General features: G+C 39.3%; 2 protein-coding genes across 2 annotated transcripts; both read right to left on the bottom strand.

Annotated features, from left to right (window-relative positions):
• Nucleotides 1-21,885: 21,885 nt before the first annotated feature.
• Nucleotides 21,886-35,034, bottom strand: MMP27 (matrix metallopeptidase 27). Its single transcript, XM_019712679.3, has 10 exons — nucleotides 34,933-35,034; nucleotides 33,874-34,112; nucleotides 32,584-32,732; nucleotides 32,362-32,490; nucleotides 26,840-27,001; nucleotides 26,539-26,659; nucleotides 24,868-24,998; nucleotides 23,952-24,111; nucleotides 23,288-23,391; nucleotides 21,886-22,312 (listed from the first exon to the last, which is right to left on the bottom strand). Exons 1-10 carry the CDS (start codon nucleotides 35,032-35,034, stop codon nucleotides 22,068-22,070), a joined length of 1,542 nt encoding a protein of 513 aa, XP_019568238.3. The 3' UTR covers nucleotides 21,886-22,067.
• A 4,927-nt stretch (nucleotides 35,035-39,961) lies between these two features.
• MMP8 (matrix metallopeptidase 8) lies at nucleotides 39,962-51,146 on the bottom strand. Its single transcript, XM_019712676.2, has 10 exons — nucleotides 50,950-51,146; nucleotides 49,034-49,278; nucleotides 48,198-48,346; nucleotides 47,985-48,110; nucleotides 45,145-45,306; nucleotides 43,510-43,627; nucleotides 42,636-42,769; nucleotides 41,906-42,059; nucleotides 41,094-41,197; nucleotides 39,962-40,929 (listed from the first exon to the last, which is right to left on the bottom strand). Exons 1-10 carry the CDS (start codon nucleotides 51,058-51,060, stop codon nucleotides 40,826-40,828), a joined length of 1,407 nt encoding a protein of 468 aa, XP_019568235.2. The 5' UTR covers nucleotides 51,061-51,146; the 3' UTR covers nucleotides 39,962-40,825.
• Nucleotides 51,147-72,089: the final 20,943 nt, after the last annotated feature.

Below are 72,089 nucleotides of genomic sequence, written 5' to 3'. Positions count from 1 at the left end.
ACAACCCAGTGTCTGCCTTAAGTATGTGTTGGAGCAGAAAAATATACATGTGCAAGAGCCCCAGTAAGCACTTAGAGGCATCCTGCTGGCTTACTGACAGGGGCTAAATGCTGATTTCAGGTTTAATACACAGTCATCACATAAAACAATGTTTACTTGCCAGGTTCCTATTGTGGCTGACTGGTGCAGCTCCTTGATGCTCTTTTTCCTCCTCACCTGAATGCCCCTTCTAGCACATGCCTCTCAGCCCTTTTGACTGCTTTCTTGATGGCTCTGGGTCCCCTGCATATCTCCTGAAATAACATCACCCCAGTAACAAGAGTTTCCATAGTTTCCTTCCTCCATTAGTTACCATTGCCTCTTGGGAAAACCTGGCTCTACTGGCTTATCCAGTAAGGGAAGAGTGGGGGGGAAAGAAAAAGGCAGCTAGGAATCACTTCCGACAAGTTAAATGGGTTGGACTAGCTGAAGAAAGGCAAATAGGGGACCAGCCCTCCAACCCCAGCCTCCTGCCCCCTTGGCAGAGAGCGTTATGGCATTGTTTCTTCATGTGTCCAGTACAACAGTCCAGGCAGCCATTGCCAAGTCTTCAAAATTGGCATATAAATTGAAGCCTTCTTGTTTGTGGAGTAAATAGCCAGCCTTTAAAGTTTTTTCAGTTATAAAGTAAGTTGTTATTCTTTTGATTTAACACAATAAAATTTTAATGTGTTTGACTTTTACCTGTTGACAGAAATTGTGAAATCAACTAGTAGTTACGTTTCCACTGTATTATGAACATCCTCAGATTATCTTTGTTAAGCTAAGTGAAAAGCTAAATGCAGCAAAATAAAAATGGTACCTTACCTTTCTTTACAAGAGAGACACCATGGACTTGGATACAGCTGACCCTTGAACAACATGGGTTTTAACAATGCAGGCCCACTTATACACGATTTTTTCATAAATACATTTGACCCGTCATATCTGTGGGTTTCGCGTCAGAGGATTCAACACACTGTGGATGGAAAACAGCATTTTTGCATTTCCAACTGCAGATTCCCCACTACATATCGAAAGTATTGTTTTCAATACGCAGTTGGTTGAATCTCGGATGCGAAGGACCAACTATAGAGTCAAAGTTACAGCGGATTTTCCACTGTGTGGTGGTGGGCACCCCTAACTCCTGCGTTTTTCAAGGGTCAACTCTAAGTACTTGAATTTATGGGAAAAATAACTGTCCCCTGCAGTCTTGGATTGTTTGTGCGTAGAAGGTACATTGTGCATAGAAGATACATTGCTCCCGTGTGAAATTCTGTTAATTTGTGTCTCAGAAGTGACGATCTTCATGCGAGACCAGAATGAGTCTTGGGAACATACATGTTCACAATTTTCAGTGTATGGGATATTGTAATATGCAAGAGGCGACTGCAGTTCTCACCTTGTCTAGTCTGAAGATAAGTAAAATTTCAGTCTTTTGTTCCCAGAATAAAGTTTTCTGGACTACATGGGTCCCTGCAGTATGGACCCATAATTAAAAGAAAACTCTGGTGGAATAAATGGGATCAAATACGTGGTGATGGAAGGAGAACTGCTTCTGGGTGATGAACACACTATATGATATAGATGATGTATTATAGAAATATACACTTGAAACCTATGTAACTTTATTAACCACTGTCACCCCAATAAACTGTAATTAAAAAAAAAGAAAAGAAAAAGAGGGAAATTCCATTTTTATGAGGAAGGAGTTTGCCTTGAGAAAGTTAATTGGGTTGGAATCTAATAACATAGTTCCTACTGGAGTATTGACAAGAGCCTGTCATAAGGGTCCTGTGTTATTATAATTTGATTCTGATATGAGTACAAGTTATTAATTTGCTCAAGTAACTACAATATTGATTTATAGAGTACTTTACATTTCTCACAATATTATCCCACCAGTTCATAATTTTATTCTTCCTATAGTACAGACAAGAGGTGTAACATATGGCATTATTCAGACATAATAGATAAGAGAAAGTAACTGCTGAGTGAATTGCCAAATGTACCCAAACTATTTAAACAGTAGACTGAAGTCTAGAATTGAGGTTCCTATGAACTGATTTCTATATTCTTTTATCTATAGTTCTGGCTCTCTCTCTCTCTAGCTCTTTTATTCAAACTTTTTAGCAAACTTTTAAGTGTATATGCAGTATTGTTGACTATATCCACATTGCTATACAGCAGATCAACCACTTTATTCTTGTAAAACTCATATAAACAAAAACAGGCTAAGCAGCATGACACAGTACTGTGTTTACTAAGGTGAAATATGACCAAACGAAGTGGAGGCAGCCGGATGGCTCAGTTGGTTAGAACGCAAGCTCTTTATTTTATTTTTTAATATTTTTTATTAGGGAATATTGGGGAACAGTGTGTTTCTCCAGGGCTCATCTGCTTCAAGTTGTTGTCCTTCAATCTAATTGTGGAGGGCGCAGTTCAGCTCCAAGTCCAGTGGCTCTTTTCAATCTTTAGTTGCAGGGGCACAGCCCACCATCCCAACTGAGCCATCCAGCTGCCCCTCCGGAGGCTCAGTGGCAGCTCCTTGTCTCCAACCCAGTTGTGGAGGGCATAGCTCACTGGTTTATGTGGGAATCAAACTGGCAACCCTGCTGCTTAGAGCTCGCGCTCTAATCCACGGAGACATCCGACCACCCAGAGCGTGAGCTCTTAACAACAAGGTTGCCGGTTCAATTCCCGCATGGAATGACGGGCTGTGCCCCCTGCAACTAAGACTGAACACGGCGACTGGACTTGGAGCTGAGCTGCACCCTCCACAACTAGATTGAAGGACAAAGACTTGGAGCTGATGGGCCCTGAAAACACTCTGTTCCCCAATATTCCCCAATTAAAATAAATGAACAAACATTTAAGATTTATTATGTTTTTCATGTGAATTAGGATAACTGGCCAACACATCAATCTCATTTGTGAAAGTGAAATGAAGTTTACATTTATATTACATTTATTTAAAGGAAAAAATGAGCCAAGTTAAAGAATATTTAGTAAACAATAGTACAGATGTGGCAAAAGTCGCATTAGTTGTATGCAGTTGACTGAAATTTGAAATGAGTTAGCGTAAAGGAGAGAGACAGCTTTGGGTTAAAATCTTTGCTTCAGCCCTTCTTGACCATGTGATTTGGAGAAAGATACTTAACCTCTATGGGCCTCAGCCCTCTTACCAGATGAAGGGGAAAATACTGCCTCCTTTCAGTGTTGTAAGGATTATATGTAATATGTCAAGTTTCAAGCATCACAGCTAAAATATAGCAGACACTCAATAATTAGAATTAATTGAATGGTTACTATGTTGCAAGATTGTTTCAGAGCTTTACATATGGTAACCTAATCCAAAAATAACCCCTTATGGGAAAAGTATTATTATTAGCACCTTTTTGCCATTGAGGAAACTGAGGCACAGAAATGTTAAGGTAATATTTTCCCAAGTCACACAGCCAAGAAGTGGTGGAAGGGAGATCTGAACCTAGGCAAATGGCTCTAGAACCTCACTGTTAACTAACATTCTAACATTTTAAGTAACATTTTAAGTACGCTCTACCATCATGTACTTACAGTTTATCATTCAGGGTCCTTTCTCCAGGGGCACTAGGTAGTCTCTGATATGTGCTAACAGGGATACCTCGGGTGTTCAGCCTGCCTGGGAGTGGATAGGAAGGACATGTAGGGAAGTAATTAGGGGACATGCTTGGTGACCTTTAATTATAGGGCAAGGGCTTAGAATTTATTTGGTGGGTAATGGGAATCAGTTATGGGGATCGAAATGCTCCATATCCAGTTTTAGGTGCTGGGCATAAAACAAAAACAAAAAACAAATAAGATGTTGTTCAGCCCTCAAAGACCTTCTAGTCTAGTAAGAAGCAGCTGGCTAAAAATTCCTTGCAATAAAGAGGAATAGATGCTATGAGAGAAGTCTACATGACACACAGTGGAGACACAGGGTAGAGAAGGTCGGTTCTATTCAGAGATGCAGGGAGAAAGAAAGCTTCATAAAGGAGATGGAATAAACTGATCCTTAAAGGGTCCATAGATGGTTTTGAGCAGAAGGTCATAGTCAGAGCTGTGCATTTCATCAAACAGCCTGTTGTAGCAGCCCTGGGAAATGAGGGCCTAAACCTGGGTGCTGGTAATAAGAATGGAGAAGAGGAACATAGAGCCACATTTCAGGTGGGATTATGAGGGGGTGACAATTACATGTGGGGTCTAAGGAGGGCAATGACCTGAAGTCCTGTGACTGAGGTGCTATTATCAGTTTATGGAAGAAGAGAATGGATTTATTTGAGTTAGAAGCACCTATGAGACGTAGAGGTGTAGATGAAAGTCTACATGAAGGGGATGTTGGTTTTGGCAACAGCTTTTTCTCCAGAATAATTCTTTTAAAAGTCATGTTACTGATAAGGCAAGAAAGAAGTCATTCCTGACTTCTTATTATCTCAGGGGCCAGGCACAGAGAGATAAAGGTAAGACTATCTCAAGTCACACAGTTTATTAGCCTTGCAATGGTCAGTGGAGGTTCAATGAATGTAGGACACGAGATGCGATTTCCACAACTGAGGGGTGGGGTACCATTGCAGCATCCAGCCCTGGGCTGGTTGGACATAGAGTCTCTCTCGTTCATTTGAATCTGGATTTGGTTTCTTGAGGAAAAGAGAAAGGGTGTTATTTCAGCTAGTGGATGAGCAACTTTTGAGAATTGGGTATTTATTTCACTTTCATTTGATAAATACTTATAGAGCAAATGTTTATTATTATGTATTAGATACAGTTCTTGAGGTTGGGGATGATGTAGGGAACAAAACATAACCCCTGTTCTCCTGAGACTTACATTATGGAGGTAAGGAGTTAGTAAGTAAATACATAAAGGAGCGGATTATATGACGACCAGGGGAAGAGGAGATGGCACAGCAAGTGCCAAGGCTCTGTAGCAGGTGCAAACTCACGTTAGTTGAGTGAGTACTTTTGTGGAAAATGTCAAATTGCTCTTCTGGACCATCATCCCCTCCACCCTTGAATTTCAGGAAAGGGCCCTGAATTTCTTAGTTACCGAGTGAACAAATTCCCTTTGAGGGGCTACCCTGTTACTTGGTGTGGCTCTAAGTCCTGATTTGTAACATGAAAATCAGCCTGGCAGCCAACTTGAGGGTTTTACTTCCTTCCCGCTCAAATGCTCTAGGAGGCAAGTGCCATCTAGTGACGAAGTGAAGAAATACACCTCGTACACTGGGAAGGGGGAAGCTCAACCTTCCATCCTTGGCTATGAAATTACTCTGAGAATTTGCGAATCTCCTATTCTCACAAAAATCAAAGTTGAAAAATTAGTCCAAAAGAACTTCTACCACAATTATTTCCTGACAAAACATGTCACTACTTTGACATCTACTTGGTATTTTACATGTTTCCACATTTAATCTTCACAGCAACTGCAAACTGGGCATTTTTATTATTCTCATTTTGAATATGAAGGTATCTAAAGATTAAATTGCTGTTCCATGGTCTTAATGATTTTAAATGTCAGAGTTTACATTTAACCTTAGTTCGTCTGAAGACAAACCTGAGTTACATTGCCTGTAGGTAGCTCTGAGCACTGAGTCAAGTAACTAGTTCTTAATCGGACACCAGCAAGTCCAATTAGACTGTCTGAAACCAAGTCAACTAAATCTCATCATGAAGGAAATTCTCAAAACTAGTGTTACTGTAGGCAGAAAGAACAGGGCTTCGGAGAGAGAGGGAAGAGAGGGAAGGAAGAAGAGTGGGAGACAAAAGAGAGGGGACATGAGATCATTCTTAAGAAAAGGTGCGGCTATAGCTCATTGTAATGGATTATAATACTATTAGCATTGCAGGCAGGGAATAATCTCCATGCCCTGTGTTTCCATGATAGTTCTGACAAGGGCCAGATGAGAACAAGGGGATCCCACCTCCCATCGGGAAGGAGTGATCAGTGAGGACAGTGGGGACCCACCCTGGGAACCCATAAAACTTGAATATTTTGCACCCTTATTCTAATAAAATCCTAAACCTCTTTGTTCTTCATTGCAGTTGCTCTCCTCATGGCCTGCCCACTCCCACTATTTTGCGAGTATTTTCTCTCTCTCTCGCTCTCTCTCGCTCTCTCGCTCTCTCTCTTTCCTTCCTTCCTTCCTCCCTCGCTCCTTTCCTCTCTCTCTCTATCTCCTCCTTTTCCTTCTTATTTGATAAATCCACTACTTGCTTGGCTTGGTTTGCGTGACTTATTGATATGTCCTTGAATTATTTCCTGTGACGATACCAAGAACCCATTCCCCGGTAACACTAGGATTAATAGGAAGAAATCACCACAGGTAAATATCAGCTCAGCATAAAGAACTTTCTAGAAATTAGACTTGTCTACAGTGGAACAGGATGCCTTAGCAAGCCTATGTGGATGGGGGCTGGCAGGGACATAGATGTGATTTGTTTGGCTCAGGTCATGTCTTGTAAGCATTTGCTTCTGAATGCTTTGTCTGGGAGTTTTTTTCAATTTGTTACAGTCTCCACTGCCAAATAATGCACATGACCCAATTCACACATCTACCTTACCTGCCTGGCCTGGTAGAAATTTGGGTTTTGACCACTGATCAGTTTACAGGTATTTTAAGAGATATCCTATCACACATTGGATGGGCTAACAACATTTTAAAACTAGTATATCAATTTGTTTTCAGCTGGAGGATCAATACAAATAATTTTGTTTCCCCATTACCATAAACTTTTTATTTGTATATGATAGATAAAAATATAAGGAAGAAAAAAGATAATAACAATAACTGACATTTATTGAGTACTATCAGTGATCACAATCTCTGGCTTTCCCAGTTTTGCCCTTGTTAATGCCTGTTGTTACTGTGCAATCATTATTATAGTGTCTTTGACCTTCAAAGGTGTCTCTCACTCTAAGTTCCCCCAATCTCTCTCCTGCTCAGGAGCAGCCTATCCTGTTAGTTTTTTGATTATCACTTAGAAAATTTCTATATATATATAAATATGCGTATATAACTGTGGGGACAGAGCCAGTAGTGCAGTTTCCAGGCTCTTGGCCTCACGTGGAAAGGTGCTGGCTCAGGTAGTAAATGGCCATCAACTGTGATTGGATGGCCATCAGCTGTGGCTAGTTGGCCGTCAGCTGTAACCAGTGAGCCATTGGCCACTATTATAACTGCTGTGGCTACGCTAGCAGAAAATGGGGGCTAGCAAGAAGATGGTGGCTGAGCTAGCAAGAGCGGATTACAGTTAGCACGGCGGATTGTAGCTAGCACGTGAGGTTGGTTGGCAGAGAAGTGGATAGTGGGTTGCAGATCATGTGGCTCCTGCCTCCTGTGTCTCCAACCCAGCCACCATTGAGAATATAGTGATATGACTCCCCTATCTATGGCTCCGTGGGTGTTCCTTTTTGGCCTCACCATATCCTGCATTCCTATGTGGGGAGTGGGACCAGAGACCCTGTATAACACCCCTCATGACAATAACCTTTCTAAAAGAAAAAAATAGGAGCACATTATATTGTATACCATTCTTGCTTTTTTTCTCACTTACTGTCTTTAAAACTTTTTTGCAACATACAGTCAACTGTTAAATGTTAATTTAACATGACTGGTTTAAAAAAAATTTTTTTTTTTAAAAATGATTGTAAATTCACAGTAAGTTGCCAACATAATCCATTTCCCCCAGTTTCCCCCAATGGTTTCATCTCACACAATTATATTACAATATCAAAGCCAGGAAATTGACATTGGTACAATGTTTGTATATTGTTCAGTCATTTTATCAGATGTGAAGACTTCATGTTGAGACAGGCTAGTTAGTATGGTTGCTAGGTAGATGGGGGTGGGGTGGGGCGGTCCCTGATGAAATAAACAAAAAAAAAAGCAGCCATATCCTGAAACTCCAGGCCCTGGAATGTCTCCTTCACTCCAGGACAGAGACATAAGAATACACCTTAAGGTTAATAGATAATCTCAAATCCCTTCTGGCCTGACAAAGGAGCAGATCTGATAGATAGGAATGGGTTGGTTTGTTAATCCCTTCAGGATGAGCAAACAGGACAAACTTGATAGATAAATTCAATTAGAGGGATCCAGCCCCCTTCCCCAAGCAGCCAAGGGAAAGTATAAAAGTAAAAGCCTTTTGCCTTAGCCAGTGGGCACCCCCACTTGGGACCCCCTCTCGCTCGGGAGATGCAACCTCTTCTCCTGCCTCTAATAAGCTATCTTTTTAAAACTTTTTGCCTCTCCCAGGTCGGTGTGTCCATTCTCCTGCTTCACAAGACACGATCCTGGCCCGGCCCACACCCAGAAACTGCTGGCAGATCCAACATCAATGTAACCACCACTGAAATCAAGAACTCCCTTGTGTGATCCTTTGAAAGTTATACCTGCTCTCTTCCTCCCAACCTGCCACTATCCCTAAATCCTGGTAAACACTAATCTGTTTTCCTTCTCTGTAATTTTGTCATTTAGAGAATATTATATAAATGGAATGTTATAATATGTGACTTTTTAAGATTGGCTTCTTTCCATTACCATAATGTCTTTTTCAGATCTATCCAAGTTGTGTATATTAATAATTCATTCCTTGTAATTGCTGAGTAATGTTCTATGGTATGGGTGTACTACAGTTTGTTCAGCCATTCACCTTTTGTTGTTGAGGGACATTTTGGTTATTTCCAGTTTTGGGCTATTGTAAGTAAAGCTGCTCTGACAAACATTTACTGGTTTTATATGAACATAACTTTCCATTTCTCTGGTATAAATATCCAGGAGTGCAATTGCTGGGTTGTAAAAATATATGCTTAGCTTTTTAAAAATACTGCCAAATTAATTTTTCAACTGTAGCATTTTACATTCCCACCAGCAACGTAAGAGAGGGCAGTTTCTCCATATTTTCAGCATTTGGTATTCTCACTATTTTTCATTTTAGCTGTTCTAACAGATGTGGAGTGATGTCTCATTTTGGCTTTAATTTGCATTTTCCTAATGGCTACATTGGATATCTTTTCCTGTGCCTTTTGCTGTCCATATAGCCTCCTTTGTGAATTATCTCTTCATATCCTTTGCCCATTTTCTAAATGGATTTTTTTTTTAATGAAGCCTTTGTCACATATGTGGTTTGCAAATATTTTTTCCCAGTCTGTAGCTTGTTTCTTTTTCCTCTTAATAGGGTCTTGCATTGAGCAAAAGTTTTTAATTTTGATAAAGCTCTTGAAGATCTTTTTTATATCAACAATATGTTATGTTATTCTGTTATTCTTTTTAATGGCTTGCATTGTATTTAGTTGTATGGATGTATAGTCATTTATTTAGTTAGTCCTTTATCTATGTAAATTTAGTTATTTCCAATAATTTCCAATAACAAGCAATGGGACAGTAATTTTCTGTGGATATTCAACTTTGTGTATGTGTACAAATATATCTTTAGATTAAATTTTTGGAAGTGGTATTGACTAGATCAAAAGCAGTGTGTGTATTTTAATTGCCCATCAACCACATCACAGTAGTTTACGTCTGTAATTGCGGGACATGAGAACGCCTTTAATTCTGTGTGTTAGGACACTAAAAAGCAAACAAATAACTCTGACAATACAAGAAGTTAAAAAAAAAGTACCCCAATACTTTTTATCTTATTTCTTCAATTATGAGTAAGATTGAGCGTAGATTCATATATAAGCCCTCCTGCCACTGTCCATGAACTGTTATTTGACCATTTTTAATTGAGTTGGTGATCATTTTCTTACTGATGTTAAAAGAGCTTTCAAAATTAAAGAAGGAACCAGTCCCCTTCCAGATGCAAATATTTTTCCTGTTTTGCCTTGCTTATAGTATTTTTTGCCATGGAGAAATTTAAATTTTTATTTGGTCAAATTTTTCAGTTTTTCCATTGTAATTTCTGGGTTTGTGACTTATGTACAAAGGAAAAAAAATATTTTAAAAAATTCTCCCATGTGCTCTCTTGGTAAGTTAACATTTGCAATGTAATCTAAAACACCAGTTCAGGTGAAATAGATCATTTTTTATTCAAAGTGCTGCATGGAGAACCTCACCATGGGCATCAACTCTGGGTTCCTTAGAAGTGGAGAATCTCAGGCCCTACACATGGCCATCTTGCATCAGAATCTGCATTTTACCAAGTGATTCATACGCACATTAAAATGAGAGAAACACTGAAGGAGGTGTGTGTTTGCATTTCCCCCTCTAGAGGCAGTAGTCACACTCTACAGGATAGATGAAAGAGCACCTTTCAGTTCCCTGAAGTTTTCACTAGGTGGCGCATGGAGAATTTTAAATAGTGCTTAAGATTCAAAGATTTAAATTAGAAAAATTGTGAAAACCAGACTTGACCTGCTGGGTCCACTCAGCTGAGGATCAATTTTATGAGAAGTTTCGAGAGAGCTAATCCAGTATTGCATTTAGGAGGGAATGATCACAGAACGCCGAATTCTGTGATCTGATTTTATTTTCTTCTTGTCATTGGTCTGAATGTCCTCTCCATGGCAGAGCCTGATGTTTTCTTCCTGATAACTCCATGGAGATTTGTGGCACCTGACTTATTTCTAGCAAGCCTTAGAAAGGGGGTTTTGACTTTTCCTGATGACATTACCTTCTTTAGTAACAGCCCAATCCAAGCTAAACCCAGCTAGGTAGCACCAGCAATCGGCTAGTTGCGCTCATGCCCTGGGCTGTCAAAGCTAGAAGACGTATTTACTTTGCCCTCTCCTTCTTTCACTCAGAGCCCAAGGGGTGAAAATGGAGAAAATGAACGATGGCAACCCTCTTTGGGCAAGAAGAATAAATCAGGAATCATTTGACAACCAGGCACTTCCTATTCTCCTCGCCAGCTAGTCATGCGTCACTATAGAGATGCATGTCTCTGTCCCCTGACTATTCTTGTTAGCAAGTTCTCTTTCCAAGTAGTTTTTCAAATTGATTTAATGAGGGTCTTGATGCTTTAGATTCCTGAACTCTCAGAGTTCAGGTGGGTGTTGGTATTTTCTGGGAAAGATATTTCACAACTGGCTTTAACCACTCACTCCAGTGTTCCAAACCCTTAGGTCCCGCCAAGGGGGCTGCCTATTTTCCTTGGAGATTGAGTGTCTGCTGACTAGGAAGCCTGAGTGAATGTGAGGCTGGCTTCTGTTTGGAAAACATATGGCACACAAATGGGGACTGGTGGACAGAGGCAAATGCTAGTTGCCTTGATCCAAATTCGGAAGTTGAATTTATGGAGCCAGACCCAAGAACAGTCAAAGGGAGAGGGGCTTTCGACCTATGTTTCTTGGTCTTGCTTTCTCTGTTCCCAGATCTTCACCATTGTAGCCACGATGGAATTAGAAGGACGACCAAGGCAGCCAAGGTCAGGGGAGGGTGGCGGTGTGTGGTACAGTGGTTTTCAAAGTGTGGTATCCAGACCAGCAGCATCAATATCACCTGGGAGTGGTTTAGACAGGCAGGTTATCAGGCCCCATCCACGACCTACTGAATCAGAAAATCTAGGAGTGGGGGCCAACAATCTATTTTAACAACCCCTCGAGGTAATTTTGACACACATGAACATTTGAGAACCACTGTTTGAGAAAGTCAGTGCTACTCAAAGAAAGTCTGTGGACCAGAGTTATCTGGGGGCTAATTAGAAATGAGAACCTCAGGCCCCACCCTCCTGAGGTTCTGCTTTACTTGGTCTAGGACAGAGGAGTCCAGTTATTGGTAATTTAAAAAACTCTCCAAGTGATTCTAAGTGTGCATTGCTAGGGACTGGGTGTTGTTTGTGTCCCCCCTCCCAAATTCATATGTTAATGTCCTAACTCCCAATGTGATGGTATGTGGAGGTCAGGCCTTTGGGAGATAATTAAGGTTATATTATGTCATAAGTAGGGCCCTGATGGTGGAATTAATGCCCTTATAAAAAGAGGAGGCGACAGGAGATCTCTCTCTCTCTCTCTCTCTCTCTCTCTCTCTCTCTCTCTCTCTCCTCTCTCTCTCTCTCTCTTTTTTCTCTCTCTCTCTGCACACACTGAACAGGCCATGTGAGGACATAACCAGGAAGAGAACCCTCACCAAGAACTTGACCATGCTGGCATCCTGATCTTCCAGCCTCCAAAACTGTGAGAAATACATGTCTGTTGTTTAAGCCACCTACTCTATGGTATTGTGTTGTAGCAGCTGGACTGACTAAGGCACACATCTAGGATTGAGAATTACTGCTCAAGGAAGAAACTGTTCAATGCAATTTATATTTTCCAGGAGAAAAAGTGATCCTTTCTTCACAGACATAAGGATATAAATGATTTTCTTCTGCAGATTTACCGAGCTCAGTTATCATTCCTCTCTCCAAAGAGGAGTAGGTTTCAGAGTGTCAGCAGTAGAAGATGGTGTGGAAGAATCAGGCCAGATGTTATGAGTGGCACAACATCAGCCAATGATGCTTTCAAGTTCCCTCAAGGGAATGAAGCAAATAACTAACATCAAGCTACTATCAATGTGAGATGAAAGCTATGAAAAACTGAAATGGGTAATAAGAAAAGAAGGGCCCAGCTGTCCAAATTCAACTCCAACCCAGCCCATATTCAGCAACCAAGGAGAAAGGTGGGCAGGTCTCAGGATGAGAGATGGTAGGACGCATCCTGGGCTCTGCCTGAGGGTGGGGGGACCGAGGTTGGCCAGCAGCGAGGCCCAGCTCAGGGCAAAGGGGAAGACAGTGTTGGGAGAGCTTCAGGACTGTCCCCACCAACTGGATGATGGTCAGAACTGGCCTTGTAGCCTCCCTAGAAATCATCAGCTTCTTCGTCACTCAGGTTAACAAACTGACTGTGTGAATATGTGATATTTTAAGAAAGCTGCTCCTCTGTGATTTTGTGGACATTTGCTCCCACTTAAGGCCTCCTTCCAGGGTCTTATAATCCTTGGGGTGACTGGCAGTTATATCTTTAAGTGTTGAATATTAAATTTATTGAACGCTCCTCTTCTTTGAATGATACAAAGCGGTGAGTTGCATTTTAATGTTCCTAAACCACCACTGGTACCCCACCTTCGTATCTCATGGCATAAATGCAGAGAACTTCATGTCCAAACAAGATCTTGGAAGTGTGAGATCATTTACTTCAATCTAATGCATATTTCTGAGGCCTTTTAAGAATTAGACACTATACTAAATATAAATATGCCTAAGGCACAGTTCCTACATTTAGGAAGGGGTCAGTTAAGACTAAAAACAAACAATTAACAACAACAACAAAAAAAAGATGGAAAAGTAAAGAATGTTGTACAGGAAAGAGGTGCAGTAAAAAGAACACAGAACCACTAACCAGGGTATCTAAATATGAATTCTGTCATTGTTAGCAGCTCATTGTGTATCTTAGCTTTCTTCTCCATAAAATGGATGCATCAGATTTATCACCATCAGCATTTTCTTTTTTACTTCCCAGGGTTATCTTGAGAACCAAATATGATCATAGATGCAAAAATAATTAATGAAATACAAAATTTGAATTGTTACTTTGTCATACTTTGCTTACATAATTCTATGCAGATAACTTGCAAGCCAATATTTTTAGTTATTTTTATTACTGTGAAATAGCAGAGTCCCAGGCTGGGGGGCTGAGAGCTGAGGCACAGTTGGTTCTCCAGAGCCTCTTTGACAATTGCATTCAGCAAGAATGTCTTATTGGAATGATACAGGCACCACTGAAAGCCTTAAGTGGGAGCAAACTGAGGCCCGATGGAAAGATATCCTTTAGCTTACCTCAAGGTAAAGCTTCCTTGAGGGGATGTCTCAGCAAACTGAGACCCTATGAAATCATATCGGTTACTATCTTTTGTCACTTGGTGTGTTGTAGGATTGCTTAATGGGAATGTACCATGTTCCTTCTTTTTTCTTTACACAAAATTAAGAAAATAAACCACAGCAATCGTGAAATCAGAGCTTTGGTGAAACACATTGCAGAAGAACCAGAAAATACGTTGCAATGGAGCCTGCTGGGTACTGCTGCAAGCTTGGGGGTGAGCGGAAGAATCAGGTCCTTATAGGTTAAAAGATAAATGTGTACAAGGGAGTTTTGCTTTGTTTTGAGTGGTGGTGAGTACAAGGCATGATAGAGTGTTAGGACATTCGTATTCCATGGGAAGATTCAAAATGTGAATATATGAAATAGGATTTGGAGCCTAACATTTTTCAAGGGATTTTGGGCAAGAAAAATAATCTCTCTAAATCTCATATCTTAATTTATAAAATACAACAATACCTACGCTTGTAGGATTGCTATGAGGATCAATGAAATACCATAAAGTAACTAGCATATTGTGTTTAATAACTAGTCACTATTATTATGATTCTTTAGATTATTTATAGGACTAGCTTACAGATAAGCTATCTTTAAAAGTGAAGGAAAGGGCTTAAAAATATAGGAACTCATTTTCCTCTTGGGTATCTATTGCAAACAGGGTAGGCACTCCATTCTGATAATGTCCTGTTCTTGCCACTGGGAGTTAGCAGGGTGTTTTCCTAATTTGAATGCAAGGACTGAGGTGGGAAATGATCAAGTGAGGTGTTTTTTGTTGTTTGTTTTTAGAAATGTCACCGTAACACTTTTGAATTGATTTGATTCTTTTTGTAGCTTCTTAAAATAAGTTTCATTCATATAGAAAGAGAAAAAAATGTCAATAATGTTTACAATGCTTATTAAGATAAAGTGTCACTAGCCCACAGGCCAGAATCTCAGCTTGCAGACCCTCAAGCTAGGAGGCAAGGCAGAGTTCTACTATATCACAGGCAATGGGTCTCTCATCAAGATGGCATGATGGAAGTTTTCTCATTTTGTAAACTTTCCGCATTAATGAAAAATGTATGCTCTTCTCATATGTTTGCTAAATAAAACCAGGGTATACATTGTTGACACAGACGATTTCATGTATGTTGCCTTACAGCTGCCAAACCATTTCTTCCCTCCATGCCTTTTCCAGGATTTCACAAGGGAGTGCCTCAGCAAAGATATGGAAAGACATCGGTAAAGCTTCCTTGAGGGGATGTCTCAGCAAACTGAGACCTGATGGAATCATATCGGTCCCTCCCCTTCAATGGATCCCCTGGGGTTGTGAGTGTATGTGTGAAGGCAAAGTACAAGCTGGAACACTTGTACTTTTGGGGAGTTTTGGGAAGACAGCCAGCAGTCTCGTAACTCACAGATCTTGAGATTAACAAGCTTTGCCTCCTGAATGGTTAACCAGTAAAAGCTATGCTTTGGCCCGATTCGGGGCTCAGTCTTTGAGACTTGAGTCCCTTGGCCTCGCTTGCACTCTACTCTTGGCTCCTGTCTTTCTTAACCCTGTGCCGCCCTTCTTGCTTCCCACAGCTCTTGTTGTGCAGGACGCGACACAAGTACTTTTGAGAGTTCTAATTTGTGCTCTCCTGCCCCCCCCCCAACCCCCAACCTGCAGGATGCGCCCATGCTCTGGTTTGGAGAATCCACTAAAAGGGCTTACAAGTTGCGCTAAGTCATGCAGGGTCAAGTAGCCAGCTCATGGCATACAGCATGGAGAATGAGCACCAACAGGAAGAATGTGCCCACGTGTATAAATAGAATTGCTGTGGGGATCAAATAAAATGTATAGCACAGTTTATAACTAATTTGCTAATAACTAGGGATCTGTTCTCAATTTCTTGGTGACCTAATCCAATCTCATGTCGCTACACAATGACAATTTCCAGATTTATATCCCCATGCTCAGGCTCTCCGCTGAACTCCAGACCTAAATATGCATTCACCTGCTGACAGGATGTCTTGGTTTTCTCCTCAAAGTTGTTTTACCCCCAGATCTGATCACCTCAGTGAATGGACATTCCATTCTTCCAGTTGTTCAGAAGAAAAAAGAAAGTCAGATTATACTTTACTCCTCTCTTTATATCACATCACATATCCAGTCAATTACCAAATCCTGTCATCCTACCTTCAAAATACATCCTCAGCTTATTTTTCACTGTTACTACCATCATCTACTGTTGCAGTAGCCTCCTAATAGATCTCCTGTCTCTGTTCTTTTTCTGGTATAGTTTATTGTCCTCAGAACAGCCAGAGTGATTCTTTTAAAACACAAGTCAATTAGTAATATTGTTTCTCTTCTTAAATATGTCTAGAATCTAAACTCTATATAATGCACCTATAAGGCCTTAAGTGATCTGTCTCCCTGCCACTTCTCCAACTTCATCTACTTCCCCCTCATTCCACCCTCTGCCCCCATTTCTCCCTGGTCACAGAAGCTTCTTCACGGATCCTCAGCACCTTTGCACTGAACTGTTCCTCCCGGATCTCTCTTTTGCTTGCTCACTTCCTGCAGATTCAGATCTCAGATCTTCACTAAGGACTCTATGTAATTCATCCCCAAACACCACTTATCTGTCACTCTCTCTATCCCCTTACTTAAAGTATTAGTCAAGTGTCAACCAGAAAACAGAAATCATGCTGAGTATTTGAAATGGGGACTTTAATGCAGGAAATTAGTTCGATGAGTGATGGAAGAGACTGAGAAGCCAGAGGGAACAATGAAGCAACCCGGAAGTTAGAAACAATAGGAAACCACTAGTCTTCCCCCCCAGGAAGGTGGGAGAAAAGCACTCAAAGCAGGAACTACAGTGGTTGTGGCAGCAGCTGGAGCACTGAAAAGGCAGCCACCACTACAGATGCTATCACAGGAGGGAGAGGGAGAGACATCCTGGCTTCTCCCTCCTGCCTTCCAGCCTCCCTCAGTGCCTCCCATCAGATGAACTAACCTCGACCGGACTAACAGTGAGGCCTGTGCTCAGCCTGCAGTGGGCAGCACCGAACACCCTGTTCTTAACAGAGGACGGAATCTGAAGGAGAACAGGCCCAGCACTGGCACAACCCACTCAATTGTTCCTCAGAGCATTTATGACATATTTACAATTGTTTATTTGTGATTTCTCTACCTTGAGTGGAATAGAGGGTTCCTGAAGGCAAAAGCTTTGCTGTTTTGTTCACTGCTGCATTTCTAGCTCCTAAAACAGTGCCTGGCACATAGTAGGCATTCAGTAAATACTTGTTGAATAAAAGACTATGCCTCAACAGACAGTGCATCTGACTTATGGAAGGAATTTAACGAATATATTGAATACATGAGATTGATTAATAATTACAATACCAAGGTAAATGTTATTTATCTGAAAAAGAACAAGATGCCATCTTAGTTGAAATCCATCTCAACAGATTTTCTAAGACTCCTGAGCAAATCACATTCAGCTGAAGAGCCTTATAATTTATGACTCATTTTCATATATGATTCCTTCAAATTCTTAGTATTGTATTTCCTGAGGGCTTTTTGACTCATTTAATTTCCATTTCATCTCCATGAATTTGTCTAGTTGAAATGCTCCCTATTTGATTTTTATTGCTTCTAAGTTTTAAAACTAGTTCAGGAAATCTGAAACTCTGAATTCAGTTTGTCAAAAACAATGACAACCTTGAAAATAAATGCTTGCACTATTTATTACTAATAAAATTGAACACTGTAATTCAGAAGTAAATGGACAGAAAATTATTAATTTATTAAATTTCAAGATTAAAACCAAACCTGGCTTTATAGAGGTTAATTAAGCAATAAACACTGCATGAAACTATAAATAGTGGTCAGACAAAAACATTTTTGTGTTCTGGAAACTTTGCACTATAAGGAAGTCTTAATGTCAATGTCGACTATCTTGTGGGTATTTTCTTGACCGCTCCTAAGAAATCATATTCTAAGTGATTCATATCACAAACAGCTGAATTTTTATTTCCCTGTGGAAATCTCAGGAAAAAAAAAGAACTTTAGATTGATAATGGTATCTGAGTAGTGAGTAAATATATACTTAACATTTATGATTTTGTGACCAATTTAAGTATGTTAAAGATATTTTTTAGCCATTGATCTTCCTTTTTAAGATTCTGTATATTTGAAGACAAACAAGGGATTGAATTCCAGCCTAAAGACATATTGTGTTTAAAATAAATTCAAGACCAAAAACCAACAACAACAGTCATTCTATTTCTTCTGGGACAAATGATTCATTCAGGTGAGAGTCAGGAGAGTTTACCCATGATGAACAATAGAAAGGTTATGATGAGTTTCTCTTAGTTCCCAGGCAAGAAGAAATTCAAATACATTCTTTCTGTGTGAATTCATTTCTGTTTCATCTCAGCTGCTCAGAATTCCAAAATAAATAACTATTGTCAACATAGTCTTGTTCATGCTTGTTTTTAAGGCTGTTTCTTTCTGTCAAGACTTGGTCACAGGTCCTTAAAAAAACCAGAAAGAACACAGTCAACTGGAACAAAGTTTGTTGTTCTAGTTAATTTGTTCCTGTAAGTGTAAGGTACCACAGAGAAAGAATTGGTTCATACTTTATTTCAATTTTGAGAAACTCTGAGATCAGCTTCTAGTTTTTCCAGTTGTTTGTACTTTTGGATACATTTCTTAACTTACCTAATTACAATAATCATGGCTTACAGTTATGGAGCAATTTCTATCCCTCAAATACTGATCCTACATGTTGTACGTGAGTTGTTTCAGACTCTGAACAGCTCTATGAGCCTGAATGTCTTACTGTTCTTATTTCACAGGTGGAGAATCTGAGACACAGAGCAGTCAGTAACTTGCACAATGTTCCACAGCTAATCAGTGGAGGAACTGGGCCAAGAGTCTAAGTATTCTGGATCCAGAGCCCGTATTCTTACCCAGCCTCTAAGCTAGCAAAAGGAAATCAAAATGTCTTCTTTATGAATCACAGTGAAAATGTATTTTGGTGCTTTTCTCTAGGAGAAAAAAATACCTACTTAAGCTTTTCCAAGAAAGGGGAGGCCCTATTGGCAGGTTTAAGAGACAACAAAACAAAGTTACTGCTTAATTGCTTAATATATATGTAAAAATAATAATCAAATAATAAATTGGGTTTGTCAGAGATGGTAAAGCAGGGAGGGAGTCAGAGAAACAGGAGGCTGGAAGCTGGGGAGAAGTGACTGGGAAGATGACTTAGGTATGCGAAAGGACATTAAGAATAAGAATGTTGGGCCGGCCCGGTGGCTCAGGCAGTTAGAGCTCCATGCTCCTAACTCCGAAGGCTGCTGGTTCGATTCCCACATGGGCCAGTGGGCTCTCAACCACAAGGTTGCCAGTTCAACTCCTCGAGTCTCGCAAGGGATGGTGGGCTCCGCCCCCTGCAACTAAGATTGAACACACCTTGAGCTGAACTGCCTCCCAGATGGCTCAGTTGGTTGGAGCATGGGCTCTCAACCACAAGGTTGCCAGTTCAATTCCTCGACTCCCACAAGGGATGGTGCGCAGCACCCCCTGCAACTAGAAATGGCAACTGGACCTGGAGCTGAGTTGCATCCTCCACAACTAAGACTGAAAGGACAACAATTGACTTGGAAAAAAGGCCTGGAAGTACACACTGTTCCCCAATAGTCCTGTTCCCCTTCCCCAATAAAATCTTAAAAAAAAAAAAAAAAAGAATAAGAATGTTTCCCCTTATGATGGTGGAAGGCCTTAGAATCCCCATAGGATTTTGGAAGTAAAGTTTATTTAAATCTCAAAAGATTATAATATCATAGGTATTTGTGCTACAGAATACCACATTCCTTTGTAGTCTCTTCCTTCACTTCTGGCCCCTGGCAACCAGCAATCTGCTTTCTATCTTTATGGTTTTGCCTTTTCTAAGTTTTCATATAAATGGAATCAAATGATATGTATCTTTTGTGTCTGGCTTCTTTCATTTACCACAACACTTCTGAGCTTCATCTATATTGTTGCATATATATATTAGTCTTTTGTTGCTTTTTATTGCTGAGTAGTTTCCTACTACCTGGATGTATCACAGTATGTTTATCCATTTACCAATTGATAGACACTTGGGTTGTTTCCAGTTTTAGCTATCACAAATAAAGCTATCATAAATGTTTATGTACAGCTATTCATGTGAGTGTATTTTCATTTTTCTTGGGTAAACATTTAGGAGTGGGGTTATTGAGTCACATGGTAAGAGTATGTTTAACTTTATAAGAAATGATCAAACTGTTTTCCAAAGAGGCTGTATTATTTTTCATTGTCACCAGCACTCTAAGAGAGTTCCAGTTATTCTATATCTTGTCAGCACTTGGTATTTTCAGTCTTTTTAATTTTAACCATCTGGTAGGTATGTTGTCATATCTTATTGTGGTTTTAATTAGCATTTTCCTAACGATAAAGGTGTTGAATCTCTTATATTGTCACTCGTATAGCAAATATTTTGACTATTTAAAAAAGTTGAGCTACTTGTAATCTTATTTTTGCATTATAAGCATTTTTTATATATTCAGGATACAAGTCCTTTATCACACACACACACACACACACACACACACACACACACACACACACACATATGAAAAATATTGTCTTCTATTGTGTGGCTTGACTTTTCATTCTTTTAATCTTGTTTTCTGAAGAGCAAAATTTGTAAGTATTGATGAAGTTTAATTTGTCAATTTTTTCTTTTATGGTTCACGTTTTTATGTTCTACCTAAAAATCTTTATGTAATCCAAGGTCACAAATTTTTTAAAAACATTTTCTTTTAGAAGTTTCATATTTTTAATTTTTCTATTAGAGGTCTAGGCCCATTTTTAGTTAATTTTTGTGAGTTATGTGGGGTAAGGTTGAGAAATTTTTTTTTTAAATGTGTGTGGATATTTGATTATTCCAGCACTATTTTTTGCAAAGACAAACATGCTATCTACTACATGCTAGGTATTAAACTGTACTTCTTAAAATTTACTTCCTGTTTCAAACATACATTAAATCTTTTCTATACCCCCGTTTTTTAGGGATTTGGCAACACTGAACTCAAGGTAAAATTTGTAAGTAGGGAGGAGTAGCTGTAGGAATTCTGAGATTTTCTATGCTTATTTTCTATCAGTTTGACATCTGCTCAGTCTATTACCTCATCAGAATCAGGTTCAACTGACAACCTCCTACCTTCTGGGTCAGAAAATTTATGAAGAGCTTTATTAAGCATTTAGCTTTGAGGGTGTAAAGGTAAAAGCCTACCATAAGAATTTAGAATTTCAGCAAATACATGGTGTAATAAAGAGAACAGGGACTTTCCACGTATAGGTTTCTGTTTAGGTGACTCTTATATCTCAAACACAGGGAGGAAATCTCTGCATTTCTAGTATGTGAGATCAGTGGTGCAAAAAGCCTTGATTTTAAACTCTCTAAGGAATGCATTGGTCTATGCTTGTATGATTGCAGGGAACACTACTTTCCTACTCCTGCTAGTTCCTTAATTGTTGGGGGATAACCTCTAGTATAACACTTCCTGCATCTCTCTAGGCTGTCACTCTTGTCTTTGGCAAGTGGAATACCTTATTTGATTGGTCAATTTGGGCGTAGAAACTGGGCATATGTAGCTCCATCTTTGTTTATTTCTCTTTGGGCTGCACTCAGCCTATATGGAGCTCACATTCTTGGAAAGGCTTGGTGATTTCCAATTCTTTCCATGATTTGTGTGTAAGTACGTCTCATTCTAGAATTTGACATTAGGAAACTTGCTTGCCCAGATACATTCACCAATATCAGCTTTATCAGCAATAAAAGTGGGAGTTTGCTTTCCCAACTGTGTGTTATTTCTCAGTGGGTTCAGAATGTGGGTATGGATGAGGGATGCAGTTTATAGGGCCTCTCCAACTTTAAAGGTCCAGGCAAAATAGAATGCTAAACATTGATTTAATAAATGTCTTCAATATTTAATTATTATAAGACACATGGCTTACTTCTTCAAGTCCACAAAGTATAAAATAGACTTAAAGTACAGTGATAGTTTTGTTTATACATAATAACTTCCTGCAAAAAGAATCAGGTACCTCAAAATAACTGTTGAATCTTTACCCAATAGATATTTATGACCAGGCCTGGCAACTTGCTATTATAGTTTTATTCTACTCTGAAGCAGAATTCAGAGTAAAAGACCTCTTTAGGTTTATTTTAGGGCTATGAATTTATTGATAGCTATAGTTTTTTTTCAGCACATGAACAATACTGAAAATAAGCAAGTTTAAATTTTTATGATAAAACATCTCCACTCCTCTTGAATTTACTTTTTCCTCGCTGGTACTAAAATCAGATGATGAGTTTAACGGTTCTTTACATCGAAACCAAGTATTGGTTTTCATCACTCGGGTAACATTCTTTGTCTTAGGATCATATTCAAATTGCTTTGATCTACAGAAGAAATAGAAGAATCCTAGAGAAAGAAAATCATGATTAGTTATCTTGCACAACTGTATAATGGTTGCATACTTTTTAATTTTATGAATATAGAATAAAATCATTGAACATTATGGAAAGAAAAGAAACTTATGTAATTATATAAATACATTTAACTTTATTACTATCACATGAGAAATATTATTTTTATTTCCCTGAGGAAGAAGCTAAGGTATAAAACATGAACTTCAAGGGGCTTACTTACTATCTTTTTAGCCAGACTGGTTTATGCCAGAGGTTCTCAAACTAGCTCTCAAAAGTGTCTCAGTGAGGGGGAGAAGAAGGCCCCCATGGGTATGGCCTCGGGCCTTACATCCTCATTTCCTTAGATGTGTTTTACTTTACCCATTTTAGGTTTTGAGGTTCTGTGTTTGATATCATTGGAATAAAAGGTTGTATACCTCAAAAACATTTTTAAACTCCTGTTTACTCCATGGTCTAGGCCATTGTCTTTAAAGATAATAGTAGGTGGACTGGTACATTTAATTGCCTGAGGTTCTTTTAAAACTGTAGATTCCTGGATCTCACCCATAATACCACTGCCTCAGAAACTCTGAAAAATTTGTAGTTTCACACACAAACCCTAATGTATATTAAAGTATATTAAACTATGTACATTATAGTTTGAGAATTATTGTTCAGTTTATGTGCTTAGTCATTTTTTACATTTAAAACTCTTCAGGGGGTATCTTTTAGGAGGTATCTTGGATCAATGAGAAGTAAAACTAATTTTGGTACTTTTTGCGTGGATTTAAAATGGTGTAACAGAGAATACAACTCAGGACTTACTGACTCAGTTTATGATGATGTCCACAGGATTAAAATTTATCATTACATGTACTCAAGAGTAGTAAAATTACATTAAAATGGAAACATTTAAGTGTCTGTGTTGTCTTCTTTTATAATCAATAAAGTGTTCTAGTATCCTAAGAGTTTAGGTCTTGATACTTACCTTTATGCTGGAAAGCAGCATCAACTCGGACACCAATTCCTGGAAAGTATTTTACCACTCTCTCTGGGTACCCTTTGTCCATACTCTGGGTCACTTCGTCATACCTGGATACATGGATTTCAAAAGTTTCCAGCGGTTCTTTGCTTTGGGGAGCTTAATTATTCTACTGCCCAGCTTGGAGCCAAGCAGTGATGTGGAGAAAAAGTAAGCCAAGTAGAGGAAAACTATTTGGATCAATAATAAAAATATATGGCAAAGATTATGTTTTGTTGAATCATTTATAGTGTCTTGAAAACAAGAACCAACAAGGGAAAAAACCACATCATTTGTCAGATTGATGTTATTCTGAGGAAATTTTAAATCAAAGTGAGGGCTCAGCTTGGAGCTTTCATAGATTTTGACTGGATATGTTTGTGTCTTTGGCAATTTGGTTGACATTGCCAGCTTTATTATTTTATCTTATCTTTGTTTTTTAAGTGAGAGAAAGATCTTTGGACTCATTAAAACAGTCTTTTGTTTGATGAATGTCATCTACCTGAAATTGCCTTCAACATAATTCATTTTAAGATTATAGGTTAGTTTTATCTTTGCCTGTGTTAAAGTGATGCTATGTGAATATTTTTCTCCAGAATAAGAGAAAGGAATCATTGTTTTGTAAACTTACCTCCAGCACCACTTGCCCACAAAGAAGTAGGTTTTTCTTGTATTGTGGTCACAAATAGCTGCATCAATTTTCTTCACATATCTTGGAAAGCCCAGCGTATAGATGGATTTGGGATAATCTGGCAAAACAGCATATCCTCTGATCATCCAGAAATTGTCATCTAGAAAGAGAGAAAGTGTTTATCTTATCATCTATTTTCTAGAGTGAGAAATAGACGTCTTAATAAGTTTGAAAATAATTAGATGCCTAGTTCCTCTCAGGTTCAATGCTTAGAGATGTAGTAATCTTATGTCTCCATTTATTCTTACCACTTTTTTAAGCTGCTTATATCATTAATATTATGCAAATAATATATACCTATAATTAATAGTATGCATACCCATGTCAGTTGGTTTCACTGTACCGATTGCTTTTCTAACTCGGACAAAAGAAACAAGTGTGTTTGGACATGTTCTCCTAAATTTTAGCATCCAAGTGTTCTCAAAGACAAGTATTCTGATAAAATTCTTATGAAAAATAGTGTTGCTAAATTAAATGTAAGATACCAGTTAAATTTGAATATCAAATAACCAATGACTAATTTCTGGTATATGTATATCCAAAATGCAATATTTACTAAAAATTATTTATACTAAAATAATTTATCTCAAATTCAAAACATCTTGTATTTTTAATTGCCAAATCTGCGACTATAGAACAAAAAAGGAATATAAAAGAGAGGTGGGATACCTTTATTTGGCAGAAAAAAGACTGTCTTTTAATTTCTGTCGTACTGTGTTTTTTAAAGCACCTGTGTAATTGGGATGGTGTTTCTTTTTACAGCCACAGAGAATCCCTGGATAGTTATTCTTTATGACAGGAACCTAAGTTCAGGCATATGGGCTGGGGATGGGGAAATCATGATGGAAAAAGTTACCTTTAAAAACCAGAATTTTATCTTTAGGGTTCTCATATGCAGCTTGAATATCAGCTGGCAGAGATGGCCAGAATGAAGAGATTAATTCAAATTCAACATCGGTGATATCACAATAGATCCTCCATAGGTGCCTGTGTTATAGAAAAAACACTTTACACATACAGCCTACACATATCTATGTCAATGACAGCATTGCAGACTGAGGCTTGTCTTTGATCTAATTGGCTGATATATTCCTCAAATAATTTACAGCACTAACACAATTTCCCTTGGCAAATGTAGGGGGGGTGTGAGTTTAGTTCTAACCTTCGGACTGCCAAGGTCAGGACGTGCCTTTGTGCTCACTCACTTGGCTACTTAGAGTAGAAAGTTATCCATGGAAATCCCATAAACAGTACTCAGTACGTACAATGGCCTCATTTTTGCCAAAGCAGCAAAACTCAAACATTCTAAACCAGCACCAAGCCTTCCAAGAACTTGCTGGTGTCAATTAGGGTTTCCAGGCGGGAATTCCTGCCCGTTCTCAGGAATTTTTTTCAATTTCCAGTTCCTGAATCCCAAGAAAAGTTGGTCGGGAAATCGGGAAAATTGGCTCCTTGAACCCAGGTGGTTGGTAGTATCCGATGTCACTTTGTGGAAATGATTCATCGTGGAGAAGAGAAACAGTTTATATCTCGGGATTCTGGAACGGGAAAGCGAAAAAAATTCCTGAGAACTGGTGGGAATTCCTACCTGGAAACCCTAGTGCCAATGTTTGCTAGAATGAAGAAATGTTATCATTGGTGTGGCAAAACATTTTCCCTTCTGGCTGTAAAGTTCTGAGTCTATGAATGAGACTTGAAAAAATCCTTATATTTTATTCCCCTTCCCATGCTGGCAACTCTTCCCTGACAAGTGGTCTCTCAGCCTCTGCTGTTAGGAGCATAAAAGTGATAGCATGTCATTATAGTGCTACATAGTTCTGAGTTGAAAGGAGTCTGATTTCAAATATTCTTTTCTTTTGCCTTTATATCTTTGTCGGATGGTATATGTCTTGATATGTTGTTCTACAAATATGGTTATGGTATACATAACTAACACACCATGCTGCAATTTAAGTCCAACAAATTATACATAGTGTGAGAAGAGATTTCCTACTATAATTAACACTTTATTGATGCAACATTAAGGAATGGTCTGCTGATACGTGTTTAACAACTGACTCTGCAGGTAAGAAAAATTCCTAATTTTTTTTTTAATCTGCTGATTTCCAGAGTGTAAACACTCCAACAATGGCCAGTTTCAAACTACCAAAGCCATGTGAACTGAAAATTTAACAATCGGATCTTGAAATGGCATATGTCAGCTCCAACACACCACTGGGATTGGTGTATTATTTAAGCTAGGAAGTCACTGAAAGTAGACTCCACTTCACCTTCTTATATAATACAATGGCAATTTTAAAATTTGCTTAAAAAACATAAAACATTCAAAAATCAATTTATCAGACAGGTAAGAGATATATGCACATAGTAAAACATTTGAACAGTATGGGCAGTTACAACATGAAAGAAAAAAAAAAAGCACACTTTCTTTTTTTTTTACAACCCCCATGATGCCTTCTTTATCCTGAAATCTCTTGAAAAGAAAAATCTCCATAGGAAGTTAAGGTATTTAAGGGAATGGGTTTACCTGCCTTTAAAGAACATTACTTCTCTGCGGAAAGTGGTGATAGCATCAAAAGTCAAAGCAGGGTCACAGGCATGGGGTACAGTGGGTCTCTTTGGCTTAGGAGGTACCTTATGCAGACTTCCTTTGACGAGAAAAGAAATACCACAGTGAATTGAGACGGCATGTGGAAATACCTACAGGAGGATCTTACCAAAGTGAATATTTTCTTCATGATAATATTTCACGAAGTGATTTTCTCAGCTTCCTTCCTGGAAAACTTCCTATTTAGTTCATGTATATTTGTATTTATCATGTTACTCACCGTAGATGGATTGGATTCCATTGATATCATCCTGAGAAAGTGGGTATTTGCTAGGATCCAGGGAGACATAATTTGGGAACATCAAAGCTGTTTGATCGTTGGAGTGAGAGAGCCCCAGTGAATGACCAAATTCATGAGCAGCCACAAGAAATAAGTTGAATCCTTAACAAAAACAAAGAAAACAGGAGTAGATGAGTTACTCAAAAGGAGAATGGTGACATCTAAGATTAGGAAGTAACTAAGGGGCAAGAAGAAATGGCTTGCCATACAGCAGATAATTCTTGTAACATACGAGGTCTGACAATTAAGTTTGTGAACTCATCCTAGAAAATGTGCCACATACCTCATTGCTGGATATCACTACAGCCACTTTTGAAGCACTCCCCTTGGGAAGCTATGCGCCAACACCAGTGCCTAGTCCACCCTTCAAAGCAGTTTTGGAACTCTTTTCTGGAAAGGCCATCAGAGCTGTCATCATATTATCCTTGATGTCCTGAATGTCATCAAAATGTCTTCCTTTCAATATTTCCTTTATCTTCAGGTAAAAAAAGAAGTCATTGGGGCGGCCGGCCCGGTGGCTCAGGCGGTTGGAACTCTGTGCTCCTAACTCTGAAGGCTGACAGTTCGATTCCCACATGGGCCAGTGGGCTCTCAACCACAAGGTTGCCAGTTCAACTCCTCGAGTCCCGCAAGGGATGGTGGGCTCTGCCCTCTGCAACTAAGGTTGAACACGGCACCTTGAGCTGAGCTGCCTCCCTGATGGCTCAGTTGGTTGGAGCACATCCTCTCAACCACAAGGTTGCCGGTTCGACTCCCGCAAGGGATGGTGGGCTGTGCCCCCTGCAACTAGCAACGGCAACTGGACCTGGAGCTGAGCTGTGCCCTCCACAACTAAGATGGAAAGAACAACAACTTGAAGCTGAACCGCACCCTCCACAACTGACATTGAAAGGACAACAACTTGACTTGGAAAAATAAAAGGCCTGGAAGTACACAGTGTTCCCCAATAAAATCCTGTTCCCCTTCCCCAATAAAATCTTAAAAAAAAAAAAAAAAAAAAAAAAAAGAAGTCATTGGGGGCCAGATCAGGTAAGTAGGGAGGGTGTTCCAATACAGTTATTTGTTTACTGGCTAAAAACTCCCTCACAGACAGTGCCTCGTATTATCGTGATACAAGAGCCATGAATTGTTGGTGAAAAGTTCAGGTCGTCTAACTTTTTCGCGCAGCCTTTTCAGCACTTCCAAATAGTAAAGTTGGTTAACTGTTTTTCCAGTTGGTACAAATTCATAATGCATAATCCCCCTGATATAAAAAAAAGTTAGAAACATTGTTGCAACAAAGTTCGCGAACTTAATTGTCAGACTTTGTATGCATATGAAAAATATTTATATGAAAAATATTTCAACACTAATAGTTGATATCAGTTACATCATGGAGAAATATAACCCAGAATAAACAAGTTGTGGGATATAGCTGTCTCAGAAATGGCTGGTATTTAAAAAATTGAAGCTGCCAGCTTTGGTGGTTGTGAGGCTGTGCTATATGTGATCATGTTCCTCCTACTTAATATTTTTCAGAGGTTCTCCATTGGCTGTAGGATAAAATTTCAAATGCCCTAACATGCTCTTCCATGATCTACTCCCTGCATTTTTTTCCAGCCTCATCTTTTATTTTCATATTGCATGAGCTAGCCATATTGAATCATTTGCATGTCTCACCTATGCCATATTTTTTGTAATCTCTGTCTTAATATCTCCATTCCTTCTGCCCAGAATATCATCTCTCCCCACCCCACTTTAGCCTAGCAATCCTACTTATTCCTCAGGAATACACTGTGGAGTCATCTCCTTCATGAGGCTTCCCTTATCCCCCCAGCTCTTATCCCGGCTGAGTTAAATGCCCCTCTCTGGGCTTCCGTAGACTCAGTGCTTGATTCTGTCATAGCACATAAGGCATTACGCATTGTCTATTTCTGTCATCAAGCTGTGCACCCTTTCAGTACAGGAACCATGTGTCAACTATCTTTTATTCTTGGTGACTGCTAAGCAGCTTATTAATGGTGGGTGCTTAATAATGGTTGCTAGGTATCAATGTGTTTATTTGGATGAAAGAATGGTTAGATGTGTCTCCTACACAAGACCATAGTAACCTGTACTTATCCATACCAGAAGTCTTACCATGCATGGTGGAATTCCTTTTTATTTCTGTCTCTACCACTAGACTGTACGGTTCTAAATACAATAGAATATTCTTGGACTTGCAACTGAGCCTATGGGTCCTAGGGAAAAGACTGGGACTTACATGATGGAAACTTGTCCAGTGATATTTGCACAAAACACACATGGAATGGCAAAGGCTTATTTTATGGTCTTTCATGCTTTTCTGCTCTGGCCCTTGCTGTTGGCCCTTGTCTGGCTGGCAGTATTACTGGGTGAGCTTTCAGACAGGATGGAACAAGTAACTCTTTGAAAAAAAAGAATTCAAGCTTAGGTCATCTAAATGAAGTCCAAACTTTTATCCTGGCCTTCAAGACCCTCTATTATCTGTATCCTACTCACTATTTTAGCCTTCTCTTCCATCATAATTTTAATACTTGAGTAGGTTAAGTTATTCTGCCTGGAACACTCTTTATTCCACTTTGCCCTCCGAGTTCCTGCTTAGGCTTCAGTTCTCAGGTTTGGCATCACTTCCTCCCCTGGCCTCTGTATTTGGGTTGGAATTTCTTTGTTGTGCTCCTATTATATTGCCATTGTTTCCTTTTCCCCTGTGTTGATCATACTGATTTGAATTGCCATTTGAGTGTGTGTCCCTAGACTGTAAAGCCCTGGAGAGCATGGCCTGTGTCTTGTACACTATTGCATACTCTGTTTCTATCATAGAACCTGGGTCACAGTAGATGTCGAGTAATAGATTGTTGAATGACTCCATTTACCAAATATTTGTAGAGCATTTCTCATGTGCTGACAATATTACAGGCCGTATCTTATTGGAGGACAAAGATCACATCTCTGCCTTCTTGGAGATGTGATTAAATAGATAAATTATACACTGGTACCTTTGTGAATATTTATTGCTGTGCCTGGAAATCACTTTAATCATCATCATAATCAATACTAATAATCATCAGCATAATCATCAATGTCGAATACTCTGAATGTTCACTATGGGCAAGTGCTTTGCAAGGTGTTTTCACCTTTAGTACAGGTGATTTGTGTCACCTTCCTGCAAGAATGGCATTCTTAGCCTTATTTTATAGATAAAGAAATGGAGAGTAAGAAAATTAACTTGCCCAGGGTCCTTCAGGTAGTAAATGGGGAAGCCCAGAGTCTGCCAAACCAGAGACTGTTGCTCTTTCCATATCACAGCACTGCCTCTGTCACATCTGTTGTTTAGTGCATACATGTGCACTAAACAACTGAAACAGGAAAAAAGTCCTGATTCAGTTCTTTAGTGTACCTGTGTGTGTGTAACGCAAATACATTCACATACAGGCTTGACACTGGCCTCCCTTTGGGAGATTCTGGGAAAATCTCTACTATATGTGCTCAAACCCCTTCACCATCACCATGCAATGACTTGTCCTGCCCGCAGGAAGCAGTGGGATGAGGAGACGACTGTTGTCTATCGCTCTTAAGCAAGTTACACTAAGACTTTTATGCCCTTTTCACAGACAGAGTTTACATAATCCAGTAACAGAGGTTATCATATATCATACATTATTGTCACATTTTATATTAAAAAATCCGTATGTGAGTGCATGAAATTGCGTTTGCTCGAGGTGTTTTTTCTGTTTTTATTAGCAAGCAGGAAGACATTTTCCCTTTTATGACACTGAGCTAAGAGTCATACAGTTGGGTGTTTCCCAGGGCCCACAATTTATACCTTGAGGGAACGTACTAAAACAGTTAGAAGACAACCCATTTGGGTACTGTTGCTTGGTAGTCCACCCAGAACTATGTGGAAGGCTCCATTTATCCCCTACCCAGCTCAAGCAAGATTTGCCAACTTGGGGCTCAGAATTCTTTAAACTTTTTCGTAATCTGCATCACACCTCCCTCTTGGCAGAAGGTTTATAGCTGTGTAGACAATAATAATTACTACTATGTATTGGATTTAATAGGAATACAAGGACAGTGAAGTCCTTGATTAATCTCTGCCTCTAGATATGAAAGTAAAGCCTGACCAAGCAAGAGAAGTCATCTTGATTTTGGCAAGCATTAGGATATTTCCTATAACTGCCTCATTGGACATATCCACCTGCCTTTAGGCCAGATCCAAAGAAGTATTGGGACATGGCTCAGCAGAAGATACACAACAAGAATAGTCCATTCAACTCCTCTGTCACTTGGATGATGGTGTCACCCTATCTCCTTCTTCCTCTTGTCTGTGATGCTCTCTTATGTGGCAATGGCAGTAACCACCCCCAGACTTCCCCTGGTGCCTCAAGTCCAGCCAGTACTGACTTATTTACCCTCCTTGATCACTAGCCCTTGGAAAAACAACTGCATCACATGTTCAATCTTAGCAATGAGGGGCCATGAACCATTTTGTGTCACCAGCTTTCAGTTTTGAAGAAACTATAAAATTGACCTACAGACTATCTGGAGTTACTTGGTCAGGAATGAATGGTGACCCGTACACCACCCATCAGCAGAGCCACCACCTCTGCTTTCCTGGAACCCTGGATACCAGATGCAAGACCCAAGATGACTGTTGTCAATGATAGAAAAAAAAAGAGTGGAGAGAACCTGAGAATCTACTGAGCTCCTTTGTTTGATTCACATAATTTTAGTGTAGTAAAGTTTTGTTTTTTTGTTTAAAAAGTAATAAAATATCTCTTATTTTAGTGTCAAGCAGGCCCTTTAGGAGAAAAAAAATCAACCCAGTTGTTCTTAAGGAGGTCAAATATAAAGATTATGTCTAATTCCTTGGCAGATGGGCAAGTGTTAGAAGAGGAAGTTCATGCTTATAAACAGACCTGTATAGGCCATGAACCCACACACCATCCTTTCATCACTAACTCAAAATTACCACCTCTCTAGAATCTTCTTCCAATTCATACCCACAGATGACTTCTACCGCTGGTACAACATATAGCATGTGCTGCCATGATGGTAGTATGTATGTCTAGACCTTATACACCACACAAGATCATTAACCTCTGAAGGGCTGGAACTTTTATAGTACAATGCTGTGGTTTGTGCAACACCTTGCATAGTTCCAGACTCATGGTGTAACTTCAGGCTTTGTGAGTGCATGAATGAATGTATGAGTAAGTGAAGATTGCTCTGATCATAACAGGATTAGCAACTTTATGAGCGTGTTGTGTGGATAAGGCTCTGAACTGTACAAGCGCAATTGTCTGAATAGATATTAAACACTTCCATCAATGTCATCTTGAAATATGGTAAATTGTGAGGAAATTGGCAAGTAAGAAGCAACTACTCGTAATTGCAAAGCTATTCTTTTTAGGGATTCTTTAGAATAATAACATTTTGTTTATAAAGAAAATTGGGCTTACCTGCTCCATCCTTGGTCCAGTTTTCATCCTCATCAAAGTGAGTATCTCCACCCAGTCCCAGACCAGGAGGAAAGGCATGGCCGAGGACTCCCAAGGGGCCATCAAAATAACGAGGACATTGACCATGGACTAAGATACAGTTGATAAGAGGAAAAAAATCAGCCTCTTCAAAGCTCCTGAGATGAAAATAGCCATAGTTTTCTCTCTGTTGAAAAACCTTACCTCGGGTCCTAAATGCAATCATGATGTCTGCAATCCCCTTGGAAATCTTAGTGAATTTTAGTGGAGTAACTTTGCTCCACACTTCTAAACCTTTTTGGATAGCTTCATCCACATCAGCTCGTGCCATATCTGGAGTGTAGTTCACAATTCTTAAAAATTAACAAAATATATCAGTTGGTGGTTGTACATGCATGTATGCACACATACTACAAAAAGAAAAGCATTTCTCTCTTATTAACCATATACTGCATTAACTTTTGCTATGGTGCTATTCGTACATTTATATAATATTTTACTGTTTAAATAAAGTACTTTCTCAATTCTCTCATCTGCCCTATTAATCAGGTAGTATTATAACACTTTAACAAATAAGGCTCAAAGAGGTTAAATGACTTCCCTAAGATCACACCCTAAGTGAGAGAGCATTAGTCTCAGGTATGTGTTTGCTGTGTATATGACTGTATTATAAATGTTCTAAAAAGAGCTGAGATTTATTTTCTCAAATGGCTTATGGAAATCAGTCTTATGCACGCGTCACATGTTAAGAGTCTCACTGAAGAGCCACAAAGAGTTAGTTTCTCAGGCAGATTTTCCTCTTGTTTATATTCCCTTTTTTGTTAAACCTATTTTTATCTCAAGCCCTAAGACTCAGTAAGATGAAAGAAGAACTATCAGAAAGACTCTTTAGGGCCAGTCATGAGGGCTCTAGAGAGCTAATCAAGGTCACTGACTCTAGCTCAGGTCACAGAAACACTTCATACTCTTTCTGCCAATGAGTCAGCTCCCTTTCAATGAGAAGCCCATGCTTCCTTTCAGGGTCCATCTGAGATTTGATAATTCTAACTCACACAAGTCTCTAACATGAATTGGTTGTGCTCTAAGGTCTCTCCCTTTTCTCTTGAGCACACTTCATCTGTACCTTCAAACATGTGCAATCAGATGGCAGTACTTCTGGTCCTGAGCTTATATGGAGGTGGCAGAGGTTAGAGGTTAGAGTAGACCTGCCACAGCCGATTTGCTGGTAAGAGCTGTGTATCATGGTAAATAACTTTTGTTGCAGTTTCTCTGTGTGCTTACATCACAAGTTAGTTGGGAGGATGAATAAATGAAATCTATGAGGTGCCATGTGCATAGGAAGTGTGCAGTAAAAGAAACTATTACTATTTTTGTTCTTTGGAGGATATGCCATGTTTTTGTTTTTGTTTTGTTTGTTCTTGTGTTTTGTTGTTGTTGTTGTTTTTTGGGGTTTTTTTTTTGGTTTAGAAGGAAATGAGTTTGCAGAAGTATTACCTGTACGTGAGGTTGTATTTCCTCCAGCCAGGGAGTGTGTAGCCATACTGACCCACATCAGGAACCCCACACCTGGGTGTTTTCATGACCTCAAGAGTGTTTGAGTCCAGTGTTCCAGTCACTGTCAATCCAAAAAATGCTTGCATTTCCCGAATTTTGCCGCCTATGAGACTGCTGTTCTTGCTTTGAACAAGATGACTCCCTTCTATTTCAAGAGAGTAGAACTGGTTGAGATACACCTGACCAAAAAGACAAAAAAAAAAAGTCACAGACTACTGGAGAGCAAATCTCCATCGCAGGATAAAACAAAATTGTCTGAAATATTTTTTGGCAGTAGGTGGGGAAAATAAGTAATGAGAAAAAGGAAGGAGTGAGGGAGGAAAGAAGAATGGAAGGAAACAAAGAGGAAAGAAAGGAATCACCCTGTTTTTTTCAGATTCCAAGAGCTGGTTGAGCTATGTGTCACTCGAATTAGCCAAACCACTCAGCCCATAAAACTCCAAACCTCCACAAAGGAGAATCAAGCTTCTTCTATGTGTCAAATTATCACATATCTTGCATAGTTTTACTGTTAATTTTATTTTGGTGTTTCTTTGAAACAAATTCTAGAAGAAATAATTGATTTTTCATTTTGTATAAATTCAATTGCTTTAACCAACTGTGGCAAATTAATTGAACTGCTTTTTAGAGGGAGTGTCCAAATCAACATGTAAGGGGCTCCAAATTATAGTTAGAGCCTCCTGGCTGGTCTTGAAATGCTTTTAGATGGATCTCCACTTCTTGCAGGGCTGGCCTCTTTCTTCTCTCACTAGTTCCTCACTTGTTACCATTGCTTAAAGTTGTGGCAAATCCTGCCTTTCCCCCCTCTGCATCCTACTTTCCACCCCTCACACAGTGCCTTAATGTCCTTAGAGATAGGAAAATGAAAAGCAGCTGCTTCTCACAAAAGAGTCTTACAGGACTCTTTTCTAGGAATTTGCTGTCTTTTTAGGTCCTAAGACAACCAACAAAATGATTTTTTTAATTTATAGTCATTAATAACATTTATTAAGCCAGTACCTGAGCCAGTTGCATGTTTTCTTCATCTTCCGTCTTTCGGTCTGTAGGATACGCAGAAGATAATGCTATAAAAAGCACAAATAGAAGTAGAAGGCTCTTCATTCCTCTCTCTCTTCAGTTGAAGCCTGGCTCTGTTTGCATAGAATTTAGAAAACAATAGTGAGACGTGGCATGAATTGGCTTGTATCATCACTTAATTAATAACAGAAAAAGGACATTTGCCATGAAGTGTGTCATGATATGCTTTTCTTTTTTTAGGTTGAATTGATTTTGCAATCATGATCTGCAGTGGTTTAGTAAACAGAGCTACTCTTCATTACTGAATAAAATATAAGATGAAGTCAGCCTCAGAGTTACTTTTGTCCTTGCAAAGTTGAAGGTTTTCCTATCCATAAATTCTTGAGAGTCTATAAAATTTTTTTTGGGGATGAAACCTTAAAATATCTTGGGAAGCATGGTATCATAAAGAGACAGTTGAATTAAAAATTGGATTGCCCTCATTAACCATGGTAAACATCAAATGTTTATGGAGTACCTACTATTTCCCTGCCACTGTAAATACAGCATGAACAAAATACCATTCTAATCTTGTTGGAGAATTTAATCATATACTGAGACTAATGCCAGACAAAATGGAGGCAAGCGGCCCATGCTCAATGAAGATTCCAGAGACTGAGAAGGGCCAGAAGATAGACAGATCACTGTTGATGGGTGTGACCTAGAGTCTTTAAGCTGGTAGGGCTTGCACTGGGTCTTGAAGAATGCACAGAGGAAGGGAGAAGGCATATGAGTGGAGGGAGGCCGTAGGAAGCAATTACAACAGCAGAAATAAGCTGTTAAAAATCTGGTCTGACCAGAGCAAATATATGCATAGACAGCCACGGGAGATGAAGGATCTAAGAAAAGGTGCAAGGAAATTGTTTTCATGCTTAAGAATGCCCTTTATTATTCTGTCATCACACTTGGTTGAGAGTATGCCTGGATATGGAATTTCAGGCTGAAATAAATTTTCCTTAGGACTTTGAAGGTTCTGTTTCATTGTTTTCTAGAATCTAGTGTTGCTATTGAGGAGCCTTTTATTTTGATTCTTGATTTTTTTATTTTTTTCTTCTGAAAAATGTTAGAAATCTCTTTACTTAGATACTCTGAAATTTCCTAGTGATGTGCCTTGATGTGGGTGGGTCTTTTTGCGTTAGCATTGGGCCTTTCCTTATGAAAACTTCAAGTCAAGGGAATTTTCTTATGTTGTTGCTTGTATAATTCTTTCCTCTTTCTCTTTCTGAAATACACATCTTGGACCTCTGGATTGAATATCTGTATTTCTAATATATCCTTTACTATTTTCTATCAACTTTATTTTCCAGTTCACTTATTGAGTTTCTTACTTTAGGGATATTTTAAATTTCTAAGATCTCTTTTTAGTTCTCTGAGTGTCTTTTTAGTTTATTTTATTTTGTACTTTTTTGCATTTTGTTAGTGTTTTGGGACGTAAAATAGGCCTTATGATTTGAGAGTGTTAAGTACAATTTCAGTTTATTTTGATATTTTCTTTTGCTCCCAGGACTGTCTTTATTTCTTCAAAGTTTCTTTTTTGGTGTCTGTTTTTCACATTAGAAGTTTTCTTTCCAAGTGTTTGGAGACTTTGTGTTGTGCAATCTGTTAAAGAATGAGAGATAAGAAAGCTAACTGGAAGCTTTGTCTATATGTGCAGGGCTATTCAATCATTCACATTTACTGCCTGGAAGTGGGGTGGGTTCCAGATGTTTCATGTGATGTATTCAATGGGGTTGAATAATAATAACCCCAAAAATAACAAATGAATAATAAAATAAAAATTTATTTCTCCCGGGGCCGGCCCGGTGGCTCAGGAGGTTAGAGCTCCGTGCTCCTATCTCCGAAGGCTGCTGGTTTGATTCCCACATGGGCCAGTGGGCTCTCAACCACAAGGTTGCCAGTTCAATTCCTCGAGTCCCACAAGGCATGGTGGGCAGCGCCCCATGCAACTAAAGATTGAACATGGCACCCTGAGCTGAGCTGTGGCTGAGCTCCCAGATGGCTCAGTTGGTTGGAGCACGTGCTCTCAACCACAAGGTTGATGGTTTGACTCCCAGCAAGGGATGGTGGGCTGTGCCCCCTGCAAATAGCAACGGCAACTGGACTTGGAGCTGAGCTGTGCCCTCCACAACTAAGACTGAATTGACAACAACTTGACTTGGAAAAAAAAAAAGTTCTGGAAGTACACACTGTTCCCCAATAAAGTCCTATTCTCCTTCCCCAATAAAATCTTTTTTAAAAAAATTATTTCTCCCTCACATGGAAGAAGTCCAGATTTGGTTTTCCAGGTCATGTATGACAATTCTACACCACCAAGGATGTAGGCAACGTCTATCTTACTGCCCCACTCTTTCTGTGCAATGGGTCAAGGTCCAGGTGGCTTCAAAAACTCTGGCCATTGTATCTTCATTACAGGCAGCAGAAAGGGGAAGGCAAAGAAAGTAAATTCCCAGACTCTTCCTAGAAGCCGACACAATATTCTGCTTTCACATTTTGGCAAGAAATTAAACAGATAGCCACATCTAGCTGTAAGAAAGGTAGCAAACTCTTTTAGCTGGATATTTTTAGCTGGAGTCACTGCTACCTCAAATGAAATTGGGGTCTTACTGCAGCAAAGAAAGGATAATCACATTAACGTAGGCAACGAGCAGCCTCTGCCACATTGAGATTTCTACAGTTTTAGTATCTATAAATTGTTGTTGTTTTTTCTTGGATTAGTCAGTTTGTCCAGAGAAGACTCCTTCAATTTTCCCTCATTTTAATCTCCCAACAACAAAGACGAAGGAGATGCCTCTGGTGGCCTTAGGCACACCTCAGTGGCAGTGGACAGGTCTGTGTAACACACCTTGCTCTGACAAAGTCCAACCTTAAGCACATACTGGGTGTCCTTCTGCTCTCTGCCCAGAGCATGGGGATGTCATAGAGCCTGACAGGTCAATGCCTTAGAGCCACCCAACGGTGAAGGGGATTGAAAGATGAATGTCCCAGCCTCCTCGTCCCTGGAGATTTGAACAATTGAATGGCGTTCTGTAGGCTTCTCAGGCGGTCCTGATGAAATTGAGCTCCAGGTGCCCACAGCAAAAATTGATAACACATACTTGTGTTGACTTTCCTTCCTTCTCTGTTTCAGTCTGTTTACTACTTCACTTTTGCTTCCTTAGACCATGTCCCGAATAAAATAAGTGCACCAAGGTCTTAGGCTTTGCTTCTGGCAAAAACCTCAAACTAAGATAAAAAGTAATCTCATTATTTAAATTCTAAGCTTAGATTCTTACATTTCTTCTACTCATATAAAATTGCAGTGTAACAGCCAGAAAATACCTGTTGTCAAGAAAAGAACCTAGAAAAAGTAATCCATAGTTTTGAATTCTGTATTCATATTTCTGTTCACTTTTTATGACTGACATATGGTGAAAAAAGAATATTAACTCAATTCTTAACTCAAAAATGTATAGATGAGGTTTGGGCCAAGAATCTGTCATAACTAGCTGGGACAAATGGCAGGTGTTCTGAGAAGATGAATCTCCCATCTTCATGCTTGTAAAAATCGACATAAGTTTTAGAAAATATGATAGTCTGAAATTGAATGTACTGTTAAAAGTGAAATACCTAGCTCTTACAGGTCATTGTGCACTTGTTACCTTGATACTATGAATTAGTTACATATCTCTCTCCCTAACACAGCACTTGTAATGTGTAAGGAACTGATTAATTCTTGTTGAATAAGTGAACAAATGATTAAAATTATAGTATATACTAGTTTCTGTTTTTTCATCTTGTAAAATAAATTAAGAGTACTGTGCTGATATATTTGAGGGAATTATTTTTGAGTATTTATAAAATATTTCACAATCTGTGAAGCTATAGGGACGGTTTCTTTCCTGCGGGCACTGTTAGGAGCTCCATCCCCCTCCTCTGATACTAATTGGAGCAGTCTTCGGTGGGCACCACAGTTAGAGGCCTTCCCGTCAAAAGAATGTTGAGTGATCACAGCTGCTAGGGACGGACCTCCCCGGCACCCCAGCCAGATTTCGCCCCAAACCCGGAGGCCTAACCCTATAAAACAAAGCACCCGACCCCAGTAAGTGCTCAGTCTTTGGGAATAATCCCACTGAGCCCGCCGGCGTAATAAAGCTGTGTTCTCCCTAATCTCTGTGTGCTCCTTGAGTCTCTCAGTCCCCACTGCTTTTCAGCAACAAAGCAATATCTAAAATCTTAACACCAATATTATAATTCTGACAGGGAAATATATCGAAACATATCAAAATTTACTATTTTTTAATACTTTAAATGAATTATGTGGTAGTATCTAAGAAATAATAGATCACAAGTCAGTTATTTAAAATAAAATATTTATTTTGAACTCATTTAATAGATAATTTTGAACCAGAATAAGGTGCTAAATTATACTAAATAATAATTATCTATTGGAATTTAAAAACTTTAACAGAAAAAGAGAATAGGATGTGCTAGTCATAAATATATTTTACAATTCACATATTTATTGTGTAATAAGATACATTACATTCTAACAACTGCAAATAGGACATTGTGAGGATTTTGATATCTAGACTATCCATTACAGTCTCACAAATCTTAAAGCTCTTAACAGAGAAGAGCCATTAGCAAATTTATGCATCTAAGCTCAATTTAATTGAATTTAATGAGTTTTATTAAATTTTGTGCCCAGCATTGTTGTTTGTGTAGTAAACTCAAGTTATCAGTAGAGGTTGTCCTCCTGAGTATACCAGGAAAAAAAGTTCCAAGGAGCCCGTTTACTTGACTCTAGCAGGATAGGGTGGGGAGGAAGCAAGAGAGAAAGAGGTACTTATTTTTTTTGTTGCTCCCCCTAGGAAGTTGCCAATAATCCTTACTTGGGGGTTCAACTGTGTAATTCTGTGTTGATTTATTTTTTTATGTGCAAATGTACTGTATTGCGTTCCTAGGGTTGCCGTAACAAAGTACCACAGCTTGGTAGCTTAAAACAACAGAAATTTATTCTATCATAGTTCTGGAGGCTAGAGGTCCAAGATCAAGGTATTGGGAGGGTCATGTTCTTCTCTCTGAAGGCTCTAGGGAGGATCCTTCCTTGCCTCCTCCTAGCTTCTGGTCGTTTCCGGCAATTCTTGGCATTTCTGCCTCTGTTTTCACATAACCTTCTTCACTGTGCATTTATGTCTCTCCTCTTTTCAGAAGGACACCAGTTCTTAGACCCATCACAATCCAATATAAACTCACCTTAACTAACTACATCTGCAAAGACTCTAGTTCCAAATAAAGTACATTCATAGATAGCTGGGGTTAGGACTTCAGCATTCTTTTTGGGGGTGGGGTGGGGGTGGGGAGGACACAATTCAACGCACAACATGAATCAGCAATATTTCTTTCCAAGAGTGGAAAATAGCACCACCTTTTCGGTAGAGGCAAGGGGTACTGTCTATATTGTTCATAATCCTTATTTCTAACTAAAATCCAGTGCTAAATTGCACATAGCAATATAGTTAAGACATGTTTAAAGAGACATAGGAATATATAAGCATTTTAGAAGTCAAATAAACCAGTAATGAAAATAGTGAATATTGAGGTGACAAAGAGGACTTAATTTCCTTCTCTTTGTGATGGATTCACTAACCTGAAATGGAATATAAAAGAACTAAATCAGACTCTGCAAACAGTGGAATACTCTAAATGTATTTTCACTGAGGGCAGGTCCAATGAATATAGGGATAGCAAACAACATTACTTAACGTTGAGAAAACATTATGTAATGAATATGCAAATTAGACTTCCCTTTCATATTCAGAAAATGGATACAAACACGTTTGATTTTGCTTCAACTTTATCTACAATTAAGCCATCTAATGCTTCTGTCAACCCTAGTGACTCTGGGATTATTAAGATCAAATGCATAATATGTTGGTCCACTGAAGAAATAGAAGAAATCTGTTTAAAAAAAAGAGAGAATATATTGAATTAACCTGTAGAAGTAACATCTCAGATGTTTTCAATTAAAAAGACCCCATTCCTATCCCAAGATAACATTCAAATGCAAATGCGCTATTTTAAATCTTTAAACAAATTTATTACTAGTTTTCTTTTCTACTTACCATTCCGCTGGAAAACTGCATCAACTCTATTTTCTATTCCTTGAAAGTTACTTGCTATGCATTTTGGATAACCTGGATCCATGGATTGTCTTTGGTTATCATATCTGATGAGAAAAAAAAAGTCCCATGTTTTAAGACCAGAACAGTATATAATGATAATGGTTTTCTCAAACTGCATATAATTTACAAAGTGCCTTCCCACTTATTTTCTCATTCGTTCTTCACAATGTCCTATTTACTGGGACTAAGATTGGTTAACCTCTCTACCTAAGTGTACATACCTATTTATAAAATATATGGGTATCATTAATACTAAAATGATACTAAAGAGATGCTTTTGATTGCTGGTGCAGTGTTATTTTTAAAAAGAAGAGCTGTATTTTCTAAGGCTTTTAATTAATTGGTACACAGTTAGTTTGCCTCTCTCTGTCTGTCTCTCTCTCTGGACAAATGTAATAGTAAGTCTAACGTGGGCACCAAATTTTGTAGGCTTTCTGGATAATATCTGCTTGAGTATGTTATAATTTAACTCACAAATGAGAATTAGCTTAACTTTTTCTTTGCATCCCATCCTAGCGCTTTAATAAGGCTTGCTATGTTTCGTGATATAGAATCTTCAATACTTTTGTGCAGGTATTTTAATTTTATAAAAATGAAATTTTCAAAAGCCATAGCAACATCAATCTTCTTATGAAAAAGAATGCCTATCAAAGACCGCCTAGATTTTTAAAACCTCTGGTGCCTGATTGTTAGTGGTTTGTAGACAGGGTAAAGAGATTTCAATCTCTAGTTGGAAAAATAGTCTACCTTACCTCCAGAATTGGTTGTTTACAAAGAAGTATGTTTTTGTCCTGTAGGAAACCGCTGCATCAATGGCTTGGACACTGCTTGGAAAGCCGTAGTTTGATATATGCTTGGGGTAACCTTGCTGAATGTCATAGCCTCTCAGAGCCCAGTACTGGTTGCCTGCAAATGATTCCAGTTATATGTTAGATAACGTTCTTCCATTCCTACAAAACAATGTGAATCATTTCTTAGTCTTTGCATAAATTTAACGTAGAAATGAAAATGGGGCAAATAGTCTTTAAAATATCAAGGTGGAAAAGTGAAGTTCATTAGGCTGTGATAGACGAGTGTTTCTCCAGCTCCTATAAAAAAAATTCCGACTGCTTAGTCTCACATTTAGGGCCTCACAATTGGATGTCTTGTCTCATGGGACTTCTAGACAGAGATTAAATTATAGCCTAGGGGAATCTTAGGAAATTATATCTAGGATGAGGGTGCAGTAACACTAAAGGTGATCTATTAAGCTTTTCTCATTTTGTAGATGAGAAAACTGAGGCCTGAGGAGGCTACAACCTGCTCAAGTTCACACAGTAGTTAGTGACAGAGATGGGACTCTACCGGAGCTCTAGACAAAAGCCAGTCCAGCGTAACACTCTCTCATTGGCTCACCTCCTCTAAACCTGGTAGGGATCACAAAGAAATCCTTCCCCTCCCTTCAGGCAGAATGAAAATGAGATGAAAACCCTAGGCACTTACCTTTAAATAGGAAAACTAGGTCCCTGTCAAAATCCTCATAAGCAGCCTGTATACCAGTTGGCAGGGATGGCCAGAATAGAGAAATAAAATTGAGTTCAACTGTTGGTATCTGAGGATGCCTTCTCCAGAAGTATCTAATAGAACACCAAGGAGAAAATCACACACTATCGACTAAGTAGGCAGCTTCTGAGAGTCTTGGGCTTGTACTGGCTCTTGTAAGATTGCTGGGAAGATATGACAATATAGTGAATACAAAATTTCTAGCACAGTGACCAACATTTCGCCAGTGCTTTATGGTGGTATTGTCCATCTGTTTTCAGAGGGGTTGTAGGAGTGACCTCATTTGATTACATTTTTTACTGTCACGCCCTCCCCCCACAAATATTATTTTAGTCTCCTTGATTATCATTCCTACAAAATGATGAGAATATTTAGAATATTCCAGCAAAAATTATACAAGGACACTCAGCCTGTGATTACATAATCACAAAATAGCTGATGGAAAATTGAAAAATTCAATCACTTAGATGACTTGCCCTGCAGCTTATTAGGTGATAATTTTCATTTACTTGACAGAGTTTGAGTGGAATTAAACGATGTTTTGGTGTTGGACAAATCTAGCTATGCAGTTCCCAAGCAGCTAGAGCCTATGTCTGTTTATATCACCATAAACGTCTGAATGTTCATGAATGTTTCAGTTTTCTTTTTCTGGATGTTTTGAGTTACAGAGTTACAAAACACTATAAATTCCAATGAGATGATATGTGTAGAATTCAAAGAAAAAACTGAGTAATGTGTAATATATACTTAATTAGAATCTTGTTTTAAGTTATGCCAGCAAGAAATGAAAGGAAGGAATAGTTCAATCTTATACTTGTCTTTAAAGAAAAGCATTTCTCCACGGAGTGTGGTGATAGCATCAAATGTCAGTCTGGGGTCACAGGCTCTGGGTGTGGTTGGTCCAGTTGGTTGGATAGGGTTATTTGAAGGTCCTGAAAAAAAAAAAAAGGCTTTTTATAAGGATAAGTCCACTGTGATTCTTTATTGTATTTCAGCACTTCTCAGGATGGTGAAGTGTCTTCACATACAGAGAAATGTTACCAGACCATCACACAGGCATCAAAGTAACTGTACATTTGGCCCTCTTAATTTTTTTTTTTCTAATAAGAGTAATGATGATTTTTAGAGACAGTTCCAGGTCAAATTGTGAAGTAAAGAAATTTGAATTGAATGCCCCTCCACTTAAAATTCTAATCCCATCTTTCTCGCCTCTCTTGCTTCCTCTTTCTGCATTTTTGGTCACTTAGTATCCAATTCCTACTTCCCCACCAAAATCCAGCTTCAGGAAAGGAGCTGATATCAATCTTTTACCCCCACACCATAAATCTAAATAAAATTTTAGGAATAATTTTTCTATAAGTATTTGCTTGTAACTGTTTTCTCATTGTAGAAGGGCTATACACATAGTTAAGAGGATTTAAAATATTGATGAGCAAAAGAAAGAGATGTTTTTAGGGGGAAAGGAGTTAGGGAATAGAGACAGTTAGAGTAGGTCTTTTCATTCTTAAAAATTCTACTGTGATGAAAAAATTCCCTAGTTGCGGTATCCTGGCTTGCTTGGTTTTATAATGCTGTCCCACCAGAGAGGACAGAATGCTTTTCCCAGATCTATTCCATTCCACTCCCTTCAACACTTTTTAGAGAGCTGCAAATCTCTTCTCTGGTTTCTCGTTCTTATAGGCACTAGAGGGCAGGAGGGCAAGAGGGAAAGGACATGCAACGGTCTTTCCCAGACAGTACAGTGGTACCTTGGTTTTCGAAAGTAATCCACGAGTTCTGAAATGTTCGAAAACAGCCAACAGCTAGGCCTCAGGATCTTGCACTCAGCGGAAGCCATGTGACATGTTCGACTTTTGAGTTGTGTTCGAAAACTGAAGCATTTACTTCCGGGTTTATGGCGTTCATAAACCAAAATGTTTGTCACTGGAGACGTTCGAAAACCGAGGTACTACTGTACTTCTTATAACAGGGCCAGAGGCCTCTATATTCCTCCCTGGAAGGTTTCAGTCAGGTCTTCACAAAATGTTTCTATCTCTCCATGCTCCATTTCCAGTCCCCTCCTTCCCCCCAGAGACAACAATCTTAATGTGTTCAATATACATATATCTTTTGGTTAGCATGTTTCTTGAAAATTCCTTTCTTTATCTATGTGCATTTCTAATTTATGTAGGTTCATATATTGTGTAATTTAATTCATACACTATGTAATGTGTATTATTCTATTTCTTTTCCATGAAGCACAATGTTTTAAAGCCCCATATATGTTGTTGCCATATGGACATCTAACTCAGTGCTTCTCACTGCTGCACATTACTCTATGGCATGGATCCAGTACATTTTACTTGAACATTCTCCTCCTAACGGACTCCCAGGTAGCCTCCAACATCCACCACACTGACAGGACTGCAGTGTACACCCTTGACATGCTGAGGTCTCACAGTGACCTTACCATAGAGCGCCTGAATGCCGTTGATGTCATCTTGATGGAGTGCGTAGGTGCTGGGTTCACTGAAAGCGTAGTTGGGATACATCAGAGCACCAGGGTCAGTGGAGTGAGAAAGTCCCAATGAATGGCCAAATTCATGGGCAGCAACAAGAAACAAGTTGTAATCTGAAATGCAAGCATGTATGGTGAATGGCTCCAAGTATATCCAAGTGTGGTGGAAATATGATCTCAAGGAATGTAGCTTCTGGGCCAAAACTGCCTGGAGAAATAGCCCTTCCCATGCCTGCCTTTTTCTTTTTTCCCTTCAGGTACCTGAAAATATGAAGATTAAAAGGAATCAAAGAAGGGATTATAGGGTGAGATTAGGTGAATGTAAGCTTCTCATCAAATCTTAGAATCAAGCAAAGCTGCTTATATTCTGATTTGCATATTTTGTGGGTGTGGACCTGAGGCTTAGAGAAATGATGGCAGAGCTATCACAGGTCTCATGATACTCAGAAGCCCTCTTCTGTTGTGTATCCACTCGCACCCCTCTGCAGTCTTCCAGATGTCAGCTCCATTAGTAGAGTCTCAGTAAACATATAGAAACATAAGAAGCCTTCCAGGCAGCAGCCTTAGATGCAGAACAGACTCACTTATCACCCACAGTTTTGCACCAGCTCTTCTCTCATTCTGAGCTCTCCAAGAAACTTCAGGAATTCTCTACCAAAAGGAGACATATCCTGCCTCTTATCGTTCCCTTCCCTCATCTTTTTAACTTCCACCTTGCTCGGCCTTTAACATAGTGCCTTTAACAACTGGGAACGCAAAAACTTCCTAGGCTCATACTTCTTATTAAACAAAACCCAAGCACCTTTGCCAAGTCTGAGATCTCTCCACTTGGTTTCAGCAGATATTTGAGGGCTTGACTTCTGATATGAACCCTTCATTCCAGCCAGTCTACGGGCCGTCTCACAAACACACTGTGCATTTTCTTACATGCTGACATTTTAAGTCATAGTTGCACTTTCTATATACTAAGAAGTGTAATATTATTCAATCTTCACAACATTTTTATGAAATATTGTCAGAAATATTTTTACAATAAGGAACTAAAGCCCACAGGTTTTCAATATCTTGTTATTAGTCTTGCAACTTACAGTGGTAGAGCTGGGGTCAATCCTAGGAACGATGACAAGACTTGTGCTATTAACACAATGTTCAGCTTCCTGTTGATAAGTAGCCTGGTAAAATTCTACCCATGCTCCAAGATCTACTTTCTTGAGCAACACATCCTTTTTTTGCCCCCTGCATTCATGAATGCATTTCAAAACACATCTTTGAGTGCCTGGGTACTGTGAGAGGGGCTCTGGGGCATTTATCATGACAAATAGTCTGAAAGGGGAGATGTATACAAAAAGTTGAATGGACAGAATAATGAGGAGAGCAGTCAGGATTCTGAGGAGGAGGACCTCATTTCCAGTTGAAAGGCAAGATGGAAGTGGCATTTGACATAGCATGGGAAGAGAGAAATTTGGGGTGTTTGAAGTGTGGGAAAGGTCATTTTAGGAAGAGGAAGCAATGCAAGCAAATAGAGGAAAATTGGAAAGCACCTGGTGTGTTCTACAAAGAATGAATGTACGATGTGGCCACTGTATGTGAAATATGAAGACAAGCCATGAAAAGATGAGGTTGGAAAATCAAGAGCTTCAGTGTCAAGTGAAGGTATTTGGACATTATTTGGTCCAGAAAATGTAAACACTGAAAGTTTTAAGCAGGAGACTAATGTAATCCCAGATGGGCTTTCCAAAGACAAACGTTGCTACAGTGTTGGGAAAAATTAGAGGGAGCAGAGATCGGCGGTGAACAGTCCAGGTGGGAATCTGGATCATTTAGTTTGGATGAGAGGTAATGGCCGTCTGAACTAGTGGAGAGGGCAATAGGAATGCAAAGTAGTTATGAGTGTTGTTTATCTTTGGGTACGCACAGCACTTAGCACAGGGACTTGGGTAGAATAAATACTTGCAACATGTAGTTTGAATAAATGGTGGGAGAAAAAAGGCCGAGCAAGGTGAAAGGTTCCTTTCCTACTGTCTTCTAAAAAGTATTCTGTGACATATTCTGTGACATATGGCCTAGTGAAGTACCATATGGACTGGATATCCTTGTCCTTAGCCTCAATTCTTCCTTTCAAGTGGTCAAATCTTCTTATTCTGAGTCTTCTTCTGAAAAAGGGGGCTTGCTATGTAGGGACATATGGTTGAAAAAGAGCTAGGTGAAGACAAAATAAGTAGATGAAAAAAAAAGATGGCTGCTCTTTTCTAAGTAGGGCAATTTTCTAAACGAACTCAATTATTTCTGAATTTCCAAAAATAGGACCTTTTTCAAACATCATTAAATTTCAGAATATTAAAAGAAAGATATACCCTAAGGCAGTCAGTGGTCAGCAAACTTTTTCTGTAAAGGTCCAGATAGGGACTATTTCAGGCTTAGTGATTATTTTCAGTCTCTGTGGCAACTATTTGACTCTGCTAATGAGCATGGAAACAGCCATAGATGATACATAAACAAGTAAGTATGCTGCTGTTGCAGTAAAACTTTATTTATATAAACAGGGCCATGCAGGATTTAGTCATGGTCTGTAGCTTACTGATTCCTGTCGTAGTAAACAAGGTCAGTAATTAGCCTTAGGATTTTTTTTAAACCTAAATTGACAGTATCTTGAGGTAGGGAAAATTTTAAACAGTCAGTTTGTGTGAGTGTGAAGTGTTACAACAACTTGGATGTGTGTGTGTGTGTGTAAATTCTAATAGGGCAAATGTTTATTAAGAAGCTGCATGTTGATCTAACGTTGGTTAACTTACTTTTGGAGGTTTTGGTCCATGTTTCTTCAGCATCAAAATGAGCATCTCCTCCAATACCTTGGCCTGGCTGAAAGGCATGAGCAAGGATTCCATCGGGTCCATCAAATGGAGAATTGTCACCGTGATCTGAAATAAAACAATTTGTATTAGGTCTTTGCCAACTCTCATGTTAGCCAGAGAAAGCAAAATTGAGCATGACTGCTTCTAGCCCACCTCCGTGGACAAAATCAATATTGATGTCTGCTTCTTTCCCAAAGATCTTGGTGAAGGTCAGGGGTGATGCACCACTCCAGACTTGAAAGGCTTTCTCAATAGCTGTGTCCACATCAGCTTTTGACAGTTGTGGAGTATAGTTAACAATCCTTCAAAACAAGAAGATGTGTGAAGGGCTCATTATTGTTTAGAACAGCAGTCCATCAACAGATTGAGTTTCTCCATTTTAAAGTGAGTTGCATACGTGATGAGCTTCCACTGGAGAGGGTATAGGGAGGGAGTGCCGGATGTAGGGTTGAAGACAGACGTGGGCTCTGGACAAGTTGTTACATGTCTTTAAACTCAGTTTCCTTATTTATAAAATGAGGATAATAATATAGGACCCATCTCATAGTTATTGTGGGTGGTTAAATACATATAAAGTGTTTAGTTCACTACTTGGCAAATAGTAGTGTTCAACAAAGATTGGGTATTATCATTATGATCGTCGTCATCATCAAGATGCATGAAAGGTGGGGCTAAATTCTCTCCAGCAATTATTAAACTTTTTTGGGTCCTAAAGTGAGTTATCAGAGAGACAAGCTAATATTGCCATAATCTTCTTTAGATTATTAGAGAAGGGAAACAAAAAATGGCAGACTTTGGAGTGAAGAGAGCACGTGAGATCTTTATCCTTTCATTCTTGTACTCATTCACTAGAATCTGAACTCTGCAAGGATAGGGATGTTTATTTATTTGTCTTTGGTGGATCTCAAGTCCTAGAACAGTACCCGGCACATCATAAATGCTCAATAAACACTGACTGAATGAATGAATTTTGAAACTGGAAATATCACCTGTATGTCAGGTTGGTTTGCTTCCACTTGGGGTTTCCTGGGGTTAACATAAAATCACCAAGGTCAGGTACTCCACAACGCGGCTTTTGCATCATCTCCAGAGTTTCCTCATTTGGCTTCCCCGTCACACTCAACCCAAAGAATTGCTGCATTTCTTTAAGTTTTTCAACCATCACACTTGCGCTGTTCTGCCTTTCAGAGCGGTATCTGGTACTTGGTAACTGGTAGAAATTTTCTAGGTAACGCTGGACAAAGACAAACATGAGGAAACTTGCTGTGAAATTACCTTCAATTCTCTGGGCATTTGCATTCCTTTCAAGGTACTGCAGACTTATGAGTGTAACAATCTAATAACCTGATAGTCACAGGTACAAAAACACAAACTTGTAGGTTGGTTTTGAAAGAACAGTACCTATTGGAAAGAAGAGCCCCTCTGTCAGTGCTCCAGTTAATGTTTATGCATAAAAATAGGTATTTCGTAAAGGATAAGGTCTAAGTCCTCATGCAAAACGCTAGAATACAATCAGGAGACTGCCTTCTTATTTTTATACAAAAGAATATCACTAACTTTTATTGACTTCTTAAGGGATTAGTTGCATCAGTGCAGATTCTCTTTTAATCCTCTTTTCACTACTGTAAAGAGGATTTACTCATCCTCATTTAAGAAATGGAGCTACAGAGAAGGAAGGAACTTGCCTAGATGACAATTCATGTTGCTTTTCAAATGAGAATTAACAATTTCAGAAGAAGAACCCCAATAAGTTCTGGGGCAACTGCAGTGTCACTGACATAAGCATTTTACCCACCACAGTAACTCTTTGAAAGGGTAGACACTTATTAAGAAGTAAATGTTCTGAGGGGCAGAAAGCCAATCGTAAGACTTCTTTCTCCCACCTTAAGCATCCTGTGAACACCTGGCGCTTTGCAAGTGACAGGGGAGAGAGGACTTTTGTGCTCTCACAGGCTTTGGGATCAGATTGATTTGGGTTCAAATCTGAGCTCTGCTACAAAGTAACTGAGCTCTTGGAAATATTACTTAACTGACTTAAGATTTGCTTTAGTTTCTAAAGTGGAAATAAGAATACCCCTTTCACAAGGTTGTCGTAAGGCTAAAATGAGATAACATTTGCAAAATATTTAGCAGAGTGCCTTGTACAGAGTAAATACTCAATATACTGTAGCTATTAGCTCAGAGGTTACTACTACCATTGTGAGATACTTCTAAAAAGTAAAAGAAAAAGCAACAAGAATGCTTTACTGAAACTGTATTGCTAAGAAAATTGTGCATGACAAATTTGTGACAGAATTCCCTTGTGTTTCTTAAAAATTTGGCCTGATGTTCATACTGTGAAACAATGGAAAAAAGCTATGGGTTCTGCTTTTATAGAGCTTCCAAGAGTTTATTTGTAAACATTCCCATAATCTAGTATAAGGAAATCTGATCATACTATAAACAGATTTTAGTTCCTTATAATATCCCATTCTGATGCTGTTTTGTACACCTGGGATTTGGGACTGTAAAGATAAGTCATCCAGAAATCACCAGACATATATTAATAGTAACCGGTGCAGCTAGACTAGAAGGGAAAATCTTAGGTAAGTAGCAGAGAAAATCATTTAGTTTTGTAATTGAAACCAAAAAAAAAAAAAAAAAAAAAAAAAAAGAAACCATTCCTGCTAAAAGGGTTCCCCTGCTGGAGGTAACAGGGTTTTCCCAGGGTTTGAAGAACCCAGCTTATTTTCATGCCTGGCTTTCAGAGGATCCAAATTGGAAGCCCCCAAATCACTGAAATGAGTTGTTCAAGCTCAAACAAATCATCTGCATAATTTCTTTCAGGCTGCTTTAACTAAAAAGAGAACACAACCCACACAATTTCTTAATAATCAGCAAGTCAACCACCCATCTGTCAATTTACCTGAATCATTTCTATAGTTTTCTCTTCTCGGGATTCAGAAGGTACTGGAACGGCCTTGGAAAGCTCCATGTTGAGTATGAGCAGAGGTGGAAGCATCATCAGACTGAACATGGCTTTTCCTCCAAACTCTACCTCTCGTGGCCTTCCTCTCTGCCCCTCTGTGTAGGGTCCGTCCCTGGTGGGTGCCCAGACGTTTACAGAATTGTGTGTTCCTCACTCCTCTCTGTTGGCCCTTTATAAAGCCATGCCTTAAACAATTGCCACATGAGGAATGTGAAGAAACACAGGTTAATTACAGTCTGACAATTTTGCAATGTTATATCATACGATTTAGTATCCCAAAAACGGAGGAGTCTTTCAACAGAAAAAAAAATACAATTTGCTACTCATTGCATTTGGGGTTTTTTGTTAGGTATTTACTTTTGCAAAATTGTCGGGTCAAGGAAAAGGAATAGGAGACTAATCTTGAAGTTAATGAACAGCAGTTATCTATGGGTTTGCATTTGCTGGGTATGTAAAACACTGAGGCTCTCTTAATTTACGTAGGGGAATATTGTTAGATTAGCAGTAGCTATCTTGGGACCAAGGAGCCCAGTTCGAGAATCTCTGTACTTACTCACCCTTACTGCATGTGAGAAGAGTGTGTCTGGGTGTGTTGTCACAAAGCAGGATTTGTATGGGAGTCTTGGATCAGCTTCAGAAGAATGTGGTTTTGGCATTAATGTAGTAGAAAGTTTCCAGCCTACAAGCTGGTTTTCCACAGGAAAGACAAAGAAAGCAATACTGATGAGGATAATAATAAAATTTGTTGAATATTTATTGTGTCCCAGATATACATGCTGTACAAATATTACCTCTTGCTGTCCTCACACGACCTTGGAAGGTAGGTGCTATTAGCTGCATTTTGCAGATGGAATCAAATCCAGAGAAGTGAGACGACTTGTAAAGTCACATGCTAAGTTTGTGGAAAAGCCAGGATTCAATTCCAGGTGGTATGTTTAGAGAGACTGAGCTGGCAGCTACTCCCGTGTTTCCCCCAAAATAAGACCTACCCCGAAAATAAGCCCCAATTAAGATCATCAGCCAGACAGACACATTTAGTACGTTATGACGATGTTCCAGAAGAAGATGACATGACTGTATTTGAATAAATGTAGATTGTTTTATGTGAAAAAATAAGACAGCCCCTGAAAATACGCCCTGATGCGCCTTTGGAGCAAAAGTTAAGGTAAGACACGATCTTATGTTTGGGGAAATATGGTATAAGACCTGGTCTTATTTTCAGGGAAACACGGTATCTCAGGCTGTTTTATAGTCTGCACTCAAGTGTCCCGGTTGGCCCATAATAGAGCAGAAGCTCTAGGCCTGTAACAACCGGTTACAATGGTTTGTGTTCGTGGAGAAGGAGACAGGGAAAGGGAGAATGAGATGCCATATATTCCCCAGGGAAAATGACACTGAGAGAGGATTTGCAGACGATGTGGCTACATAGCAATCTGTATTGGTCAGGTGCCCTTGGGCTTACTTTTCAAATCATGTTACCTCATCCCACTTATTCTGACTCTATGTACATGTGGGTTATGTTACCATAGAGTCTTTTATTAATTTACATATATTTACATATATTCTTAACGGTAGGTATTTTATGTATAAATATATGTCAACATAGGTGATCTATAACATGTGTTCATATGTAAATAATGTCTTTGAGATTTTATGGTAAGTATTGCCATTCTCTCCTGATGTTTCTTACAATCTTTATAAACAACCTGAAGAAATGTGTCTAGGGTTAGAACGTATTTGGACAGCAGATTAGTGTTCATGGTGTAGATTAGTGCATTCACTCAGTAAACGTTTCCTGCCATCTACCATATGCCAGGGGCTGTGATGGGTAATAGATTATTGGAGATAAGTTAATAGTGGTTCAGATGAAATATTGTGGGAGTCTGGAGGAAAGAGCAATGTGGGGGAAGTAGACTCAAGGAAGGCTTCATGATGGAGGCAGAATTTCAGCTGAGCCTTGAAGGAGTAGATGGTGAATAGGCAGAAACGTGGTGAACTGTTCCCTGTATGCATGTGGTAGCTTTCTCCGACAAGTTGTTCAAGATGTTCTACGGTCATGATAGTGTTAACCCTCCCTGGGTGCACAATTTAGTCAGATGTGGCTTCCTCCACGTTAGGTCTTTAGTGAAAAAAACCTTTGTTTTTTCTGAATAAGAATGCCGTGATGTTGGTCTACCCTATGTTGAGTTATTTTGCTGCACTGACTTGTTTAAAAGATTTATAAATGTATTTTCTTTTCAACATAATAATTTAACACATTGGTGGATGCAGTTCTCTGGCATTTGTATAAATGTTGCGTTAAAAAGAATTATTGGGTCTGGATCCCTGACAATAGGTCTAACCCCAGTGCAGTGGCGGAAAAGGCCTCATTTGTTTCCAGGACCTCTAGCTTTTGCTTTCTGAATCCTTTCTTTACACATTACCACCACCTGCCTACATTGTTTCTATGCCTCACCCCTTCTCATGCCTGGAACCCAGAACTGTTACAGGAAATCCTGCTTCTGGGAAAGGATCAGCTACCGTTATTTATACCTCAGTGTGAACTATTTCCTTTTAAGTCAATTACTTACTAAGAAAACAAAACAAAACAACAAAACAAAAAACAAACAAGCAAACAAATTAAAAAAAGAAAAGGAAGCATTGTTCCCTATAAGATGAATTTCAGAGCATATAAGATGAAGAAAATTTAGTTTTGGACAGAGGTAATACAATACAGGCAATGGAGGCTCGTTCTGTCTCCCTAAGGCCACCGCTGTAGGCAGCAACCTCATCTGATCACCTGATGCGCTGGTCCACAGCAGAGATCGCAACTTGTATTTTTACAGCTCAGTTTTGCTTTTGAGACCTCAAGAGATGAAACTGAGAACATAAATATAGTCTGTTTTCTTTTTAGTTAAAGAGAAAAAAAGACTGGGTCCAGCCAGTTGGGATGGGCATAAGTAGCTGGGAAAGCTGCCTGGAAGTGTGCATGTGTGCCTGAATCTTGAAGGAGGAGTAGGAGTTTGCCAACAGGGGAAACAACGTGCTCTAAACTCAAACGTATACCCAGTGAAGCACGTGGCTAATTTGACTCATATAAGCCAAGGCAAAATGTCCTCTGCATTAGGAATTTTTAACTTTGATGATCAAGATGGATGTCTACATACCTGTCTGATCAAGTTAATAGGATAATTGTTGGGGTCAGTTGTGGAGAAGGGTAAAGAGCTTTGAACTTGAAATTATACTACCCGGGTTTGAATCGTAGTTCTGTCATTTTCTACTTATGCAATTTTTAGCAAATCATCTCAATTCTTCTGAGTCTCAACTTCCACATCTTTAAAACTAGTAAATTAACATCCCCCTCGTATGGCATCCAGAGGATTAGATGAGATAGTATACATAAAAGCTCTGTGTAAACCCTCTAGTGTGGTGTCCTCTTTGTGTTATAAATGTGATGAAGTTATGGCCATGCTAGTTCGTGCGTCCATTCTGAGAATTGAGTTAGCAATGTTGAAAAGGCCCTCTTTTCCAGAAAGAGAAGTGCTTCAAAGTTAAGCCACAGAGTGATGAAGTAACTTCCATACAGCTTCCTTTAGTATCCAGGGCTCAGTGCAGCCAGGAAACATAGGCTTGTAACTTATATAGCCTTTGCACAGAGTATAAATGGTTAAGTTACAATCACAGAAACCAGCATGTATTAAGCACTGTGCTAAGCTGCAGTCTTTACTCTCCAGTGAGGAAAACGTGTGTATTAATCATCTGCACTCTCTCTGTAGTACTCCTTCTTAGAGATTCACTATTATCTCCTTTCAGCTTCATAACAACCCAAAGAAGTCGGGGTTATTATTCCCACTTTAAAGATAAGGAAACTGAGGTTCTGAGAGCTGATTCAAACTTAACTTTCCATTGATGCTTCCTAGTAGTCTCCTTTGTTCTGTCGGTGAGGAAAAAATCAAAATAAGGCAATGGTTCTCAGTCTTAGCTCTACATCAGAATCTGTATTAAAAATACAGATGTGGGCTCTACTCCCGCTACTAAGTCAGAAACTCTGGGGTGGGGCCCAGGCATATACAATTTTAGAGAGCACCCAGGTGACTCTGAGGGTGACATGAGAACTTCTATTGTAAGGGAGGATAGAAGACATAGAACAAGAGAGGTGAACATCCACACCTTAAGGATTTAAAAGAAGGAACAATCAACGTCCTGTTGGGGAGATCAGCAAAGTCTCTGCATGGAGACAGTGGCCCTTGAGATGAATTTCCAATGATGGATTGAATTGTGGCAGTTAGATTGGAATGAATGAGGGTGGGATTGGTAGAAACAGAGAGCAAAAGCAGAGAGACGAGAAACCTTAGGTGATAGGTAGGAATTAACACAGTTCTAGGTGATTAAGCATAGAATTTATAAAGAGAAGCAGATTGAGATGGTAGGCTGAAACCAGACAATGGAGGGGCCGGAATTCGACATCAAAAAGTCAATAGCACACAGCCATTGTTGGTTTCTGAGCTGAGTTATACTAACCTGGCCACAGTGTCTAGGACAGACTGAGGTGGGGAGAAGCTGTAAATAAGGAGAATAATTAAAGGGTGGAATAAAAGTTTCAGTGCAAGTTCCCGAGGACCTGGCTTTGGGGGTGGTCACAGGTCCCCCTCCATGAAGAGGACAGGCACATCTCCCTTTATGCAGGATGGGTGGTGAAGAAATGAGGTCGAAGAGGACAGGAGGGCACCTGGGCCAACACACTGCACATTTCTAGGGGCAGCCATTCACATCACAGAAGTAGACTGGGGAGTCCAAACTGGATAATACCAATTGTGTGGATACAGTAAGAGCTGTTTTGTTGGGGATGGCAGGTGGAGGCGACGTTAGGGCTGGGGCTTGAAGGATTTGGAGAGGACTTACAAAAGCTGTGGTAGTAAATTCAACAGGCAGATGAGTCCAGTAACCCTGGTTGAGCAGCTGTGTTGGCTCAGGCAAGTGAGAAGGTAACTATAGTTAGCAACGAGAACCCAATCCCTAACTTATCTGTTAGCTTCAAGCGTTTCTATTTCTTCCCCTTTAGCACCCCTCCCAACTGGAGAATGTTGAGGATAAGACAGAATGGAGAAAATGGCCCATTGACAGACAGTAACTGTCCACAAACCAGCTTCACAGAGACCTGGGAGAACAGACCATGACATGATAAGCATTTCCATTCCAAGCTGCTCTGTGTTGGTGGCGGCAGGAAACTGCTGACTGAATTTGCCGAAATTCTCTTCCTTCCTCAATTAGTCCAGCTCTGTGGCTGGGATGTCTCAGATTTCATTTTTCTTGAGCCGTGTGTTTTCTAAATCTTCTCCACTCTTTATTGTCTAACCTCATGCCCAACTCTACCAAGAGATGACATTACTTCTAACCGTAGGTGAAATGCCTCATTTTCTCTCATTTCCATCATGTAAAGTCTGATTTCTCTTGTCCAAGACTCCTGACAACTGTCTTTGGTGTTGTGTAGAGTATATAAAATATATTGTATACATTAGATGGAGGTTTGCAAAACAAGTTGTTTACTAGTAGAGGTGTGAGCTAGGAATATGGCCAGACATGTGTAAGACTGATAAAAGTGAAGTGAAAAACATGTTTTTGTGTGAAACTGAGAATAACAAAATTGAGTGGTAATCACGTTCACCAAAACAACTTCCAGTTATCACCTAAGAAGTAAAGTAAACAAGTCCAAGGAAAAGAGGATAAAGGCAGAACTCCAGAGCGATGACATTAGTCTGACTGGACACTCTGGCTAAGACTCTCTGCGAGGTCCAAGCCACGATACTCCGGGACTCTCTGAAGCTCTTCTTTGCAAGACCAACTTGCCCCACACCTGGTGTGGCCCCAGTCGGCTCTTCCAGATCAGGGAACTTCTTCATCTCAATTGACTCTGGGATTTGGTTTGTTATTAAATTCTATTTTATTCTGTATAACCTTCTGTGCTTCCCAGAGCATTGGCCTCTGGAGGGACTTTGGTTCCCAAATAAAGCTGTGTTACTCACTCTATCTGAACATGTGTGCCAGGACTTTGTTCCCCACTAGACTCACGACTACCACTGTGGGGACAGAGTCCCAGAGAGCAGTTTCCAGGCTCTCGGCCTCACAAGGAAAGGTGCTGGCTCAGGTAGTAGATGGCTGTCAGCTGTGGCTAATTGACCATCAGCTGTTACCAGTTAGCCAATTAGCCCCTGATATAACTGCTGTGGCTGCACTGGTGAGTCGAGTCAGTCGTTTGGTTGGCAGGCAGAGAAGCAGAAAGCAGGTTGCAGATTGTGTAGATCCAGCCTCCAGTGAGACTATAGTGGTATGACTCCCCCCTACCTATGGCTCCATGGGTGTTCCTTTTTGGCCTCACCATGTCCTGCGTTCTTATGTGGGGAGCGGGACCAGAGACCCCGCAGGCCTCCCTGCATGACAAATGGCGGAGCAAGCAGGGTCTCCCGCATGACAACCACTCAGGGACATAGGGCCCTGATGACGGGTTAATGTCCCCTTGACTTTCAGGAAGAGACTGAAATGTAGCAACTGCCCTTTCAGGCACTCACAACAAGTATGTCCATGGATCTCTCTGTATTTCTACCCAGAAACTATCGTCTTTATGCTTTTCTCCCCTCCCCCTTTTTGGCACTTGTCCCTCTGTCTACAAAAAAATGCCATGAGATGTTATTAAAACAACAAAAACCAAAACAAAAACGAATAGCCTTCTCTCCAGCCTGCTAACCACTTGAGTTGCAGTCTTTGCTCTCTTTCCCTCACACTCAACCTTTTTGGAGGCCTGGTCGGGTGCTCCAGTTCCTCACACCACACACCTGATCCTTACCCCACATAGTCCAGCCTCCACCCTGAGCGACACTGTTGGAGTCGAGGAGAGCTCATTTGAATAAACTGTCTCACGTCTATAGAGTCCCTATTAGATACTGTTCTCACTCCCAACTTAGTTTTATTTTTTTAGTCTAATGTATCAAAAAGACACTGCATATGCCCTTTGGTGACTGGCTTATCAAGGGTAGTGTATTGGTTTCCTACGGCTGCTGTAACAAATTACCACAGGCTTAGTGGCTTAAAATAAGGCAAATGTATTGTTTTACAGTTCTGTAGTCAGATGTCTGTTATGGGTCTCACTGAGCTAAAATCAAGGTGTCATCAGGGCTCTATTCCCCTCTGGAGGCTCCAGCGGGAAATCTGTCCCCTTGCTGTTTCCAGCTACTAGAAGCTGCCTTGGCTGTGGCCCCCCTCCCTCCATCTTCAAAGCCAGCACGATTGCTTTCCTCTAACCCTTCTTCCATTATCATGTCTTCCCCTGACTGCATCTGGGAAGAGTTCTCCACTTTTAAGGACTTGTGTGATTAGATTGGGCCCACCTGGGTAATTTAAGCTACTCTCCCCATCTCAAGGGCCTTCTCCTTAATCACACCTATAGTCTCTTTTGCCATGTAAACCAACATACAGATTCCAGGGATTTAGGGAGTGGACATCTTTGGGGCCATTATTCCACCCACCAGGCAATAATTTTCAATGGGAAGAGATGGGGGTGGTGAGTTAATGTGTGTGGAGTGACTGCACAGAAAGGTTACCTGAACACCTGTGGGTGCTTTGAAAACGCTTTAGGAGATTATGCCCTACAATCTCAGGATGATCTGGTCCCCATTTTGACTTTCAATGCCAAGAACATACTATTTGAGTGTTTACTGAACACACATTATAAGTTAGGTGCTGTAGTACAGACATACCTCTTTTTATTGTGCTTCGCTTTATTGTACCTTTATTGCACCTGACAGATATTGCTTTTTTTTTTTTTTTTTACAAACTGAAGCTATATGGCAACCCTGTGTTGAACAAGTCTACTGGTGTCATTTTTTTCTACAGGCTCAGATGATGGTTAATATTTTTTAGCAATAATGTATTTTTAAATTAGGGTTTGTATGTTTGTTTCTTTTTAGACAGAGCCATTGCACATTTAATAGACTATGGTATCGCATAAACTTAACTTTCATATACACTGGGAAACCACAAAATTTGTGACAGACTTTATTGCTATATTTGCTTTATTGTGGTGGTTTGGAACCGAACCTGCAGTATCTCCAAGGTATGCCTGTAAGTTCCTTTGCAAAGTCACTTTCATGTAAATCTCTTAAGTGTGGGTTTTTAAAGCAATACAGAAATTGAGGAACATAGAAGTTAAGTGAATTACGCAAGGTCACACAGCTAGCAGGTGTGTAATGGAAGGTGGAGTGTGGGATCCAGGTTTGGTTTCATCACTCTGACTCCAAAGCTCTTTTCATTAAAGCTCAACAAAGTAATAGACGGGAGTTGACCTTTCACTTTGTAGCTTCTTTAGTTCAAATGTTACACTAATTCACCAAACGTCTATTCTGACCCTTCCTTCCTCCAAATTCTACAAGTGTGATTGCCTAGTACATGAGGATAGAACTTCAAAGAAGCCTGAGGTGGCAAGCCTGAGAGGCCGTATGTGGAATGGAAGTCTGGAGACCTGGATTTGATCCCTCTCTACCATCCACTTCACCTTGGACAAATTTCTTCATCTCTGTGCCTCAGTTTCACATTCCTGATTGGCCACTTACTGCCATGGAACCCTGAGCAACTGACTTCAAATCCTTAAGCCTCAGTTTCCTTATGTATAAAATGGTCATAACAATCAATACTAACTACATCTTCGGAATGTGGGGAAGAGTAACTATAGATATGCCTGGAAAGTGTTTAACACACGGCCTAGGACACAGTGCAAAACAAAGGATAAGAATTACATTTTTCTGACAAGTGGATATGAAAATATCTCACAGGAATCGCCGTGGGTTCTAAAATGATAATGGATGAAAAGCAGATTATAAACTATGAAATGCTGTTTAAAGAATATATTTTACTTTAAAAACCATTTATTTAAAAACAGTCTAGTAATACAAGAATGTATGTTAATTTGTTTTAAAAATTCAAACAATTCAAACACAGAAGTATGAAAAATAAATGTGAAACTGCCTAAGCCCCACACTTCACTTTGCTCTCGTCCTCTAGAGGTGACTACTGTTAACGTTATTTTGTTTGCTTGTTTGTTTTAATTAGTTTTAGGTGCACAAAACAAAGTAATAGTTAGATATTTATCATTTATATCCCTCACACTGTGTCAACCCCCCCCATCCACTATCCCTCTGACATCGCACACAGCCAATACATTTCCACTGTCTCTATTCCTAATGCTGTACTCCGCTTCTTGTAAGTATATACATATATATATGTATATATATACATATATGTGTGTGTGTGTGTGTGTATATATATATGTGGGGGCAGAGCCCCAGAAAGTAGTTTCCAGGCTCTCGGCCTCACATAGACAGGTGCTGGCTCAGGTAGTAAATGGCCATCAACTGTGATTGCATGGCCATCAGCTGTGGCTAGTTGGCCGTCAGCTGTAACCAGTGAGCCATTGGCCACTAATATGACTGCTGTGGCTACGCTAGGAGAAGAGAGAGGAGAAGGATGGGGGCTAGCAAGGAGATGGCGGCTGGGCTGGCAAGTGTGGATGGCGGTTTGCGGACAGTGTGGAGCCAGCCTCCAGTGAGAGTATAGTGCCGCCAGAGAGAATATAGTGGTATGGCTCCCCTACCTATGGCTCCATGGGTGTTCCTTTTTGGCCTCACCATATCCTGCGTTCTTGTATGGGGAGCGGGACCAGAGACCCCGCAGGCCGTCCCGCACGACAAATGGCACAGCGAGCAGGGTCCCCCACATGACTATATATATATATATATATATATATATATATATATATATATATATATAAACTTGTAGTTGACTGTTGTCACGCAGCAGTCTAGCCGACTGTCCCCTCATACCTTTCCCTAAGGAAAGAAGAGTCTGTGAGACTGTTCCTTCTTGGGACTTTGCTTCATCTTTATGTTTACACCTCATGTCTCTCTGTCCGGTCCCCAAAGGACGGTTTGCCAGCCAAGGATGGGTAAGATTTCTCACATGAGGAACAACCTAAGACAGGCAGAACCATGTGGGGACCCCCAATGAGCTACTATGGAAAATATGGGAAGTAGCATTGCCTCCCCTTCCCCCTGCTTAAAGGAAGCCACTGCTGACACTGGCTTTCCCTCTCACCTGATTGTGAGAGAAGTTAGGAGAGTGATAATATCTGCTCTCCTTGTTTAGCTCAACAACAAAGTTTTATCATGAGAGACTTATCCCCAGGAGGGAACACACCTTAAATAAGTCATCATAGGACTTTCTGCTCCGGCTGTTTGCAGGCCGGGACAATTGGATTAAATCACCTTTGTGATATGATGGATGAGTTTTACAGACCATAGATAATTTTTACTCCCTTGTACAATCAATAAAAGCCACCAGTTGGCCTGATTTTGTGCTCCAGTCTTTCATGACTGTGAGACCCTTGACCCTCTGAGATTCAACTGCATTAAGTCTCTGTTTCTTTCCTTCTTAAAACTTAACCTAAAGCCGTGCCCTTTCACGTTCCCTCAATGCCCGTGTTGCGCTGGACGCGTGACAGTTGACATTCATTATTGTTCAGCTTCAGCTTCAGGTGTACAGTGCAGTGATCAGGCATCTACATCATCCCTGAGGTGGTCTCCCTAATGAGACAAGTGTCCATAGGATACCCTACAAAATCTTTACAACATTATTGATTACATTCCCCAAATTAACTTTCGTAACCTGTGGCAATCTTGTGGTTACTGACTGCTTTCTAAATCCCTCACCTTCCCCCTTATCCCCACTCCCATCCCATCTAGCAACCCTCAGTTTTTCCTCTATGTCTCCACAACTGTTTCTGATTAGTTCATTCACTTATTCTTTTCTTTAGATTCCATATATAAGTGAGATCATATGGTATTTGTCTTTGTCTGACTTATTTCACTTAACATAATGTTCTCTAGGTCCATCCATGTTGTTGCAAATGCTAAGATTTCTTTCTTCTTTATGGCTGTGTAGTACTCCATTGTATAAATGTACCACAGTTTCTTAATCCAGTCATCTACCCATGGGCATTTCGGTTGTTTCCATGTCTTGGCTATTGTGTATAGTGCTGCAATAAACATAGGAGTGCACAAAGTTTTTTGAATTAGAGTTTTAATTTCTCCAGATAGATACCTAGGAGTGGAATTGCTGGATCATAAGGTAGTTCCATTTTCAGATTTTTGAGATACCTCCATACTGTTTTCCATAGTGGCTGCACCAATCTGCAATCCTACCAACAGTGCACAAGGGCTCCCTTTTCTCCACATCCTCACCAGCACTTGTTGTTTGTTGATTTATTGATGATAGCCATTTTGACTGGGGTGAGGTGGTATCTCATTGTGGTTTTTATTTGCATTTATCTGATGGTTAGGGAGGTTGAGCATTTTTTCATATATCTGTTTGTCACCTGTATGTCCTTTTTAGAAAAATGTCTCTGCATGTCCTCTGCCCATTTTTTAATTGGGTTGTTTGTTTTTTTTGGAGTTGAGTTGAGTTTTTAATAAATTTGCAATATTAACCACTGATTGGACACATCATTGGCAAATATCTTTTACCATTCAGTAGGATCCCTTTTTGTTTTATTGATGGTTTCCTTTGCTGTGAAAAAACTTTTTAGTTTGATGTAATCCCACATGTTTATTTTTTCTCTTACTTCCCTTGCATGAGGTGATATATCAGTAAAAATCTTACTCCGGGGAATGTCTGTGAAGTTTCTTCCTATATTTTCTTCTAGGAATTTTATGGTTTCAGATCTTACATTTAAGTCTTTAAGCCATTTTGAATTTATGTTTGTATATGGTGTAAGGAGGTGGTCCAGCTTTTTTTTGCATGTGTCTGTCCAGGTTTCCCAGCACCATTTATTGAATAGACTGTCTTTACCCCACTGTAAATTCTTACTTCCATTGTCGTAGATTAAATGGCCACAGAGGCATGGATTTATTTCTGGGCTCTCTAGCCTGTTTCATTGATCTATGTGTCTGTTTTTATGCCAGTATCATGCTGTTTTGATTACTGTAGCCTTGTAGTATAATTTGGTGTCAAGTATCGTTATACCGCCCACTTTGTTTTTATTTCTCAAGGTTGCTGAGGCTATTCGGGGTCTTTTATGGTCCCATATAAATTTTAGGATTATATGTTCTATTTCTGTGGAAAAAGTCATTGGTAGTTTGATAGGAATTGCATTGAATATGTATATTGCCTTAGGCAGTATGGACATTTTAACTTATTAATTCTTCCTATCCATAAACATGGTATGTGTTTCCATCTATTTGTTATTATCTTCTTTCATTTCTTTCTTCAGTGTCTTATAATTTTCTGAGTACAGATCTTTTACTTCTTTGGTTAAATTTATTCCCAGCTATTTTATAGTCTTTGAAGCAATTGTAAATGGGATTTTTTTTTAATTTCTCCTTCTGATGTTTTATTATTAGTACATACAAATGCATACTGTTAACATTTTGATATGTTTCATCCAGATAATTTTCTGTCTTAATGTCAAAGAGTAAAGATTGTTATTTATTGTAGAAGAAGTTTCCAGGACTATAGTGTGTCTACAGTGTAGAATGGTGTCAAGAAGCAAATCAAAACCATAGAAGACTCTGATCACGCAGGGAAGGTAATGGTGGTCATGCCTATATAAACCAGTAGAGGGCGCTCAAAGTCCACAGTGAAATATTTAGTCAGCTCTACAGTCTGAAATAGAAACACAGATGGTCACTATTATATTATTTAAGGAGGATGAGCCCAGGGTTTGAACAAGGCAGGTTAGTCGGAGCACTGGGCATTCGAGAGACTCAGCTAAGGCTTATTAAAATGTATAGTTTGCTGTAGGTGAGAATACAGAATGAGAAATTCTGTAGAGTGGCCACAAATTCCCTAAGCACACAATTTGTCCTCCAGAAGAACATCTTCTTAATGCCATATGGTGGCTAGCAGTTTTAGAAGGTCTCTGATAGGACCATATATGGCCACACAGTGGCCACCACACAGCTTATTTGAACATGCTTCACAGTTTGTCCCACGACTGGTCTTGAGGCAACAAGGTAGTATAGCATCTGAAGCTTTCTCACTTGAGAAGAAGTTCTCAACAAATTCAGTGGAAGTGGACCTCATATGTGGAGGAGGGTGCTCCCCAAAGTCCAGGCACATCTCAATTTGCTTTGGAGCGTGGAAAAACAAAAAATTGTACATCTGTTAAATAACAGTTGAAGACTTGATGATTACTTACCATCAACGAGAAAGAGGCCCAGAAGAACCTGCAAGAAAATTGATATTTGTGTAGAGACTAGAAAGAAACATAGAAATGTTTTCTTTCATTTATTTCCTCTACTACTACCTTGGTCTGAACCACAATCATCTCGTGCCATGACAATAGGCCTTCTTGTTTTTATTCTTGTTACTCTACAATATATGCTTAACACAGCAGTGAATACACACTGCTTTGCTCAAAATGCTGCATGGGCTCCCCATTTTGCTCTTACCCACAGTGAAAATGTAACTCCTTACAATGGCCTATAAGAACCTTACCTCAGTTCCTACTTGTGGCTTCTCTCACTCTTCTGGAGCCACACAGATCACCTAGCTTTTCCTTGAACCCATCAGCATGCCCCATCTTAGAGCCTTTGTCATGGCTGTTGCCTCTGCTTGAATGGTCTTCTTCAGGTATTCAAGTGGCCAGTCCCTGCCTCTCCTTCAAGTCTTCCCTTAAGGGACAACTTGTCAATGAATCCTAAGCAGACTATCCTAATGAATCAGCGATTGGTTGACTTCCCCTCCCCAGAACTCTTCATTCCCCTCATCCTGTGTACTCCATCCCATAATAGTTGTCATCTTCTTATATACTTTGTTTTAAAATTATATTTTCTATCTATTATCTGTCTTTCCTGAACAGAAATGTAAGCCCCATGAAGACAGTGTTTATTATTTTGTTTACTGATATATCCAAAATGCCTAAAACAGAGCATCCATACAGTAGGTGATGAGTAAGTACTTTTCAATTAATACATACAGGGAACCACTTGATATGATATTTACTATGCGAAAAATCTAAGCTATAAAAAATGTACAATATATTTTCATAATTATAAAGACAAACATAAGTATCAAAATGTTAGAAGTTTACAATCCAAAACGTTAACAGTGCTTATCATTTGGTAGTATGATTACAGACGATTTCTGTTTTATTTTTGGAGTGTTTAGTATTTTTCAACTTTTCTTTCCTTTTCTCCCATTTTCTTCCTTCCCTTCTCTTTCCTTCCCCTCCCTTTTCCATTTTTCCTGTTTTTCTGAACTCAGACATTCATTTTGTTAATTGTAGCCCTCAGTTCAGGACACACTATCCTCATTAGTCTATACATGATTCCTTTTATTATTTTTATCACTGTTTTCCTCTTTACCCCAAACTACAGGTCAAATACGCCCCTGTATGTAATGTATTTAATATTATCTAATATTATCCTTCTGTTAGGTTGGTGCAAAAGTAATTGTGGTTTCAAAGGCTAAAAATAATTTCAAAAACTGCAATTACTTTTGCACAAACCCAGTAGTTTTCCTTCCAAATGTTCATTTAAATCTGCATATATTCTTGAAAAATATATAGTATTGTTTTGTGTGGATTTTATTTTGTTTTCATAGATGGCTTTGCACTTTACATTTCATTGTTTCCTCCTTTTTTGACTAATATTTTGTTTTTGGTCCATGTTGCTCTAAAGTCATTCTAGTGTACCAGTGTACTACCAGTGTACTACTAGTAGTATATTCCAGTGTACTGCTTCTCATTGCTGCATGGTATTCATTCATATACACATACACAGACACACACGCGGGTGTGAGGTCGGGCAATTAAGTTCGTGAACTTGTTGCTACGATGTTGCTAACCTTATTTGATATCAAAGGGATTATTCATTATGAATTTGTACCAACTGGACAAACAGTTAACTAACTTTACTATTTGAAATTGCTAAAAAGGCTGCATGTAAAAGTTAGATGACCTAAACTTTTCATCAACAATTCACGGGTCTTGCATCACGACAATATACCAGCTCACATGGCACTGTCTGTGAGGGAGTTTTCAGCCAGTAAACAAATAACTGTATTGGAACACCCTCCCTACTCACATGATTTGGCCCCCAATGACTTCTTTCTTTATCCGAAGATAAAGGAAATATTGAAAGGAAGACATTTTGATGACATTCAGGACATCAAGGGTAATACAACAACTCTGATGGTCATTCCAGACAAAGAGTCCCAAAATTGCTTTGAAGGGTGGACTAGGCACTGGCATCAATGCATAGCTTCCCAAGGGGAGTACTTTGAAGGTGACTGTAGTGATATTCAGCAATGGGGTATGTAGCACTGCTTCTAAGATGAGTTCACGAACTTAATTGTCACCTAATTGTCCAACCGTGTGTGTGTGTGTGTGTGTGTGTGTGTGTGTGTGTGTGTGTGTGTGTATCACATCCTTTTTATTAGTTTCCAAACAAAGGCTACCCATACAGCTGCTAGTTCATTGCTCTCACAAATTGTTGTTTAACGGTTATCCTCCTGCAAGTCTCCTATGGACAATGATCAGAATTCATACCCAAGAGTGGAATTACTGGGGTTAGGGCATACGCATTCTTACAATACAGCCAGATTTTGATTCACAATGGTTCTAGCAATTAACACTCCCACCAGCTATGAATAAATGTTCATTTCCCTCATGTTTTTACCAGCACTTAATATTATTGGAACTTCTAATTTCTGCCATTTTGGTGAGTATAAATTTGTATCTTGTTTACATTTGTTTTTCTCTGATTGAAAAGTAGGATTGAATATCTCTTCATATTGTCTTGCTATGCAAATTTCCCGTTCTGTCAATTGCCCGTTTACTTTGTTGGCCTATATTTCAATTGGATTCCTTATCTTCTTGTTGAATTGCAGGAATTTCTTGTATGGACCACGTATTAATCCTTCCTTAGTTTCCTATGTTTCAAGTATCTTCTCTGTCTTTCAGTGTTTCTTTGCCTTTGTTTTTAACGTCCCTCATTTAATATAATTCTTTAATTGAGGCAGTCAAATCTATCAGCTTTACCTCTTATAGTTTATGCTTCTTTGGTGTTGTTTGAAATATTCTTCCTCACCTTAAGGTGTCAAAAATATTCATGTTTCTCTAGTTTTACATTTCACACTGAGTTCTTAAAATTCATTCAAAGTTTAATTTTGTACATCAGAGGACAGGCCAAATTATTCTGTGATTATAAGCCCTGAGTCCTTTAATATCTCTTAAAGCAACAAAAATTTACTTCTTGCTCATGCTACATGTCCATCATGGTTGGATCGAAGGACTCTGCTCATGGCAGTGACCCAGATTTCCGAGTTCCAGAGGACCCATGATCTTGAATTCTGTCAATTATTGTTGAATGGAAAAAGATGTCTGAAGGGTTTTGGATAGACAATTAAATGTTCCAGCCCAGAAGAGCCATCTGTCATCTCCACTCACAATTTACTATGCAGAACTAGTTATCTGGCCCCAACCTACTGCAATTAAGCTATAAAGTATAATTCTTCCATGTGTCCTGGACATATGAGGTCTGACAATTAAGTTCGTGAACTCATCCTAGAAAAAGTGCTGTATACCTCATTACTGAATATCACTAAGGTCACCTTTGAAGTATTCCCCTTGGGAAGCTATACACCCATGCTAGGACCTAGTCCACCCTTCAAAGCAATTTTGGAACTCTTTTTCTGAAGTGGCCATCAGAGCTGTCGTTGTATTGCCCTAGATGTCCTGAATGTCATTAAAATACCTTTCTTTCAATGTTTCCTTTATCTTCAGGTAAAGAAAGAAGTCATTGGGGGGCCAGATCAGGTGAGTAGGGAGGGTGTTCCAATACAATTATTTGTTTACTGGCTAAAAACTCCCTCACAGGGCCGGCCTGGTGGCTCACGCGGTTGGAGCTCCAGGCTCCTAACTCCGAAGGCTGCTGGTTTGATCCCACATGGGCCAGTGAGATCTCAACCACAAGGTTGCTGGTTCAACTCCTTGAATCCAACATGGGATGGTGGGCTCTGCCGCCTGCAACTAAGATTGAACACAGTGACTTGAGCTGAGCTGCTGCTGAGCTCCAGGATGGCTCAGTTGGTTGGAGCGCGTCCTCTCAACCACAAGGTTGCAGTTCGATTCCTCGACTTCTGCAAGGAATGGTGGGCTGTGCCCCCTGCAACTAACAACGGCAACTGGACCTAGAGCTGAGCTGCACCCTCCACAACTACGACTGAAAGGATAACTTGACTTGGAAAAAAATCCTGGAAGTACACACTGTTCCCCAATAAAGTCCTGTTCCCCTTCCCCAATAAAATCTTAAAAAACAAAAATAAACAACAAAAAAACTCCCTCACAGACAGGGCCGTGTGAATTGGTGCATTGTCATGATGCAATAGCCTTGAATTGTCGGCAAAAATTTCAGGTAGTTTTCATGTTTTTCAAGCAGCCTTTTCGGCTCTTCCAAATAGTAAATTGGTTAACTGTTTGTCCAATTGGTACAAATTCATAATGAATAATCCCTCTCCCCTGATATCAAAAAAGTTAGCAACATCAGTGCAACAAGTTCAAGAACTTAATTGTCAGACATTGTATATAGTGGAGAGTGTGAATCATGCATGCTTGATGGGAGATAGAACCCATCTTTATGTCTTTCCACATAGTATACCAAGTTTCTCCAAACCATTATTTAATAGTTCATTCTTTTATTTCCAATTTATAATGCCACCTCTGTCACATCAAAGACATGTTTCTGGACTCATATTTTGTTCCGTTAACTTCTGCTTCTGTATCAGTTCCACACTGCTGGTGCACAGTGGTTTTGTAAGATGTCTTAATGTCTGGTGGGGTTCTCTCCTTCTCTACTCTTTGTCAAAATTCTTATTTCCGGTGTGTATTTTTTCTGTCATAAAAACACCAAAATAAGTTTTTAAAATTTCCCCAATTATCCTATTGGGGTTTAATTGAAGTTTCCTTACATTTATAAATTAATTTGGGGAAGTTATCATCTTTAGAGTATTAGGTCATTCTATACATGAATATGGTACTCAGCTTTTCTTATATATGGGGTGTGATCAAAGATACAGTGAATCTTTAGGTAAAAAACTGTATTACAGTAAAAGACACATCGCAATTAATTTACCTCAAAATATTCCCCCTCACTTCGAACACACTTATCCCATCCTTCTTGTACTTTCTGAAGCAGTTCTGGAAGTCCTCTTTTGTGAGTGTCTTTACTTCATCCTCCATCATGACAACACTCTATGTCACACATTGCTTCTGGTGCTGCAATTTCTGCCAAATAAAAATATTGCAGTGTGTCCTCATTCACCTTATTCACCAGATCTGGCACCATGTGACTTCTGGCTCTTCCTAAAGTCAAAATGACCATGAAAAGTAAATGTTTGGAATCAATTCAAGACATCAAGGCAGCCATGACAGCACAACTAAAGACACTTCCAGAACTGCTTCAGAAAGTGGCAAGAATGATGAGATAAGTGTGTTTGAAGTCACGGGGGCATTTTGAGGAGGATTAATGACAATATGTCTTTTACTGTAATAATTTTTTTTATTTAAACATTCGCCATATTTTTTGATCACACCTCGTATATTTAATAACCTTAAAATTTTATTTATTAAGGTCTTAATTCTGTTTTTGCTAGATTACTTCCTAGACAGATTATAGATTTTACTGTGGCTACTAGTATTTTATTTTTACCTTTTTTTTTTACCTGTTTGTTTATTATGAATATAGGAATATAAATGATTTTGATATGTTGATGTTATATTTGGAAACATTGAAATGTCTTTCCTATCTAAAGAGTTTTTATTCTTTTGGGTTTTTCTATGTAAATGATCAAATTATCTGCAAATAATGATAATTTGGACTCTTCTCTTTAACCCTCATACTGTTGTTATTTCTCTTGTCTTAATTTTTGGCCAGACATCAAGGATTATGTTGAACAAGTATCAGTAATAGCAGGTATCCTTCTTATGTTTCCAGTATTAATAGGAAATGACTCAAATTTCTCCATATGTACTGTATGGTGACAGTAGAATATGTGCTCTTTGTTTTTTCTGAGAGAGTTTATGTACGATTGGAATGATCTATTCCTTGAAATGCATCTTCAAACCAAAACAAACAAATGAAGTTATCTGTGCCCAGTGTTTTCTTTGTGGGAACATTTGTAAACCATTGTTTTTAATTGTTTTAGCAGTTAAATAATAATTAAGGCTTTCTTCTGTTGGTTTCTTTTTTGTTTATGTATTTTTGAGATATTAACATACAGTGAAGTGCACAAATCGTAAGTGAATAATTCAGTGAATTTCATAAATGTGTATGCCCATGGAACCCATACCTCATGAAGAAATAGAACATTTCCATTACTCCAGGAAGTTCTCTGCACACTTTCTCAGTCAAGCCTAATCTCTCCCTAGAGTCAGCTACTGTTCTGATTTCTTTCCATATAGATTCTTTTCCTAATCATAAATTTCATATAAATGGAATTAAAAGTGTATACTCTTTTGTGCCTGACCTCTTTTGCCTGGAATAATGGTTTTCAGATTAATTAATCTATGTTGTGTTTATTATTTATTTATTTATTTATTTATTTATTTATTTATTTATTTATTTATTATTTTAAAGATTTTATTGGGGAAGGGGAACAGGACTTTATTGGGGAACAGTGTGTACTTCCAGGCCTGTTTTTTCCAAGTCAAGTTGTTGTCCTTTCAGTCTTAGTTGTGGAGGGTGCCGCTCAGCTCCAGGTCCAGTTGCTGTTTTCTAGTTGCAGGGTGCACAGCCCACCATCCCTTGCGGGAGTCGAACTGGCAACCTTGTGGTTGAGAGGATGCGCTCCAACCAACTGAGCCATCTGGGAGCTCAGTGGCAGCTCAGCTCAAGGTGCTGTGTTCAATCTTAGTTGCAGGGGGCGCTGCCCACCATCCCTTGTGGGACTTGAGGAATTGAACTGGCAACCTTGTGGTTGAGAGCCCTTGCTCCAACCAAATGAGCCATCTGGGAGGCAGCTCAGCTCAAGGTGCCGTGTTCAATCTTAGTTGCAGGGGGCAGAGCCCACCATCCCTTGTGGGACTCGAGGAGTTGAACTGGCAACCTTGTGGTTGAGAGCCCACTGTCCCATGTGGGAATCGAACCGGCAGCTTTTGGAGTTAGGAGCATGGAGCTCTAACCGCCTGAGCCACCAGGCTGGCCCCTATGTTGTGTTTATTACCAATAGATCATTCACTTTCATTCTTCTATAATATTGTATTAATATAATGTATCTAGATTTGCTCTACCATGAATAAAGCTGCTATGATCATTCTTGAACAAACTTCTTGTATACTTATGTTTTAATTTATCCTGAGAAAATATGTAGAAGGGGTCATAAAATAGATAAGTATTTATCTTTATGAGCAATTTCCATACTGTATGAGAGTTCTGGATATTCTAGCTCCTCATCAACATTTGGTGTTGTCAGTCTGATTAATAGTAATAATTTTAGTGGTTTTGTAGTTAATACCTTGCAAGAATTTTATTTTCTTGATAACTAATGATGTTAAGTACTTTTTTGGTGCATTTATTGGCCATTTATGTCTTTTTTATTGTGAAGAGTCTGATTTGAGTAAGACTTCTGTGAACTTTTAATTGGATTATTGATCTATAGGACCTTTTAATATATTCTGGATAAAAATCCTGTGTCAGATATATGTGTTACAAATAAATATTTCCCCGTATGCTCATATTTCCATGGGACTATCAGTTTTCCTGGCTTCTTTAGATAGGTTACAGCCTGGGTCTTGGCTTGCTGTCTTTCCAAGTTTGGGGACTGGGATAGAATTGAAGCAACTCAGGACAGGGTGCTTGGTGATAAAGTCTGGACTCAACTACTCTCATTTCTCATCCTCATCAGTAGGTCCTCCCTTGAGGGACCATTCAGAAGTTCTGCTTCAGGTTCTGAGCATTTCTGAGGGCTGCTGCTATGTCTGTAATTTTCTAATATCTGGGCTGGGGAGGATGAAAAGAAGGAGTCCTTCAGGAGTTGGTTAAGCTGAGCTACATACC

Source organism: Rhinolophus sinicus, chromosome 14 (assembly GCF_057876585.1).
Source record: "Rhinolophus sinicus isolate RSI-liver-muscle chromosome 14, RSI-T2T, whole genome shotgun sequence".
NCBI lineage: Eukaryota > Metazoa > Chordata > Mammalia > Chiroptera > Rhinolophidae > Rhinolophus > Rhinolophus sinicus.
Note: the sequence above shows the minus strand (reverse complement) of the source record. Positions and strands in the feature narration are given on the sequence as shown.

What these genes read in the sequence shown, in the direction of transcription:
- MMP27 (XM_019712679.3), bottom strand. Translation starts at nt 35,034, where the DNA reads ATGAAGAGCCTTCTACTTCTATTTGTGCTTTTTATAGCATTATCTTCT. An exon ending in GTGGGCAAGTGGTGCTGGAG is followed by an intron (nt 23,392 to 23,951) that starts GTAAGTTTACAA and finishes CCATGTATCCAG; the next exon opens with GTATGACGAAGTGACCCAGA. An exon ending in TGCTGCTTTCCAGCATAAAG is followed by an intron (nt 22,313 to 23,287) that starts GTAAGTATCAAG and finishes TTCTTTCTCTAG; the next exon opens with GATTCTTCTATTTCTTCTGT.
- MMP8 (XM_019712676.2), bottom strand. Translation starts at nt 51,060, where the DNA reads ATGTTCAGTCTGATGATGCTTCCACCTCTGCTCATACTCAACATGGAG. An exon ending in AAACTATAGAAATGATTCAG is followed by an intron (nt 49,279 to 50,949) that starts GTAAATTGACAG and finishes GTCTTTGTCCAG; the next exon opens with CGTTACCTAGAAAATTTCTA. An exon ending in GTAAACAACCAATTCTGGAG is followed by an intron (nt 41,198 to 41,905) that starts GTAAGGTAGACT and finishes TTTTCTCATCAG; the next exon opens with ATATGATAACCAAAGACAAT.